The following is a 69250-nucleotide window of genomic DNA, read 5'->3' on the forward strand; positions in this document are numbered from 1 at the left end:
CCTAGCAGCCCTAGGCAGGATCAGGGTGCCGGCAACAGAGCCTTGCTCCATGCATGAGCTCTCATGGGCCACGTTCACATGCTCCCAGCACAGCACACACAGTCTTCAGATGTCAGTCTGGACTGAGGAACCTCAAGAAAGAGACTCCCATCTGCCCTCACGACTCCCCACTCCACAGATAGACCAAGGCCACGTAGGAGGCCAAGCTTACACAGCCCACCACAGGCCATGCCCGGGCAATGAATGCAAGAGTCCAGATGATTGGACCTGGCCCTCATCCCCTAACTAGGTCATCCTTTCCCCAAAAGTATCACTGCCCTTGCCCCTCAGTTTCAGGGCCACTTGAAAAAAATGTGTCAGCTCAAGACCCTAAAAAGGGAGGCAGTATACCTGGGTTCCTCTAATTCTAAAAAAGTTTCAGAGATTCAATTTCTCTTACTAGTGAAGTGACAGGGGCTGGGTAACAGTTCGGAGGAGCTAAAGTCCAAAGCTCTGGGGCCTCTATTTACATCTCCAGTGAATGGACACTAACAAACTCAGCATCTCTCCAGAGCCATAGCAACTCCCAGTAGTCCCAGCACAAGGGCCTGGGAGTGAGAAGAGAAGGGGAGGGAAAATCACCCAGACCATCTGTCTCTGTTGCTGCCTGTCCCCAGCAGCAGGGGTAGAAGGAGCAGGGTGGGGGTGGGAGTGAAGGGTATGTGTCATCCAGCCTTGAGGTCAAACATAGCCCCCACTTCCACTTCTAGCAGTCTAAAAGCCCTTAGGAACCAGGAGGAGAGAGGAAGACTCTCGAACTGGAAAGTTTTCTCAGGATAGAATCTGCATCCTAGGGCTGAGGGGGGAACCTCCGGCTGGGCATTTCCATGGTAACCAGCCTGACCAGAGGGCAGGCCCCCTCCCTTTGGGGTTTGACCAGAGGTCAGCAGGCCTGGGAGTCCTGGCCTCCCTGAGATGGGCACCTCTCCCCCAAGCCAGTATATCAGGCCTGGGCCAGACCCAGGACCTTCCACCCATCCCTTACAGGCTTGCAGGGTACGCAGACTTACCTGGGAGAACTGAGGGGGCCAGGAAAGGTGCGGGGAGCGGCTGCAAGCCCAGCGGGGCCCTGGCAAGGGTGAGGACTGATGGGGGGCCAACTTCAGCTGCTCATGTCCCGAGTGGGACAGGCAGGCCTGGCTGGGAGCTCCACTCAGCGGGCCGCACAAAGACTCGCACGCACAGCCTCGGCCCGCCCCGCGGCGGCCACAGCCCCGGGGGAAAGTTACAATGGCCACTGGGCCGGGGGTCGGGGGCCAGGGGGCCGGCCTGGGGGGCGGGGGACTGCGGGGAGTCCGGAGCCTCCTTTGTTTGCAAGGTTTCCCTCAACAATGGCTGCTCCGCTCTTTCCTCTCTCCTCCTCCTCCTCCTCCTCGGCTCGCCCCGCTGCCGCCTCTCACTGCCTCTGCCTCCAAGCAGCCCGCCCGCCCTCCCTAGGCCACCAGGCCCCTCAGCCGGGGAACCAGGCGAGGCAGGGCCCGGCACTCACACTCACTCACACTCGCACACGCACAGACACACGCAGCGCCCGCCGGCTCTCTGCCTTTTCTCCCTTTCTCTCCCTCCCTCCCCGCTCACTCAGAATGAGGCCCCAGGGCGGGCAGAGGGTGGAGCTGCCCCCACCGGCCCCGCCCCCTCCCTGAGAGGCAAGAGGAAGAGGGAAGGAGGGAGGGAGAGAGGGAGGCAGGCAGGGAGGACTGCTGAGAAAAACAAAAGAGAGACAGAGACTGGGAATGGAGAGATGGAGACAGAACAGACTAGGCCTGGAGAGACCTGGATGGAGAGGAGGCCTGTGGGGGCCAGGAACTGGAATGCACCCCTACCAGCCCCTGGCGGTGCTCAGGAGTAAGCAGGGTAGCCAAAGCCACAGGCAGGGATAGAAGAGGGTGCTCTCCTCTGGAGACTCCCAGTATTTTCAAACCGCCTCCCAAATCTCCCAAATCTCTCTTCTTCTCTCCTGTGGTCTCTCCGTTTCAGACTGGTCTGGGCTGCCAGCCTGGGCTTCTGCTCCTGGTGAAATTCCCAAAGCCCCTGGTGAAATCCCAAAGCCGCTGGGGGGAGGGTGGGGGTGAGGGGTATTTTTGACAGAGACACACTCTGACTTCAGCCTTTAAACACTGATTGGAGGGAGGAGAAACTCTAGGCTCCCTGCCCCCAACCCAACTAAGTTCCAAGCCCTGATAGAGATCTGCCTTAGCAGGAAGCCCCCCACCCCCACCACCAGACATGTGGGTGCAGGGGTAAAGAGGTGCTGTCAGTCAGGGAAGGCAAATTTGCCCAACCAAGCATCCCCAGAAGGGGACTGATCTGCTGTTGAATCTTCCCCCCAACCCCAGGTCATGGGGTAGGGTAGGGCCTGTTTTCCAATGCAAGGGGAGAGTCCCAAAAGACGGGGTGTTTCTAAAACTTGGGTAATGGTCCAGGCCCTACTACCTGGACAGATAGGAAAAAAGAAACACACACACACACACTGGTCAGGTCAGTGTATGACCTACATCATTGCAGGTTGTGTCTCTGCTCCCTATTCCTTGCCACCTCCCCACCATATTCACACATTGCTCCACAACAGGATTTCTCACGACATACACACCAGTTGATTGTGCAGTAATAATATTACACTTGGCTCTATGAACAACCTTTACACATAAATAACACATCTCTTTCACATAAATTAGTACCTGATACACACTTCAACCTGTGATACACCTGAAACCCTAAATAAACCCAAATCCAAGATACACACACAACATACAATCTATATCAGACCCTGACTTTCATACACACTGGGACCTGTGACATGCATGCCCCTTGATCCCAATATATACACCAAAACTGCATGATACCTCATGAACATGTGACAGACTATTACATACACACCCTGACCATTTATTACCCAAGGACTGATCCCATAAACTATCTTTCCTGAAATGTGGCCTGGCCATGATACATCCCAGCTTTCACAAACATCAAAATCTACGACATTCGGCCAGATCCTACAACATTCAGGCTATACCAGGACTTGAGACATTCCCACTGACTCCGAAATTTACAGCCCAGCTCTGGGATGACCACACTCCACCCCTACTGACAGGCCAACTCCTGTCATTTGTTTCTTGCCTTTAAACTTTCCAAAGTGCATTCATAGGCAGTACCTCAAGAGATCCTTATAGCACACAGAGCCAAATATTATCCTAACTTCAAAAAATTACAGTGAGACAGGAGAGCCTGAGGCTGGAATCCTGAATTTCTAACCCCACTCATACAAGCTCAGACCTGGGGCACTGCAGCCATTCCTACTCCCTTCCCCCTCTAAGGAATGGCCATTCTAGGCCCCAAATGACTGTCTACAAGGGGAAAGGAGAGAGGTGAGTGCTTTGGCTTCTGCCCCCAGTTCAGAGCTCAGAAACCTATCCAGTCATTCTTCTCAAATTTCGGGAAGAAGGGCTTCTAAATACCAAGACATACCAAGACTCTGGTATATCATTCAAAACGGGCCCCCTCCTAGTTCCCCTTCTGTAGCACGTCTGCTCCTCTCTCAGTTCTGACTTAATTCCCCTACTTGCACAGGGGCAGAAGAGGTCCAGCTAAAGAGAGCAGGTCTGAATTAGAAGTCTCTAAAATTGGGGTGGAGGGAGTAGGAAGCAGCAAAGAATGACAAAGGTGATGAGGGAGAGAAGAGGGAGAGCACCCCTCCTGGAAGTGGGGACTCTGAAGGCCAGCAGCCTGCCCCAGTCCACAGGATAAGGTACAGCACTGCCCCCCTGCCCGGGCCCCTGGGGCTCCCTGACCCAGGCCTCCAGTGTGCCTGCCCCCCTTCCTTTGTCTGTGCCCGGCCTCCCGTTGGCCTGGCGCTCTGCCATCCTCCTCTCCTGGCTCCCAGCCGCCAGCACTGCTGCCTCCTCCCCTCCCCCTACTCCTCCCTGTCTTAACCCTTCTGAGCCACATGCTGCCCCAGACAGGCCCTGGCCCCCTCAGCAACCTGCCCTGCCTGGGGTGATACCCCTTAGCAGAGGTTCTCCCTGTTCCTGACCAAAGCCCCAGAAGCTATTCCCTACCCCAGGAGCACTATGGGAGCTGGGTGTGTGTGTGTGTGTGTGTGTGTATCTTGTGGTGTTTCCTTCTGCGTGTGCATGTATGTGGGTCTACGTGTGCTCTGGCTTCCCTTAGTCACATGTGTGGGGCATGTGCTGTCTCTGCCGGGCTGGGGGAGGAGGAGGAGGAGCTGGGAGACAGCAGAGCACAAAGGAGAGACTCAGACAGGCAGGCAGGCAGCAGGCAAGCGGCTTGCCAGGGCGCCTGGGCCCTCACCCTAGGGCTGCTCAGGTTGGGGGTGGGGGGTGGGGGCAGTATCCTTTCTGTCTGGACTGTACATATTGCCGCGATGCCCTTGTGTTCAACCATGTGCTCCCACCCACCCATGCAAGCCTGGTCCCCTCTTTTACCCCAACTCCTACCATTCCCGACCCCCAGGCCACTCTCAAGCCCCTCCCCTATGTGGTTTTCCTTAAAGTCTAACCTCCACCTATCCTCTATGGCATCAAACCATGAGACTTCTTCACATTTGGAAAAAAGATTCCCCACTGTTAGCCATCTTTTGCCCCCTCTCCTCCAACCAGGCCACCAGACACACAAAAGGGCACTGACTGAAGTTGTCCACTCTCATGCACACTCCTGTGCATGGGTCTTCTTCCTGTCCCCATGCTACTCCCAGACTGAGGGGAAAACTTTCTCCCTTCTCCTACTAGACCCAGGCACCAATGCCCCAACTTCCAGGCCAACCTCTCGTGTACCTCCAATCTGACAATCCTTCCACACTCACTTCCTGCCCACTATTTGTAGGAACTAAGAATCGAAATGTAAGATTTGGCTCTCTAGCTTGTCCAGAGCCTTAGTTTCTGCAATGCTTATGTGTGGCAATGGAGAATCAAGACCATGGGGTAGACTCAAGAGCATGGATGGATTCCAACAGGGTAACCAGCATGGGGCAATTAAAAAGAAGAAAATACACACACAAATATGCACACCAAGCTGGTAGGAGGAGGAATGATGGGACCAGGCAGCATTCCAGCTTAGTAAGCTCTTTCTTCTCCTCTCCTCCACCCTCTGCAGCAGGAGCCAGAGGTTCCCACACCCAAATATTCCAGGATCCTCAAGCTCAACTTGTCCTTCCCCCAGGCCCAGGCCCCTTAAACGTTAGCCTCAGCAGGCACTTTAAGTGTGTGCCCAGCCCAGCCTGGCCTGGGTCACATGATTTTCAAGGAAGCTTCCTCACTGGTAGCTTCCCTTGGGGATTGGGGGGGGGCAGTTGTGGGGTATGGGCCTCCCAGAAAACAGGGCATCTAGAGGGGCAAAGGATCCAAATCAGGCTAGATTCAGGGACACCTGACTTCCAAAAGAAAGCTATTTACAGCCTGCGACAGGAAAAGGTCCTGCAGATAATTCAAGAACCTAGAGTTCTGGGGAGTCCTGGGGATGCAGATAGTGTTCTGAGGTCCTCCGAAGACTACATTTCCAGTCACACGCCTCTGTCTTTCCTTCTGGCAGTGAGAGAGAGAACATTCCCCTCTCCAGGAAAGAACTCAGACCCAGGCTGTGACTGGCAAGAGCAAAATGTGTTTTGGTGAGGTAGGGATCTGAGTCTAAGTCCTCTCTCAAATTCTCACTTTGGGGTCAAGCATTGCTCCCCTCACCTTAACTCTCACAAATGACTCTGGTTCCTAGCTTGCCTGGGGCTGCCACATTACCCTTCTCACCAGGGCAGAGATACCAGACCCCAGGGCCCAATTATCTGCGCCCTCCAGGAGTACCTCCTGTTCCTCAGGAGGGCCAACCTTCCCTGGCAACAGGCAGGAAAATTTAGAGGGGGTCAAGATGGGCCCCAAAGAATCTCTGCCCTCAAACACAGTCCTCAAAAACAGCTTGGAGGGGGGGGTGTCACAGAATATAAGAGGGAATAGGCAGCAGGGAAGGGGGGGTAACCCAAACTAGCCAATCACAACTCTATGATGACCTGAGGGGGGGGTCAAAAGTCCAGACTCACTTCTGATTGGCTAACACCGTGGAATTCTGGGAATTTCAGCCCCCCAAACCTCTCCCCAATTAGCACCCCCCCTCCAAAAAAACAAACACACCAGCTATCCCCAGCAACCCCTCCCTGCGCCTCTAGGTTGATGCGCATTTACACAGTTGTGGAAAACCCTCCCCCAGACTGAGGCCTCGCATACTCCTCACAGACCCCGACCTCCGCCATGCCATCGAAGCCCCCCACACAAGTTCTCGCCAAACAAGGGGTGACGGATCGGCAGGGAAGGGAAGGGAGGGAGGGGCCGGGCGGCCGCGGGCCCTACTCACCAGGACAGGCACAGCCCACTGACATCTTCACATCGCCCGCCGCTGGGGGCCCAGCCGAGTCACAGTGCCTGCCCCGCGCGGGGACAGGCCGGGCATGAGCTGCCGCCGCCGCCCGCGGCCTCCGCCACCCTCGCTGCCTGTCTGGTCCGGCCTCGGCCCAGCCTCCGACCGCTGCGGGCGGGCCCTGGCTGCAGCGAAGGGGCCTGTCAGGCGCGGAGCAGACAGGAAGGAAGCCAGGAAGGAAGGCGAGCTGCCGCTGCGTGTGTGCACGCGGGTGTGCGTCCCCCAAGTGTGTGTCCGTGTGTGCGCGTGTGCGTGTCTGTGCGCTCCCGCCGCCAACGCTGCCGCCGCTTGCCCCCCTCTCCCTCTCGCTCTCCTCCCTCCCGCTCCCGTAGGCGCCCGCTCTCCAGCGCTCCTCCGGCTGGGCCGAGCTTTATTAATATGCTAATTGCCTGCTAGTGGGAGGAGAGAACCGTGTCAAAGTGACCCGGGCGGGCGCGCAGCGAGAGACGACGTGCGTGCGCCGCACGGCTGGCGGGCGGCGAGGGGCTGGGAGCCTTCAAGGAACGGCATGCATGTGACGCAGCTTTTAAAAAAGACGGAGGCAGAGACCCCGGAGGGAGGGCGAAGGGGAGGGATAGGAGGCGAAGTCTCACACTCAGTGTCCGCTCTCCGGGCGCCACCGAGTTGGGAGCGTAGCTGAGCCGGAGCGGGAGCCAGGATTGGGGGAGGCGGAGCCAGGGTGGGCTGTGAGATGTTTTCTCCACCCCCCGGCAGCTATTAGGGAGGGAAGGGGGACTGCCCTCCCCCTACCCATGCTGTGCTGAGACCCCAGTCTTACTCTGGAGGCTTCTAGTTACACGCCTCCACCCCCAGCTTGAGTGGAGAAAAGAAGCACTAGCCTAATTCTTGTGGCAACCCCTCGATTCGCCTCCTCCCTAAACTGACTCCCCCTTGCCTGCTAAATCAATTGAGACTAGAGCTAAAAGGGTTAATTAGGTGGAGTCCCCTCCCTCCCCCGCCTAAGGGCCTGGGATCTGCGTTTTGCTGAGGGGAGGTGGGCAGTGGAATGACCGCCAGGTTGGACTGGGGAGGAGAGAATCGCAAGGCATCTTTCCCCCTTGCAGACTCTGACTCATCAGTCAAGACACTCTTTTCCCTTCCCCCTTTCTCCAACCAGTCTCGGCCTCTCCTTCCCGCCCGCCCCCCCCAACCCCAGCCCAATCTCGCTTGGAAGCTGCTCTCTCTTGAGGGCCTGGAGACTGGGGAGAACTGCAAGTGCACTTCTCCAGTGCCCGCCCCCCACCCATAGGGGCTGTGGTGGGAGGTGGGAGACTCTTTCCCCAGGGAGGAGCCTCCCAACCTTCAAGCTCTCCTCAAGATCTCCCCAACCCAGCCTCAGGAGGGGTGGGGGACTCCATCTCCATACCTTCCCAAAAGAAAGCCCAGCCTTAGCTGCCTCATAAACAGGATGTACCTATTAGCAAGGACGATGGAGGGGAGGGGAAGGGAACCTCCTGGAAGAGAGTTGGCCCTCTCCCTTCTGGGGGGACCCCAGCTGCTAGCTTCCTTAGGCTTCAGGGTGGGCTCTAGGAGTAGATTCTGCAAACCTGGGCTGGTGTGCGCTACTTAGGGCATCTGGCCTAGAGTGGGTAGTGAGTGGGTCCTCCTCCCCTTTGTTACTTAGTAGGATTGATTGTGATGGTTCCTCACTCCATCCCGAGGGTCTGCTCAGTTGGCTTGACTGGCTGGGGGAGGGTTACAGATTTGGAGGCTTAAGTGTTTATAAGATTCCCTTCTCTCTATCTTAGTTTTTGCCGAGGGATCGTCTGGGCCGGTGTGGAGTCGGGGGTTGAAAATAGAGCCTTCTTAGGACCTCCTCCCACGTGCTAAGGAGAGAGTGGGGGAGGGGGTTGTGAGCACAGCCACACTGTGGATTCCCCCACCCTCAACTTTTTATATCCTCACTCCTATGCGGGGAGAGAGGGTCAGGGACTGCAAACAGACCTGACTGAAGACATACACACTTACACAAGTATTTCCTTGACAGCATCCCCTGCCTGTTTACCGACTCCCCACATTGCCCTAGGCAGAGGTCAGTGCTAGAGGGAGTAAAAGGAATCAAAAGCTGCAGAACCCTGGCCTGAAATTTTAGATACCTAGATTTGAATTCCAGCTCTGCCCCTCACTAGCAAATGACCTGAGACAACTGACTTCCCCACTCTGAGCTTTACCCTCTAGCTTTACCCTCTGTAATTGGTACCTGCAACTTGGTAAGAATCCAATCAAACACTGTATGCCCACTTAGCCCAATGCCAGCCATGACTCAATATACATTAGCCCCTTTCTGCTTTCTTTGAGGTTATCTGTTATTTCAAGAGTGTCAGGAGTGGGTTGGATTGGCTGGAGGACTAGAGATAGTGTGGAGGAGAAGGACTATCTGCCTTGACCCCTTTTACTCTCTACTGCCCATGGATTTGCCTTCCCCCAATCCTGTGACCACTTATGCCTAAGGCCACTCATTCCAAACGACTAGCTTGGCCAGATTCCATGATGAGTACCAATTACCTGGTTGGACACAGGGGCTAACAACCCACCCTGTAGGGGACTTTGCCTCCTCTGAATCTGAGATTTCCTTCTCCTAGATTACACATGGGGAATATGGAAGGCAAAGAAGAAAAAACAGCATTTGTTGAGCATATACTATGTGCCAGGCATTGTGTTAGGTATTTCACACCTGAGATGTCATTTACTTTTCATGACAACCTTTGGAAGGTGCTGTTAACTTCCAACGAATAAACAAGAAAACTGAGGTTTAAAGAGGTTAATGAATTTAAACTTGTAAAACAATCTTCTTCCTCTTTGCCTAGTAACTAGTTAATGCCTCAGTTAAACCTCAGTTCCAGCTTCATCTCCTCTGGGAAGATATCCCTCCCAAACCCACCCCAGCTGATCTAGTGATCCAGTTTCCTTTAAGGAAATACCATTTCATACTATTGAATGGGTGATCAAACTAAGTTATTTAAGTTCTTAGAAGAACCAGGCCTAGGGAGGTTAAATAACTTACCTAAGGTCACACAACTAAATATTAAGCTCTTTTCCCTGCCTTACTGCTAACATGGACCAGACCTGATGAAGGAGAGAACATCTTTAGAACAGCTCTAGGAATTGTGGTGCTGACAAAGATGAGAATAGTCACAGATGCCTGGAAGGTAGACCTGGAGTGTGGTAGGGAGGCAGCAAGCCTAGGTCTTTAATGACAATGTCCTGGAGGATGGCAGCCTTAGCTGATTTGGATGGATGGATATTAGCACCTAGTACTTTTTTTTTTGAGGTGAAATCACATGACATAAATCAATCATTTTAAAGTGAACAACTCAGTGACATCCAGTATTTTTAAATAATAGTCATTAGTGCAAGATTGACTCTAGATACAAGGAATGAAGAAAAGTGGGAGGTATCGAGAAGAGGTGAGGTAAGAAAATGAGAAGGGAAGAGAAATCCCACAGAGGCAGACAGCAGAAGCAACTGGTTAGGCTGACTCCAGGGGAGGTGAGCTTTCTGCTGCTTTTAGCCCCAAGAACCTGTCCCATTCAACTCTCTCCTGACCTTGACCTTCGCCTTCTCTCTTTTTTCTCACATTTCTCTTACACTGAAACTTCCTCAAATTCTTATTGACATTGCTCTTTCAAGGATGAGTCTTCTTTTTCCACCAAGATATTAGAATAAGAGTGAGAGAGAGACAGAGAGAGAGGGAGACAGACAGACAGACAGAAAGAAACAAGTACCTAGGCTGAAAGTCTCAGTCTTTTAATAACCTAAACTTGGAAGTGATATATCATCACTTCTACCTTATATTATTGGTCACAGAGACCAACCCTGGTATATAATATGGGAGGGACCGACATAAGAGTGAGAATATCAGGACGTAGAGATTATTGGGAGCCACCTTAGGGGGTCCCAGCCACACCAGGCCTAGTCCTCAGTGTTGCAGGTTTGGAGATTCAATTTGATCAGTGAATCATCAGATTCAGGAGACTGACTCATGCAGATTAAAAACACATGAAACATTATCTAGATACTACTTTCCCTCTTTTCTAGAACTCTTTATTAAACTGGTCTTCCTTTTGAACACACAAATATGTTCCTACTACAGAGCCTAGGCACTGGCTGTTCTTACAACAGAATGTTATTTGAATGGTAGGTCTTCCTTGTGATTCAGGTCTTACTTCGAATATCTCCTCTCCAGAGTCCTTACCTGATCACATCATGTACATTTTTTCCCTCTTACTTTTTACACTTTCCACCCCATTTATTTTCTGATAGCACTTATGGCTCTCTGAAATTGTTTTACTCTTTATTTGAAGATTGTCTCCTCACTAGAACGTGAGCTTTGTTTGGGAGGATTTTTTGTTTGTTTGTTTTTTGGTCTGTTTTTTCCTTACTGCATCTCCAGTGCCTAAAACTGTGCCTGGCACATAGTAGGCACTCAATAAATAAACTGGAATATTGATTTGCTAATTCATATTGAGAAATACAGATCATGTGAACTGGGCATTTTGTCTCACTTGATCAACACTCTTTCTCTCCATAGAAAATAATATATGAAGTCAGTTATTATAATCAGAGAAGCCTTTGGTGAGCATGGAGTCAGGCAAGGACACGTGATTGGAAGTTCCAATGTTTGGTGGCCTATGCATCAAGGTTTTCCTTCATGGCCCTTAGGAATACACCTGCCAAGGAGACTAGTAGCCATGACACTACCTATGTCTCACTGGTACTGGACACCCAAAGAATTATTTTTATCTTTTTGAGTAGATTCCATGCAGACACCATACTTAGGTGAGTAGATTGCTTTGTCAGATGCTGAACAAAACAAAAATGGCATTATTTTCTTCCTTTAACATTAATCTTCTTCCCAAAGCCTAATCATCATAATTATGACCATAATTAGTGCCCAAATCATGAACATTACTAAGCATCTCTTAGAGTATGTTTCTTCCACAGAAGAATTGTGCCCGTCCTTCCACAGAGGAAGAATTGGTTCTTACTGATTTCTCATAGGCAAATTGTTTCCAGGTTTATTGGAAATAAACTTCATTGTTGCCCTCTGAGAACTATTTTATAAATTGTGAACAGACTCGGTTTCTGAATGTGTGACTTTCAAAGTTTATTTGAAAGACAAAACTAATATACCTGAAAGGTTATGAAACTAACTAAACGCAGTTGAAGTAGTCTACCCAGGATGCTATAACAGAATACCACAAACTAAGTGGCTCAAACAACAGAAATTTATTTTCTCACAGCTCTGTAGGCTGAAATTCCAAGATCAAGGTGCTGGCAGAACTGGTTTCTGGTGAGGTCGCTTTCCCTGTGTTGTAGGTGTCTCTTCCTCTTCTGACACTAGTCTTATTGAGTTAGGCTCTTGCCTTTATGATGTCATTTAATCTTACTACTTTATTGCTTTATCTCCAAATACTGTAATATTGGGGGTGGAGTCCTTTAACATATACATTTTGTCTGGTGTCGGGGTGGAGGTGGGCACAAGTCAGTCCATAACAGAGGTCCTCTCCTCATGAACGTTTTGTGGGAATGTAGATTGATGCAACCTTTCTCAAGGGCAATTTGGCATTACCACCAAAATTTCAAATATATAATCCTTTAACTCAGCAATCTCATTTCAAGGAAATGAGAGTACAAAAGTGTGAAGACACATGCACATACGTACAGGAATGTTCACTGTAACTTAATTTATAATAGCGAAAAACTAGAAATAAATATAATTTAAATAATGATATAGCCATATAATAGAACTGGTACTCGTGAAGATCTCAGTAAATATTTGGTTAATGAACTGAATAACATAGTTACATGAAAAACAGCAAGTTATAGAACCACACATATGGAGTGGTCTTATTTTTGAAGAACAAAAAAGACCAATGTGCAACTCCATACATTTTTATATTAATAGAAAAAGTGTGGATGGATACACACTGAAGGTGACAAGGGTTAAATCTGGAGAGAATTGGAATGTGCAGGCCAAGTACATTTTTTACTTTTCATTTTTTACATGACTTTTAAAATTTTGTAAAAAAGTTTTAAAAATAAGAAACCAATATGAATAGCTTCTAAATGGCAAGTGGGTGAATAGTAGAGATATCGATGGACTGTAGAAATAGAGATGGATCACGGTTGGCTGGGATGATCAAAAAGGCTTTCTTGGATAAAATAGGGCATGAAAGATATTTCGAGGTTGAAATATTCTGGACGGAAAAAACAAAGCAGAACATCTGTTGTTTGGGGAGGACAGCAAGGTGATCTACATCACCAGGAAATAATAAATTTGGTATAGACGCCACCCTGGATTCCGAGCTGCCCAGATAGACGCTGAGAATATAGTGTTTTGAGATTAAACTCACAGTAGTGCCGCAGTATGAGATTAGGTGAGGGTTCGAGTCTGGAGTGCCGGTGCCCACTAGGGGGTTCTGTTTAAAAATACAGGCCCACTTGGCTTAGGTGAAAGGAATGTACAGTGCAGTAGGTAATACGTTAAAGACGGCGTTCTGATAGCTGGACAAATTTGGAAAATAAAATATGTCAATGTTAGCTCTCCCCTTATTACTTCTCGCTCTCCAACTGGGTCCCTCCACACAGCAAAAAAATAAGCATCATAGTAAGCCTCTAGCACTGCGCTTAAAGCGACTACCACTCCCAGGTTCTCTCGCGAGGCCAGTGGCCCCTTTCCGGGCGCAAGTGGGTCTCGCCGTACGGCCTTCTGGGATTCGTAGTCTAGCATTGTCTTCTGGGAGTTGTAGTTCCCTTCTTACAATCGGCAGGGCGAGGCAGGCGACTCGGAGGCGGCGCCGGCTATCAGAGCTGCGCTGGATGTTCGGGGGCCAAGATGGCGGCGCGCCGGGGACGTAGAGACCGAGTCGCGCCGCCTCCGAGTGGGGGCCCTGGCCCAGACCCTGGCGGTGGAGTCCGCGGCAGCAGTAGGGGAAGTCGGAGCCAAGTGCCGTATGGGACTGTGGGCACTGTGAGCGGCGGGGAGCAGGTGAGAGACTGGCTGGCGGCCCGCGGCTGCCAGTAAAGCGGCGTGTGCCGGGCGGTGACACGTGGACGCCACAGGAAAGGGAGGAAGCGCTCCGGAGTCGATGCCTGGTGGCTGTGGGATACCAGTTAGGCCGAGTGGACCTGGGCCGTTTGCTGGTGGGACGCGGGGCAGAGGCAGGGTCCCTATGGCCATTACTCCAGAACGCTGGAGGGGCAGAGTCGGGTGTCGGAAACATGGCCCATGATGTCCGGGGGGTGGGGGGTGTCAAGGATTCGGACTTGGGAGTCAAAAGCTAAGACCCCCTCTAAGGATGCCCCGTGGGGATACCCCTACCCCCGCGCCGTAGTGCCTTTTCAGAGCCACATGAGGTGGGGGGAGTGATTTCCCCGGGACAACTTGTCTGCTTCCCCTCCCCCTCTAGGCGGCTCCGGCACCCACGTGGGTTGGTCTCGGGGTTAGGGGGGGCCGCGGGTCCACGTGGGGGCGGGGAGGGGATGTCCACGTGGCTCCCGCCCCAGGCTGTCCGGCATCTCGTATCTGCGCTAGAGCCGCACTGCCGGGAACTGGGTGTGTCTCTGTGGGTCCCGCCATCTCCAGCGAGGCTGGGGGCCTCTGGCTGGGAAGGAAGGTAGGGGCTGCTGGAGTCAACTTTGCACAGAGCCTTGGAGGATTTTTTTTTCCCTCCTGCTTTGGTCCACAGCGCCATTAGACAGCGGATGGTGAAGGACTTTCCAGATGTGCGGGGAGCCTGTTCCCTGCCGATGGCGTAGAGTGATGGTTAGGGTAGAGGGCTGAGATTGAAAGGCCGTGGAATGAGCTTCTGGTGGCTTCTGCCTGACCGGCTTGGGGTGGGTTGTGAGTCACGGGCACTGGCGTTTTGGTTGCCTGCAGTCCTGCCTCATTCTTGATTCGAGGAGAATAGAGAGTGTCAACATGTACATGGGACAAGCTTAAGGAAAGGAAAGGGAAGCCCTTTCTCCTCTCACTTTTGCTCCAGCATTTTTCGAGGAGACAGCTAAGGCCTACTCTTGTGAACTGACATACAAATTGAGGTGGTCTGTGTTTAAGGCTCTCTGGATCTCTGGAATTTTTGCTGGGGATAGGAAAAGTTGGAGGCGATTTGAGAACTATTCAACACTAGTTGAACATTTATTGGATGGGAGAATTCTTTCTGTCAGATTATTTTTTTCTTGGCCTTTAATTCTTAAAAAGTTATCTTTTTACTCCTCAGCAGAGGGCTTCTTAAAAGTTCCCACCCAGCGTGGAGGTGGGCAGGACTTAGTTTGAACTGTTATCTCTCTAAAGCAATTAAGCTGAGTTCTTGAAAGCCTTTTTTTGTTCTTTAGGTGGGAGTTTGTCAGGCCTGCCAGGTAAAGTCAGTTCTGGCAAACCAATCCAGGCCCTTGCCCAGGGGAGAATGGCTTCTGGGGCCCTCACTTGGGAGCCACCCACCCTTTCTTCTCTCATTTTCTCAGAAGTCACATCTAGTGGGACTGGTGCTGCCCACCCTTTGGGGGAGAGGCAGGAAGGATCCATGATCCAGCTATAATCCAAGGTGGGTGGTCATTTGGGGTTGGAAAGGGTCCCATGGAGAAATTGTCCTTTCCCTCTCCCCCACCCTCCCAAGAAAGGTCAGCCAGGCAGCTATTTACTGAGATAATATTATGTTCAGACTCGGGATGCTGCCGTAAACCACACACGGTACCTGTCCTATTCAATCTTAGGTTGTTATTAAGCTAAACATAATAAATAATGAGTGAGACAAAAGGAAAGTGTAACATATTTGGGATTGTATAATCAGCAGTAGTAATCTACTCTACAGGGTTTGGGAAAGGACATTTTAAGATCAGACTTGAAAGCTGTGTGCGTAGGTGGGGGACACTTGCATTAGAGGGAATAATTAGGTGGAAGAGAACATGGCTTATTGGAGAGCAGAGACCTGTATGACTGGTGTGTAGATAGACAGGCAGGGTGGTGAGAGGGGGCACACTAGAGTGGAAGGATCTGGTGAGGAAGACGAGGGCCCTGTAATCAATATTAAGGAGTTGAAATCTAAGGCCAAGAGCAGTAAGATGTCATTGGAGGGATTTAGGAAGGGTCTTGGGAAGTGATCAGATTGTAATTTTAAAAGTTTGTAGCTGATTTTGAATCGTGCAGAGATAAGACTGGATGTGGAAAGCCAATTGGGAGGTTGTTGAAGTTAAGAGATGGTAGTGGCTGGGTCAGTTGTAGCCTGGGCTAGATGATCTTGGTACTCTGAGAGCTGTGCTCTTTGGGGAGTGAGTGATGGGTGAGGTCATGTGAAGATGAGGGTGTCTGACTGGGGCTTCAGTACTTGATGGAAATGATGATGAGTGGTCCGTAGAGCTGGGTATTGTCTTGAGATTCTTGCCCAGCGGCTGGGCTGGGTAGGTGGCAGGGCAAGTTGAGCCTCCTTGCTCACCCGGGAGTGTTTGCTGAGCCAGGTGCTATTCAGCTGCTGGTTATAATTACAGGATTGTGAAGGCCTGGAAGGAATTAGTGCTTAAATTTTGCCACCTTTCACTTCATCTCTGGGCCTGGCCTCCTTAAGTGTCCCTATCTAGCCTTTCCTCTCCCTGGGTATCAGAACTCCTTAACTTGGTTAGGAAAGTAGGTGTGGAGGTGTAGTTACACCTGTTGCTTTTTTTTTTTTTCCCTCTCTTGGAAGAGGTACAGAGTTTCCTTTTGCTGCAGAAGGGGCGGGGGGACTGGCTTGTCAGTGTTGGTTCCTACTCTCTGGCTTTTGTATCATCTGTTTCCTATAGTGGAGATACTTGTGGCCCTGGCCTCTGGCCTTGCCAGTCCCATTCCAGCCACTTCTGGCCCTGCCCACACCCACATGCTTGACAGGCCTGGACGGGTGGCTCCCTGCCTAACAAGGCTGAAGACTTTTCTAGTTCTCAGGGAAGTGATGGGGTGGGGCTTTTCCATCTACAGAGTCAAGCTTTCTCATCTTTTGCTCTCACCTGGTAGGGATAGGGAAGAGACTTTTTTCTCTTGAGACTACCATTGAGAGGTTGAGTGGCATATTGTAGGGCCTTCAGAATAAAAGCATGAAGTAGGTGTGAACAACTGTGTCATGGATAACCAGGAACTATATGCACAGTTTAAACCCTTCTAAGAGCCCAGAAGAATATAAGCTAATAGAATATGAAGGGTTATTTGCCCCAAAGGAACTTGGAATCTAGTTTTAGTAATGATGTAAGTAATGTCATGGTGTGGGGTAGGGTAAGATGTGATTGACAGAAAAATGAGTGGTATAGCACATGTGAGAATTCTGCCTTCACACTGCCAGCAAACGACTCTTCTGAACAACCTTGATTTTTTTGATGTTTTTACTCAGTTTAATAATCTCTTATGACTCCAATTGTTTCTGCATGGAGTCAAAACTTTTTTTGCCCAGAAGGTCCTTGAACACTGCCATTCTTGCTGGGGCTTTGGCTCATGGGTTGTACTTTTCTCTGCCCAGCAGGTCCAGAGGTTTGGCTGTGGTGGATATTCTGCTAAGTCTGGGGCCATTAATGGAGGGCTAGACACCTGGTTTACAGAGCATATCAATCAGCTGTCCCAGAGGGCCCATGTCCTGTAGCCTTCACTATGCCTTTTTGACTTTCTCCCTTTCTACCCCAGGTGCTTCTGCATGAAGAGGTAGATGATTCTGGCTTTGTCAGTCTGTCTCGGCTGGGTCCCTGTCTGAAGGACAAGGACCTGGAGATGGAGGCACTGATGCTGCAAGATGAGACACTGCTGGGGACCATGCAGAGCTACATGGATGCCTCCCTCATTTCCCTCATCGAGGATTTTGGGAGCCTTGGAGAGGTGAGCTGGAGCCGGGCTTGGGGGTCTTTAGGCAGGAGCTTTGCATGGGAGGCTATGGTTCAGCAGCTCTGTTCTCCCAGAACCATGGCTCCTGGATACCTAACCTGAGTCCTCGAAGTGTGTTTTTTGTCTCTAGGTGAGAGTTGGGCTGCAGGCTGCCAGATTACGTCCCATGTAAGGATGACTCGGCAGGCTTGGACTATCATCCAAGGACTTTACCGCCCTGGGCCTCGGACTTACATGTCCACAGGATTCTTATCCCTGTTTGGAGTCCAGTTCCAGCCTAGCCAAGGGTTGTCTACTGAGCATCTTACTTGAGGGTAGAGGGAGCATGTGAAACATGTTTAAGACTTAATTCTGACAGGTCTCTGTTGACACTAGAGAGGTGGTGGGTTGTGGTAAATTAGATTGGAACCCATGCCTCCTGGTACTCAAATGTCTCCCTTGCAAATTGAGCTGAACTGAGCCTGGGAGACTGATTCTCTTGACATTCATTTCTTTTCAGTGGCTCAGTAGGTCATTAGGGATATTGGTGGGATATTCTTGTTTTCCTGGAGCAGAGCAGGTTATCTCTGGAGGACCAGAATGAAGTGTCACTGCTCACAGCTCTGACAGAGATCTTGGACAATGCAGATTCTGAGAACCTGTCTCCGTTTGACAGCATTCCTGACTCGGAGCTGCTTGTATCACCTCGGGAGAGCTCTTCTGTGAGTGTGGGACCAGGGGAAGGGCATGTATGGTTGGTGCAAAGTAGGCCCATGTCTATGGGCCTACTCACAAAGTTCTGAAACACAAACTCATCTCAGGTCCTTTTCTCCCTCTTAGCTGCACAAGCTGCTCACCCTCTCTCGGACACCCTCAGAACGTGACCTCATCACCCCAGTTGACCCACTGGGGCCCACCACAGGCAGTAGTAGAGTGAGTGGGGTAAGCCTGATCTAGGTAGTCTCAGGAGGGAGGAGTATGTGGGGACAGGTCTGGAAAAAATATATTCTTGAAGAAAACGTCGGTGGCTTCTTTTCTTTCCTGCAGGTTGAGATGTCTCTTGCAGATCCACCTTGGGACTTCTCCCCACCCTCCTTCTTGGAGACCTCCTCCCCTAAACTTCCTAGCTGGAGACCCACAAGATCAAGGCCCCGTAGGAGCCAATCCCCTTCTCCCCAGCAACGTAGTGATGGGGAAGAAGAAGAAGAGGTGGCCAGCTTCAGCAGCCACATACTTGCTGGGGAGCGTAACAACTCCATGAGCAGCATCCCAGACTTTCCCATGCATCTGGCCTGTCCTGAGGAGGAAGATAAAACAGCAGCAACAGCAGCAGCAGAGATGGCGGTGCAGGCAGCTGGTGACGAGAGCATCTCTTCCCTGAGTGAGCTGGTGCGGGCCATGCACCCATATTGCCTGCCCAACCTGACCCATCTGACATCACTTGAGAACGAGCTTCAGGAGCAGCCAGATGATTTGACACTGCCTGATGATTGTGTGGTGCTGGAGATTGTGGGCCAGGCAGCCACAGCTGGCAATGACCTGGAGATCCCAGTTGTAGTACGGCAGATTCCTCCTGGACCTCAGCCTGTGCTCCTGGATGACTCACTAGAGGCCAATCCGGCCTTGCAGCTGCTTTTGCCTACACTAGAGCCAGAGCCCAAGGAAGCCCTCTGCCTTGAGAAAGAGGAGTTGTCACTGGACCCAGAAGAAAAGCTGGAGTCAGCCTGCTTTTTGGAGCCCACGGAGGTCATGGAGCCAACAGTGCCCAAGGGGCCTCAGAACCTACCGGCCAGTGCAGCGCTGAGTTCCCAGAGAGCTCTAAAGGGCAGAAGGAAGAAAAGCAAGGAACAGCCAGTAGCCTGTACAGAAGGCTATGCCAGGAGGCTGAGGTCATCCTCTCGTGAGCAACCTGCTGTGGCTACAGAGGTAACTTCTCAGGCAAGCTTCTTGCCTCAGGAGGAACTTCAAAGAAAGGTTGGGCCTCCCCGTGGTAGAGGGAAGCCCCGGGCTTGGGCTCGGGCCTGGACAGTTGCCGTGGAAAAGCCTAGCTCTGGGAACGTGGAGAGTAGTGCCGGACAAGCTAGTCCTACTAAAGAGGGTCCTCTAGACCTCTACCCCAACCTGGGTGAAACCATGAAAACCAACCTAGTTCCAGCCCATCTCTCATTGGTCGACTCTGCTCGAGCCGACCCCATGCTACTTAACTCTGCTGAAGCTGATCCTACTGCAGTTGACCCTGTTGTAGCTGAGCATGTACCTGTCGACCCTGCATTGGTTGACCTTTCTTCAGCCAACTCAGAGCTGGTCGACCCTCTCTCAGCTGACCCAGTGCTGATTGAACCAGTCCTGGCTGACTCAGCAACAATTGACCGTACAGTGGTTGTTCCTATCTCAGGTGACTTGTCACCAGTTGATCCTGCCTTGGCCAACCCAGCACCAGTTGCCCCTGTTCCTGATGACCTGGCTCCAGTTAACCCCGTGCTGGTTAAGTCTAGACCAACTGATCCCAGACGTGGTGCAATGTCATCAGCCCAGGGGAGTCCAGCCCCCCAGCTCCTTCTGAAGTCAGAATCCTTGGATTCTCCAAAGGCCATCATCCCTAAAGTTAGAGAGGTCATGGGTCCTCTGAAGGTGGAAAGTGGTACCAGTGCCACAACCCAGGAAGCCAGACCTCGGCCTCTTAGCTTGTCGGAGTACTGGCGACGAAGGCAGCAGCGCCAAGGGGAGGCAGAAGAAAGGAGTTCCCAGCCTCCAGCCGGGAAGTGGCCCAGCCTCCCAGAGACTCCCACAGGGCTGGCAGATATCCCTTGTCTTGTAATCCCACCAGCCCCAGTTAAGAAGACAACTCTGCAGAGAAGCCCTGAGGCTCCTGAGGCTTGCTTTGTGCCTGTGGGTCCCAGCCCTGCTTCTCCTAGTTCTGATCCACCTGCAAGCAAACCTATCACCTCAACTCCCACTGAGCAGGTGCCATCCCAAGAGATGCCATTGCCGGCAAGACCTCCAGCTCCTACTGTGCAGTCTGTGCCCCCCATAATACCCACTGCTCTGCCTTTTCCACCAAGTGGGCTGGGCATGACTCCTATGCTGCCCCTTCCTGCAACTGGGCAAGGGGTTCCTAGTCTGCCCCCACCACCCTTACAGCCTCCTAGTCTTTCTATGTCTGTGGGGCCAGTACCACCTGATCCTTATACTCATTATGCCCCCATGCCACCCTGGCCTTGTTATCCCCCTGTGTCCCCTTCTGGCTATCCTTGCCCACCTCCACCACCAACAGTGCCCCTAGTGTCTGCTACTGCTGGCGCCTATGCTGTTCCCCCCACTTGTAATGTGCCTTGGGTACCCTCTCCCACCCCAGTCCCACCATACAGCTCTAATTGTACTTATGGGCCCCTAGGATGGGGCCCAGGGCTGCAACACCCTCCATTCTGGCCTGCTGTGCCCCCACCTCCTTTGCCTCCAGCCTCTGTTGGGAGAGCTGTTCCCCCACCCAAGGTGGAGCCCAGTGGCATTCCAGCTGGCCCTCCTGAAAGTGTACTTCCTGTGCCAATGGCTCCTCCCCTCAGTCTTGGGTCAGCTGGTGAGAGAGCTTCACAGATAGAGCCCACCAAGATAGAGATTAAGCCAGTGCCTGCATCTCCCCATTTGAAGCACAAGGTGTCCTCCCCAGTACAAAGCCCCCAGAATAAGTCTTCACCATGTCTGTATGCTGAGAGTGTGGCTCTTGAGGAGCCTGCATCAGAGAGGCTAAACCTTGAGACCCAGGAGTCCAGGTCCAAGGAGAAGCCCTCCTCTCTTGTTGCCAAGGCTGTTCCTACACCCATACCGAGGCAGAGCACTGTCACCAAGTTGCCTGCTGTCCACCCAGCCCGTCTAAGGAAACTGTCCTTCCTGCCTACCCCACCTACCCAGGGTCCTGAGGATGTGGTACAGGCTTTCATCAGTGAGATTGGTGAGTGCCACACAGTTCAGTTGGTGTGAAGAAGGGTATGGGAGTTGAGTGGGGAATGCCCTCCTCAGAACAGGATAAAGCACCTTGATAGGGCTGGCCTTTGTTGGATTTCTTTGGAGAGTTCTTGAGGTGGAGCTCAGGGTTTGTTTAATTTCTTCCTGCTTTGTGGTGTTGTCTTGGTTTACTTAACATAGTGGGCAGGGGGAGCATAAAGAGGAGTGAGGTGATTTGGGACTTGGGACCTGTGTACTGAGTTGATAGGGCCTGGTTTCCAGTCCTGTGTTTTGTGCTTCCACAGGAATCGAGGCATCGGATCTGTCCAGTCTGCTGGAGCAGTTTGAGAAATCAGAAGGTGAGGGAACGTGGGTAGCTTTGCTCCAGCCCCTTTTTGGGCCCAGCCTATAGTCACTTAAACTGGGGCAGGGGAGAAGAAGTCTAAGGCACTGGAACAGCCCTGTAATTGGAATGGAGAGACAAGATTCACCTGTATTGCCGTCTAAGCCAGGGAGAGGGTAGTGGTACAGCATATCAAGAACTATAAAGACCGATGAAGAAATCCAAATAGGTTGGTTGGTTGGGGTCATTTTTCTAGAGGGAAGTAGTTCTCAAACTAGTCCTTGAAAGACAGGATTTCCTAGAGTGTTTAGTGAATAAAGGCAGAAGTATAGGAATGATTGAGTATGGTGTATTTGGAAGGTGATGGATAGCTCAGCTTTTTCAGTGCAACGCATGGATGGTGCTGTGGAGGATACTATGTCCTGTCCTAAAGGAGCTTATGGTCTAACTGGGGAGAAAAATCTGCAGAAATAAATTGGTAATGGGTATTCATAGTTCAAGGTAAAATATAAAACATGATTAGTGTATAACGAGTAGGCTACAAGACTGGGAAGTTAGGTAGGTCACGTAGAACCTCGAATGTTAGGCTTAGAAGATTCAGTGAGAAGTGTGGACATTTCTGAGCAGAGAAGAGACGTGATTAAAAATAGTATCTGGGTACCTACCAGAAGAGAATGGACCTCTCTGGGGAGCGACTAGTGAAACACGTAGGCAAAGTAGATTTTCCTCCTTTGGGTCTCAAAGTCAGCCCTTTTATGGCTCTTCAATCTGGAACATCCGGTTGGGCTTTTAACTGGTATGGTTTCTTTGCAGCCAAAAAGGAGTGCCCTCCCCTGGCTCCTGCTGACAACTTGGCTGTAGGAAACTCAGGGTAAGTATGGAGACATGTGAAGCGAGTTACCCTACAGCTGTTGGTCAGCAGCCAGCCGGCACTCTAGGACCATCCACTAGATGCTGCTGTTGCAGGGCAGGGATGTTTAGTCAGCTGTAGAGTTTTTCCGTTTCCTCATCCCACAGCCCATCACTACTGGGCATTGTCTTGGTTGGCGAGATAGGAGATGCGTATCTGCCTCTAGCCGATTCTAGTTTGGGGTTCCAAATGTCCTGGAGGTGCCTTTTATCTTCTGGCAAGTCGTGCCTTTGGGGATTTCTTTTTCATTTGACAGACTTTAAACTTGTTCAACATTGGTGATTGTATAAGATAAGTTGGGGAAGTTGTTTATTGCTAGGGCTTCCCTGACTTTATTTAGAGAACACAGGCACCCACTCTTCCAGCACTAAGAGGCTATTTTATTTTTCTGGTTCATGTTACCCCATCCTATTCTGCCAAGCATTCCTCTCCACATTGATTTTGGGTTGGTTTGAGCCGGGTAGGTGAGGCTCCTGGCTTAAAAGAGGTGGGGGGTGGTATTCAATGTCATAGTCGGCCTGCCTCCTGGCATTGGGCAGAGATGAGCTGAGACCCAGTCTACAATTCAGTCACTAAGGTGCCTTTTGTGCTGGAAGAGAATGATAGCGACAGTTTGTGCATCCTATTCCTCTCTGCACGCACCCCTTCTCCATTGCTTTGTGAGGAAAGCAGATGTACAGGATGTTGAGGAAGCAATGAACCAGGCTTTCCCTTTTCCCCCCTGCCAGCAGCGTTGACCCTCCCCAGGAGAAGAGGCCCCTAGACCGGTTACAAGCCCCAGAACTGGCCAACGTGGCAGGTGGGTTCAGGGTGGGGAACTCTGCCTTTGATTAGTTTATGAAGCAAATGTTTGTAGAGCCCATTCTGTACTAAGTATGTGTAGGTGTTGGGGAGACAGATCTGATCCTTGTTCTTGAGGTGCTCGCGGTCCAGGGGGTAAGTGTGTAAAATGAGTTGTTGAGTACCTGAGGCTGTATGTTAAAGAAACCTTATGGTTTATAGTGGGGTCTGATGAGGGTCAGGGAAGGGTTATATGGAAGGTAATTCCTAAAGCAGAGGCTTGAGAAAATCACTGATACCAATTAGGTTTAGAGGATGGAGCATTTTAGGTTGATGGAGCAGCTTGAGTGAACTGAAAGAAAACCAGCCTGGTATATTTTGAGGAAATATGAATGGTTCAGTTTGGCTGGAGTGTAGTAGCTGATCAGGGTGGTGGGTAGAGAGCTAAAGCAAGAAATAAAGCTAGAGGGGTAAGTAGGAGGTCAGGTTTTGAGAACTTTGGATGCATTGGTAAGCTATTTAGACTTTATCCTGTGCATTGAAAAAGCTTTACTACATTGGTTTTTGGGTCCTTCCTCCAGCAGAAATGTAGAAGACAGGTGGACGGGTGTGAATCTCAAGGTAGGGGATCATGGGAAGATGATTACATGAGTCCAGGCAAGATGCAGCCAGAAGTCAGGTAGTGCTAGGGGGAGAGAGCGGGTCAAGGAATGGAGAGGTAGACCAGACAGGACCTGGTTACTAGCTAGATTTTGGCAGTGAATAGTTGAGGGGTTCAGGAATACCCTTGCTGCCTGGGTTTCCATTGCTGGTCCCCAAGATGGAGATCTTGGGGGAAGGAGTACTTGCAACAGTGGGAGAAATTGGGCTATTGACCATTGTTGGTGTACTTCGTGAGATGAGGTGGGGGTCTCTGGAGCCTGTATATGCAGTGTTTGGAAGTGTAGAATCGGATCTCATCTTGCTATCTCCATCCTCCCTCCCCTCACAGGGCTCACCCCTCCAGCAACCCCTCCCCACCAGTTATGGAAGCCCTTGGCTGCTGTTTCACTGCTGGCCAAAGCCAAATCTCCTAAGTCCATCGCCCAGGAGGGATCCCTGAAGCCTGAAGGAGTTACAGAGGCCAAACATCCAGCTGCAGCCCACCTCCAAGAAGGGGTCCATGGCCCTAGTCCAGTCCATGTGGGCTCTGGGGACCATGACTATTGTGTCCGGAGCAGGACTCCCCCCAAAAAGACGCCTGTCCTAGTTTTCCCAGAGGCGGGCTCGCGATGGAATGTCAAACGCCATCAAGATATCACAATCAAACCGGTCTTGTCCCTGGGCCCAGCTGACCCACTGCCTCCACGCATAGCTGCCTCTCAGGAGCCACTTGATCACAGGACTAGCAATGAGCAGGCAGATCCCCCAGCCCCTTGCCTTGCCCCATCTGCCTTGCTGTCCCCTGAGGCCTCACCCTGCCGGAATGACATGAACACTAGGACTCCCCCTGAGCCCTCAGCCAAGCAGCGGTCAATGCGCTGTTATCGAAAAGCCTGCAGGTCAGCCAGCCCCCAAAGCCGGGGCTGGCAGGGCCGCCGTGGCCGCAGCAGTTCTGTCAGTTCTGGGTCCAACCGGACCAGTGAAGCATCTTCCTCATCATCGTCGTCTTCATCCCGATCCCGGTCCAGGTCCCTCTCCCCGCCACACAAGAGGTGGCGAAGGTGAGCTCTGATGGCCTGTTAGGTCTTCTCCATTTAGGAAGTTCATGTTCTCTTCTCTGGTTTACTTTGAAAGCTTTTGCACACTGAGTTTGATACTTTAAGGCACTATGGCTTCTATTTCAGTCTTTGGCTTTTGTCTTCCTTTCCTGGATTGTCGAAGGTGGTAAGCTGTGAGAAGATAGCTTCTGTTTCCTGTTGGAGTTTGGGGTATCCCTGAGGTCTCCTACTTCAGTGAGGCCTGCCTTGGGGAGACCTTTCGGGTTTGATCTTGACCATGTTGATTGTTTTACATACTATATCAGTCCTTGTTTCTGGTATTTTCCTGTTGGTTTGTGGGAAGGTCGGATCATGGGTTGTTAATGGCAGACAGTCCTTCCTTTAATGTTCTGTTAGGAAAGAGTGGGCCGATCCTTTGAGTGTTACTGTGGCCTCATCTATTTCCTGGCAGTACTTTTTTCTTAGTAACAGACCCAAATTTTCCCACTTAGATAAAGAGGCCTTTATCTCTTTGAGTCTCTTTTTCTTCTTTCTGATTTGTTAAATATTTTCCAAGTTTTAATTGTATAACTGAAAAGAAATCTATGCCAAAAGTTCATGAGGGCTTCAGTTTGGTCATCTGTGAAGAGTTTTTCTAGATCTCTTCTGCTTTCTTTTGCCTTTGTTCTGGAGCTTCCTTACATGGAGGCAGGGCTGGGGCCAAGGTGAGGTAAGTGGAATATATCTTCATTCCCAGCATTCCTTTGTGCCCTTTTATTCACCAGGTCCAGTTGCAGTTCCTCTGGACATTCCCGAAGATGCTCTTCCTCTTCATCTTCCTCCTCATCCTCCTCTTCATCTTGTTCCCGAAGCCGGTCCCGCTCCCCATCCCCCCGCCGGAGAAGTGACAGGAGGCGGCGGTGAGCATATGTTCAGGGAGTCAGTATATCTGAAATGCAAGTTCCTGAGAGTTCTGAGACTTGAGTTGTCTAATGTCTGGGGGACTGATAGCACCTTCTTCTCTTGTCAGGTACAGCTCTTATCGTTCGCACGACCATTACCAAAGGCAAAGAGTGCTGCAGAAGGAGCGTGCAATAGTGAGTAGAGGAACAGGTCATGGGAGGAGGGGGCTTGCCCCTGAGCCATGAGCTTAGAGAGCCATGTGCAGCTCTGGCCCTGGCTCATGGTGTGTTAATTTTCTCCAATATAGGAAGAGAGAAGAGTAGTCTTCATTGGGAAGATACCTGGCCGCATGACTCGGTCAGAACTGAAGCAGAGGTTCTCTGTTTTTGGAGAGATTGAGGAGTGTACCATCCATTTCCGTGTCCAAGGGTAAGCTTGAACTCTAAGGTCAGGATGTCCTTTCTGTCTCATTCATGATGCTTCTTTCTTTCCCCCTTGCTCTGGTGTGCTGGTCTATGTAGGACAGCTTCATTTCTGCATTCTGGGTTGGCCATTTGGGGAATGAGAATAACCACTCTAGTCCCTCTCTGTACCCTGGGGTGCTGTTTCTTCTTCATGGCATGTGCCCAAATAGCCAGCCTCAGCCTCGTGCCTTGCCCTACCCACCAGTGATAACTACGGCTTCGTCACTTACCGTTATGCTGAGGAGGCATTTGCAGCCATCGAGAGTGGCCACAAGCTGAGGCAGGCAGATGAGCAGCCTTTTGATCTCTGCTTTGGTGGTCGCAGGCAGTTCTGCAAGAGAAGCTATTCTGATCTTGGTGAGTGGAAGGAGGCCCCCTGAGGCTTTGGTGTACTTATTTTCACCAGGAGGGTTCTCAATCTTTTGAGTGGGTTAGGCTGACTTGTTTTCATCTGATACACAAATAACCTAAGGGATGAAATGAGAAGAGAAACAGGGGCACTCATCTTTTTGACTTACAATCAGGGTTTTAGCTCTATCCATTATTGGGATGGGAGGTGGCTGGCCAGCCGAGGACCCTGTGGTTGGGAAGTGTGGTCAGAGACCTTGATGTTTGTCTCTCTCTACCTTTATAGACTCCAACCGGGAAGACTTTGACCCTGCTCCTGTAAAGAGCAAATTTGATTCTCTTGACTTTGACACATTGTTGAAACAGGCCCAGAAGAACCTCAGGAGGTAACCCTGGGCCCTTTTCCCCTCCCCCTTTTCTTTGGAGGTGTCCAAACATCTCCATCCCCCTCCCCAACTCTAGGGGAGAGAGCTGCTAGTGAGGAGATGACTTTTATAAAGAAATGGAAAAAAGTGAAATAAAAAATTGTGTTAAATCAGATTTTTTAAAGGGTATTTGTTTTTTATAACAGGCATCGAAACAAGTTAACTTGCATTCTATGTAAGGTGGATGAGGTTGAGGGGTTCCCCAGTGTTTGGAAGATATAAGTCACTATGCAGACTAATAAACATGAACTAGAGAACTCCCAAGTGCTGTTGTGCTTCTTTCATTCTATGGTGTTGGTGTCAGACATACTCACTTCTGCTCTTTGAACACAATCAGCATCATGTTTACCTCCATTGAGTTCCTAGGACCCCTCTTTGGTTAGGTGCAAAATCCTGTTGGACTTGAAACTTGGCTCCTCAAAGTGTTTTTTCAGTGAAATCAGTCATCTAAGGCAGTGCTTCTCAAACTTCAAAAGGGCATTTGAATCATCTCAGGATCTTTTTAGAATAGATGAGATCCTGCATTTCAAACAAGGGGATGCTGATGCTACACTGTTCTAGGAAGGGGTTTTAATACCAAGGACCTAGACGAAGCTCAACACTTGTTCCAAACAAAGGTTTTCTAAACTGAAACGTGTGCACACATGTACCATTTTAGCTTGAGTACAGTGCTTGGCATACAGCAGGTACTCAGATGTTTAAAGAATGCATGCATGTAGATCTCTGGAGAAGAGGGAGATGTAAGAGTTATATCTAGGCTAGGGGGAATATCTATTTTGAGAAAGGCAAAAGAGAGGTACCCACTGTGCATCCCAACCCTTCCTGAGGGGCATTAATGGGAAGTAGTCAAGGGATAGTGGGTAGGATTGCTGTTTGCCAGGGGTTCTCTCATGTGTAAGACATGACTGAGGAAAGGGCAGTTTGGGTGATCAACATCCCACCTCTACCACGGGTAATCTGAAGGATCCTCTGCAGTGGAGGTTGGAGTCCGAAGGCTGAGAAGGGGTTTCCCTGGGTATTGGAGGCAGTGAAGATGAATGGTGGGAATACACTGGCGGCGTGGAATGGGGACGGTTGGGAGATCTTGTGACCAACTCGAGAGGCCAAGGACAGCTCGAGCCCGTCAGTCCACCCATTACTCTGGAACATGAATCCCAGTTAGGGCGCGGGAAACGGCTGCTGGTTGAAAAGTTTCCTCCAGCGGAAAGGGCGCGGGAAGTCCGGAGTTTTCCCGCCACGGCCGAAAGCGTGACCCCTGACGTCAGGGCTCCGCCTTCACAAAGTGGCGGACGGCGGGCTCCGCCCTTACCAAGATGGCGGCACTCGTGGGACCGGAAAGAGCTTATAGATTTCGCCTTGACCCTGCCTCCGATGTGGAGGCGGGACTGCCCTGTGGAGTGTGCCCGCCCCTTCCTCCGTGCGCCCGTGCGGCGCGATGGCGTCACACGGGTCCGTCCCCACCTCTGTTGGTTCCTGAGTTCCTGAGTCGTTGCGTCTGCAGCGGTAGTGACGCGTATTGCTCGGAGGATGGCGGACGCCGGCTTGCGCCGCGTGGTTCCCAGCGACCTGTATCCCCTCGTGCTCGGCTTTTTGCGGGATAACCAGCTCTCGGAGGTGGCCAACAAGTTTGCCAAGGCAACAGGCGCTGTGAGTCCCGGGCCTGGGGCATGGGCCGGGGTGGGATGACCACAGCTCCGGGCCCTGACGTGCTTAGGTTTCCAGGTAGAGAGGTCCCCACCAGCCCAATGTCTGCAGAGCCTTTGTGCCGAGCTCTTGGCGGTGACCAGAGAAAGCCCAAAGTCCACGAAGTCTGACTAGATAGTGCTGAATCTTGTTTTTCTTTCTGGTGAGGGATGGCAGTGGCGGCAGCGTGGGACCCTCGTGGCCCAGATCACGTGGCTGGCGGAGTGCGGCGAGGAGGGAGCGCCCTGACCCACAGGGGGCAATGGAGACTCCTGGTTTCTTCTTTGGGCTTTACGGTGGCTGATGCAAAGCATGACTTGACCTTAACTCTTATTCCAGGACTCAAAGATAGATAAATTTGCTTTAGAAGGTTGGGATTTTCGTTAGCAAAGAAAATGAACGAGAGTAGAGTCATGATTTTGCTTTTAGTTATACTGAAGCAGGATTGAGTACCATAGCCCTAACCAAGCAGGCATAGTAGTCGGCTTGGATCTTTGACTTATAGAATCAAACAAATACAGGTTTGGGACCAGGCTCTGCCACTTTAAGATGTATGACCCGAGCAGCTTGCTTAAACTGTCTGTTTCTATTTCTGTGGGGATGTTATCATCCACTTTCTAGGATTTTTGTGAGTTTTAGTAACATGATATATAGAAAGTGACAATCCCAGTGCGTGATGCTCAGGAAGCATGGATGAATGAAAGCTGTGATAGTTTGGGTAACTTAGGATGTTCCAAACACACGTAAAAGGAAGATTATCAGGAATGTGAAAGGTTTAGAATCTACATCTCAAGAAAAGCAGATATGATTGCATGGGAAAAAACCTTGGGAGAGTAGATGGTCTTTGGCAGTCTTAGTCTTTGACTGTCTTAGTTTTTGACTAAGGAGACTTGTTTTTTGTGGCAGAATCAGGCTGCACAAGGGGAGAATCAGATCAGCCTCAGAAAGGACTTCTTTAAGCTGGGACAGCCTGCCCTGTGATGTGATATAACTGCTTTCATACTGGAACTATTTGAAATTTACTGTTAGGGAGGCTGCAAAGAATGTTTCCAGAGAATTTACTAGGTGGACTTGAGCCTTTGAGAATCAGGATTTTTTTTTTTTTTTTTTATGTGGCAAAAACTAATCTTTGTGGAGAGCTTATTAAGGGCCAAATGCTTTTTCCAGATATAAACCTTTTGTATGCCTTATCTCTTATCCTCTCAACAACGTAAGATGTATAGTGTTATCTCCATCTCGTAGAGAAGAAAACAGTCTCAGAAAGATTACGTAATTTGCTCAGGATCACACAGTAATTGGCAAAAGTGAGTTTCATATCTATACTCATCTAACTCTGATCCTGTACTCTTGTGTGTCCTGTAATGCCTTGCCATTTTTTTGTATCAATAATATATACCTGTGTAATTAGTAGCTGGATGCAATTCTGTGTTGAATATATGACATAGCTTTTTACTTCTCTTGGAGGCTGTTTTTCAATGATAAGGTATTACAAACCACGTTGCAGCAAATACCCTTTTATGTAAATGTGCCCTTGTTTCATGGGTAAGATAAATTCCTAGATTGCTCAATGATATGCACATTTTAAAAGGCTTTGATAAATAGGATTGACAGGTGGGGGATAGATGGTGCCAGAAACTATAGGAATAGCCAAAGGTTTTGATACCAAAAACTGGGAAATACTTCAGAATATTTTTCTCCCAATTTGTGCAAGTAGAAGTCTACAAAGTTGTAATATTTATATGAACTATAGCAGGTATAGAACAGGTAGCTTTTAATGAGAGAATAACACAAAATCTGATCTACCCTAGAATAACCAGGATAAAATTTTTTTACCCAGTTTTTTCTCTTTTCTCCCATAGACCCAGCAGGATTCCAATGCCTCTTCCCTCTTGGATATCTATAGCTTCTGGCTCAAGTAAGTCTTCTCTGTACTACTGTGGCTATTTTCTCGCCCTCAAGTGGGCTGGGCTGTGCTCTTTGGTTTGGGAAGGTTCTGATCACCCAGAAGTTAGTATAATCTACCTCAGCAGGTCCACCAAGGCTCCAAAGCGGAAGTTACAGGCAAATGGGCCAGTGGCGAAGAAAGCTAAGAAGACGACTTCATCCAGTGACAACAGTGAAGATAGCAGTGAAGAGGAAAAAGCCCAAGGATCTCTAGCTAAGAAAGCTGGTAAGGCCGGGCAGGGAGTTGGGCTTAGCAGTTCCAGGAAAAAGATTTGTAGTTCGCCTATACAGCATAGCTGATTCTTACTTGGATCTATGCTTTTGTTCAGCTGTACCTGCCAAGCGGGCTATTCTGCCTCAGCATCCTGGAAAAGCTGCAGCCAAAGCATCAGAGAGCAGCAGCAGTGAAGAATCCAGTGATGATGAGGAGGAGGACAAAAAGAAAAAACCTGTTCAGGTTTGAAACTTTGAGAAGGAGATGGGTTGCTTAAGGGATCTGAAAGAAGAAACCTAATATCTTGGTTTCTAGCTCGTAACCAAGGAACGATGGTAGGGCACGTGATTATGGGACAAGTGTTTTGTAGATAGGTGTTGAGAGCTCTAGTCAGGGACAGAGCCAATAGATCAAGTGGTTAAACATTTAATTCCCTATTAAGATTTTATTGTCCTTTTTATGTGCTGTCCTGCTTAGCTTTCGCTTGCTTCTACTGCTCTCTTAGCCTCTAAAAAATAAAGAGCCTAGGAAGCTTCCTACCTTACAATGCCCTTTGGGTACCCAGAAGCTCTTGCAGATTCTACTCATTGTGTGTTTTCCTCACAGAAGGGAGCTAAGCTCCAAGTCAGGGCAGTCAAAGCTCCTCCTAAGAAGGCTGAGAGCTCAGATTCTGATTCTGACTCCAGCTCAGAGGATGAGGCACCAAAGAACCAGAAGCCAAAGACAGCACCAGTGGCAGCTAAAGCTCAGGCTAAAGTTCCAGCCAAACCAGGTACTGTTTCTGTTTCTAAAAGGCCGGGCTGGGGACCACTTTGCTCTGGGACTGGTGTTTAAATTGCTCATTCAGCACAGGAGTGAAATGGTACTGGTTGTTGAACCAGAGGTATTGATTAGTGTGTTTTATTTTTTTTTTTTAAGCTTTTTATTAATGAGTAAAAGGTTTCATAATTAGAGGCTCGTAACGAGAAAGTTTGCTACAATTTATATTTTTTACAGTGGTATGTTTGTCATCTTTTAGTTGCATTTCATAGATATATTCCCACAAATTCCATTCTACTGTGACCACTTATACCTCTATTCTTTGTGTTTCTCACTACCATTTTTCCTTCTGCACCTTTATTCCATAGGACAAACGAGAATTTTTATTTTTTTCTGTAATTTCCCTGTGATGAAGGTTAGGTTATGATTTATAGCAGCTTCTCTAGAAGTTGGAGTGAAAGACTTCAGAGGGCATATTTAAATTATTTGCATCATGTAATCTTTTAAAGATAGTTTTATTCCTGAAATTGGGTAGGAAAGACATCCTTCGATACAATAAACTACAATAGTCTACTTTATGCCTACTCTAAAGGCAAGATTATTGATAGACTCCTAAGTTCTGAGCTAATGGGAAGAAAGTTTTTATGGTCCTTTAATTCCTTGATACTTCTTACACTATTTCTTTTTTCTTAGGCACACCAGCTCGAGTAGCACCTAAAGTAGCCAATGGCAAAGCAGCCAGCAGCAGCAGCAGTAGCAGCAGCAGCAGCAGCAGCAGCAGTAGTGATGACTCAGAGGAGGAGAAGGCAGCAGCCATCCCCAAGAAGGTCTGGGGCATAACTTCTACCAGGGAAGAAGAGACCGGGGTAAAGGGGAAGGTCTCTATTTCCTGGCAGGATCGGTCGTGTCAATGTTTACCTGTGGTAACTGATTTTCTCTGTATGATGCAGACTGTACCTAAAAAGCAAGTAGTGGCCAAGGCCCCAGTGAAAGCAGCTGCTGCCCCAACCCAAAAGAGTTCCAGTAGCGAGGACTCCTCCAGTGAGGAGGAGGATGAGCAGGAGCAGAAAAAACCTGTGAAGAAAAAACCAGGTGACTGGACATGGCGAGTCAAACTGCATGACTGTTGCCAGGGCCTAGTTGTAGGAGAACCTCTGTAGTCACCACGTGGACCCCTCCAAAAGAGCTTCTTGACATGACAGCTAGTTTCCCCCAGAGAAAGGAGAAAGCTACATTACCTTTTATAACCTAGACTTGAAAATGACATGTCAGCATCCCTGCCATATTCTGTTTGTTAAAAATGAGTCACTCATTCTAACCCTTACTCAAGGGAAGGGGTTAAGCTCTATTTCTAGAAGAGCAGTATCAAAGAATTTGTGTATGTATTTTGAAACCACCGTACTGTCCTTTTTAAACAGGTCCCTATAGTTCAGTCCCCCCACCTTCTGCTCCCCCACCCAAAAAGACCCTGGGAACCCAGGCTCCCAAGAAAGCTGCAGAAAAGAAACAATCTATGGAGAGCAGTGAGGACAGCAGTGATGAGTCTGGTGAGTCATCATAAGTGGTGAGTGGGTCTGGGGGGTGTATGAGGAATAGGAAGACAAATACTTTGTCTCTCTTTTCACTGAAGCAAGACAGGGATAAGGCTCTGTGTGGATATATACATCCTTCTCTTTATTGCTCCTGGTTGGGTTGGGACTCGACCCAGTTTAATGCCATAGATTCTCTCCAGATTCAAGCTCTGAGGAAGAAAAGAAAGTGCCAGCGAAGGCAGTCATCTCCAAGGCAGCCAGTAAACCAGCTCCAGCAAAGAAGGCAGCAGAGAGCTCTTCAGATAGCTCGGGTAAGGCATATGGAGGCCCTCAGGGCAGTGGGAGTTCCAGGGACTCTTCTCGGTCTGATCTAGGGAGCTATTCATTCTATTCTTATTTAGACTCTGACAGTTCTGAGGATGAAGCTCCTGCTAAGTCAGCCAGTACCACCAAGAATCTTTCAAGTAAGCCAGCTGCCACTCCCAAGCAGCCTGCAGCTAAATCAGCCACAACTCCCAAGCAGCCTGCAGGCAGTGGCCAGAAGCCTCTGACCAGAAAGGCTGATAGCAGCTCCAGCGAGGAGGAGAGCAGTTCTAGCGAGGAGGAGGAGAAGGTGAAGAAGACTGTGGCTACCCCTAAGTCTAAGGTGATGGCCAAAGCAGTTTCATCATTGCCTGTCAAACAGGCCTCTCAGGGTGATGGGGACAGCAGTTCTGATTCAGACAGCTCCAGCAGTGAGGAAGAGGAGGAGAAGACGTCTAAACCTCTAGTTAAAAAGAAGCTGCAGAAAACAGGAGCTGTAGCCCCTTCCAAGCCAGCCTCTGCAAAGAAAGTAAAGGCCGAGAGCAGCAGCAGTTCTTCTGATGACTCCAGTGAGGAGGAGGAAGAGAGGAAGCCCAAGGGCAAGGGCACTCCTAGACCACAAGCCCCCAGAACCAATGGCACCTCTGCACTGACTGCCCAGAATGGAAAAGCAGACAGGGACAGCAGCGAGGAGGAGGAAGAAGGGACAAAGGAAGCAGTGGTAGTTGCTAAGCCAGGTCTGTATCCAAAGAAGCTGCCTCGGTATCCTGCCCTCTCCCCTACCCCGCAATCAGGATGGGATATATACTCTTCGAGGATGGGGTAGAAAGAGGAGGCAAAATGACTAGGTTCCAATTGCAGGCCCTTAGTGTGGGAACCTGGACAGAAGAACAAGAAACTGGTCTCCTGAGTCTGGCTTTTGTTTTGTAGGTTCAGGAAAGAAGCGGAAGCAGATTGAGGCTGCCACAGAGGAAGAGACTCCTCAAGCCAAGAAGATAAAGCCTCAGACTCCCAATACATTTCCAAAAAGGAAGAAAGTAAGTTGTCTTCTTCTCAGAGCCAGCCTTTTAAAGAATAGAAAGAAGAATCTGGGATCATCTTGACAGCTCTCTGCCTGGCCTGGCACAGGAATCCTTTTCTGTTATCTGACCACTCCATTTTTAATTTCCCACTTCATTCTTCTCCAGGCAGAAAAAAGGGCATCATCCCCATTCCGAAGGATCAGGGAGGAGGAAATTGAGGTGGATGCTCGAGTGGCGGACAACTCCTTTGATGCCAAGGTGAGGAGAAAGGATGTTCATCATTCTTGAAGTGGATGAGTTAAGAGAGAGGACAGTTTCTGCTTTGGGTGGTTGGGAAGCTCTCTGGGTTCACCTTGCCTTGAGCAGAAAAAGACAGGGCCCTGGTATCCTTTGTGTTAACCACCTCTCTACTCACCAGCGAGGTGCAGCCGGAGACTGGGGAGAACGAGCCAATCAGGTCCTAAAGTTCACCAAAGGCAAATCCTTCCGGCATGAGAAGACCAAGAAGAAGCGGGGCAGCTACCGGGGAGGCTCCATCTCTGTCCAGGTCAATTCAATTAAGTTTGACAGTGAGTGACCTGAGGCTATTATAGTGAAGCAGGGTTGATGATCTGAGACTACTTATTTTCCTCAGTGGACCTATTAGGGAAGGTCTTGATGAGGACAGTGGTCTAGAATAGGTCCAAAGACTTTGCATCAGAACATCTCTGGTCCTTTTCTGTGTTTGTAGTTTTATACAGTTTTGTTTTTGAGTGTTCAGTAGCAAGGACAAGTAAGGGGAGTGTTCTTTTATAAGAAAAAATTGTTTTAGTTGTCATCTCCTTTTCCCTGGTCTGTGGAAATCCTCATACTGAGAAATTTGTATATTTTATATTAAATTGTTTCCTATTGATTTTCGTTGTGATTTTCAGAAGTGGGTTCCCACAGATAAAAAGCTATTACCCAAGACATAGTAAAGGTCATCACATGTGTGAATTTTTATAATTGGAGAATTCTGCCTATGTGAGTGCACATATCCACATTTCATCCTTCTACCCTTCAGCCCTGGTGAGGGGCAGTTAAGAATGGTTAATGTATATATGTTAAGCATGCACTGTGCAGTTCATTCTCTTTCATGGGGTCTAGGACGAAGTTTTCAGCGAGCATGGACTTAGCTACTTTTGGGGATAAAAGTCACTTTTGTTATAGATCAAATTCTGGTGTGGTGTGAATGCTGTGGGGTCAGTCTGAATATTTTGTTTTCTGTAATTATTATTACATAATGTTTGCAGTACATGTTTTTTAATTTGAAAGCATAAACTTTTCTGTTCAAAGACTTGTTTTGATGGCCATTTAGTTTCTACTAAATGAAGGACTGCATCTCCTGATTTTTTACATTTTAGAGAACAAAATAACATTAATTTGGAAACTATATATCACTTGGTATTTCTGTCTTGTTAGCAGTAGTGATACAAAATTCGTTTCATTAACTCCTACATGGTTGGAAATCACTGATGAAGCAATGAAAGAAGAAAAACTATAATTAACTTAAGTCCTCAGTAGGAATTAAGTTACATTGTCAGGTGAATTTATAGGTCACATGTATGTACTAATGGAGATGGGAAGAACCTTTACAAAACATATTATCTGGTAAAACTTGAGGAGAGCAGTTGGGAGAGCCTCCTAACAAGATTATTGTGGCTTATAGTTGGCACATGGGAGCATTTGATGTGCTTCCTTCAGTAACAGTGCAGGTAATGATAAAAACCAGTGAGCAGAGATATGACTCAGGCCAAGCTGCTGATTGTAAAGCTGTAGGACATGACCGTTGGCAGTGCTCAGCCAGAGCAAGATGGGGAGGGAAGAGTCATCATACTCTCTGGAGGTTGGGCTGTCCCTGTGGTGGGAAGGTGTGCCTCAGTTTCATGGACGGTGTAGGTCTTAAGTTTAGCCTCCCCTTGTTTGGATTCCATATTCGCCAAATAACCTGGTAATAACCTGGTTTTCCATGTAACTGCCTCTGGGTAGAAAATGCACTGTTTATGTGCTGACATTGGTATTTCATTCTGCATGGTAAAAGTTAACTACAAAATAATAAACTGTCCGGTTTATAATGTGTCTTGGGAGTTTTATTATTGTGAGTCCGAAGCCCTCTCACCTCCTACTTAAACCAGAACAGTTTGGCTTTCATTTAGAGGGCTGAGGTCCAGATCTGTGACTCACTTAAGAGCCTTCTTGGCCATACTTTGTCTCACGGTGTCTTTTCCAGTTAATAATTCAGCCGATGTGTAGTCTTAATTGGGGCTTGACAAAATGGCTTGTTTTTGTATAGCTTAGGAGCTAAGAGTGTATTTCACATTTTTAAAAGGCTTAAAAAAAAAAATGTCAGACTTCATGTGGCCCATAAAGCCTACAGTATTTACTATCTGGCCCTTTACAGAAAAAGTTTGCTAACCCCTGCTATAGATTGGTTATTTCATAACACTTGCTGAAAATTAGAATCATCTGGGGGCACTTCTAAAATCACTGATACCCAGGGGCCCATCCCCATTGAGTCAGACCTTGGTGTTCTGTGATAGGGCCTGAGTGTTAGCTCTCAGGTGATTCTAATGAGCAATCAGTATTGAAACCCACTGATCTAAGTATTTGCTAAGTATTTGAAAAGAAATGAATTGGTATTTCTTTCCTTAGGCTTCCATTTTCAAGTGTACTCGTTAAATCTTATAAAGTGAAAAGTAAATTTTCATCTCCTCTTAGCCCTGTTTCCTGGGACTTGATTTTTGTGTCTCCTCTGAGAGACAGAGTTTCTCTGTCCTATGTGTATCTGCTGACCTTTTTCCTTATGCAGTTACTTGCTATATGTGGTATTTCATAACTTTGCAGCTCATTTCATAATACAGCAGCTTATTTTTAATGACTATGTTGTATTCATTGTATGGAAATAGTATAAGTTATCTAAACTAGTACCTTATTGGTAGATATTTAGGTTGTAGTATTTTGCTCATACTGTAGATTGCAAATATTTTTTCAGGTATTTTTATCCTAAAATGGAATATAACATATATCCATTAATTTTTCTCCTTAAAATAGAATAATTTGTTAAGTTTACTGTATTGTTTTAAAGCTACGCTTATTTTTTCTTTTGCATAAACATAACTCATTTTTTTCTTTTATAAACATAACTCTTTCCAGTTTTGTTTGCTTTTTTAGCAGACCTTCTTTCCCCTTAGGTCTTGTAAAGCTGAAACCGCTGTATATATGCAGCTAACGTGTTACACAAATGAAGCAGTTTAGCAAGTTGTCTAACAGCATTTACCAGGAAATTACTTAATGTCTGAATCTACTTTCTTATATTTAAAATAGAGAGTATTCTCCCATGTTGTTCGTAAAATCTGACTACTCAGAGGGCTGTTGTAAGGACTGAGAATTTATCTAAAGCACTTAGCACAGCTGCTGGCATGTTGTAAGTAAGCACTCTATGACTGCCATTTGCACAAAAAAAGAGTATTTGGGAAATGACCTTCCTTGGTGTCCTTGTGATATGCAACATGTCATTTCAACAAAGGCTCAAATTGGATCTTGGAGTTAATAGTTATCCTGGCAGTGGTTTTTTTGTTTGTTTAGCATCTTAATTTATGATGCCAAACACTGTTGATCCTATTTCTTAGAAACTTTGGTTTCATGAGAGATCTGGTACTATTGCTGAAATCCACAAATTCAGTGAATCATACACGTGATGGCTCAGGCCCCTCTTCAGTGTACCTCAAAATGACACGACAGGAGACTTTCCAACATTCTTTTGTAGGTTTATGCTTTGTAGGTTTCTACCCTATTAGGCTGGGTTTCTCAACCTCAGCAACATTGCCATTTTGAGCCAGATAATTGTTGAGGAGTGTCCTGTGTGTTGTAGCATGTGTAGCAGCATCCCTGGCCTCTACTAAATGCCAGTAGCATCCCCCAGTTTGGACAACCAAAAATGCTCCAGATATTTTCACATATCTCCTAGGAGGCAAAATTGCTCCTGGTTGAGAACCATTGGGAAAACAGCCGATTATCAAATGATTTGCTTAGGGCTGATAAAACTGCAACTTAGTGGCACGTTGAGACAAGAACATAGGTGTCTTTCTATGTCTGAAAATTGATCTACGTGTATTCAACATTGAGTGCCTGCCTACTATGAACTAGTCATAGAACTCCCTGAGAGTTCAATGTCTCATGGGGGAAGTTGGACATGGGAACAGTTCTGTACACTACTGAGTCCTGTCACTAAGGGCCAGAGTTAACACCCCAAAGGGGACAAGCAAGAAAAGATTTGACTGACATTGGCCCAGGATTCTGAAGAGAGTAGCAGCTGGCCAGGTGTGAGGAAAGCATGTGCCATGCAAGGAAGAGGACATTTTTCCTGTGGGAGAAGAGGGCCTTTAGGGTGGATCAAATGGTGGGAGTGTGGGGAACTAGGGGCAAGATAATGCTAAGTCTGACAGCTTTCAGCAGCAATGGCATTTGGTCCCAAGTCAGGACTTGGTACTTTATTTTGTCCACCTGAGTGTGTTAGGGGATTGATAGTCCAATGCAATGCTCCTGGCGCCAGTACAGCTAGCTGCCAGGAAAGCAAAGTTTCTACTGACCAAGTGAGTTCTCAGCCACTGCTCCCTGCGAAGCCCGCTTAAGCTGTCTGCAGTTACTTAAGAGTCCAGTAGGTGGGGCTCTTGCCCACTGCAAGGATCTGGACTATAGTTGAAGCTTGACATTGTCATTGTTCCAGTTCCATTCAACAAATCAGGCAACCTACTGTGAGCTTTTGGATACAAAGATAAATAAGACAGGCCCTCATTTGAGAACCCTTGTTCTGGAGAGTGGAGAAGGGAGGCCCTTCTGGTCTCTAGTCCTGGTTATTTATGAGAGGTCACCTGTTAACCTGACAGCCCGTGGCAGGCAATGTGGCTTGTAGAGGAACCTTTATGTTCACCATGGAACCCCCAACCTTTCCCTCAGGTTCTACAGAGCACTGGAGTCCACAGGTCCCCACTGCTTATGGAAACTGCAGACCTGTATCCTTTCTAGGCCTGGATGCTCAGAGGCCCTGGCACTCTCCCCTGTCTTCCCTCCTTTCCTAGCATAATCTCCTTATGGAGTTCAGAATTGAGAACAAACACCAGGCTTCCACCTTGGAAATGGGTTGGAGAGTGGGAAAAGTACAGAGTATTTCAATAAATTAGCCTGCTAGACAGAAATTTATCCATTCAGCAAATATGAGTGCTTACTATATGCTATTCACATAGTATGTGGTTTTGTGTGAGATGTTCATGACACAATCATGAATGAATGAAGAAAAACAAACAGTCCCAGCGGACCAAGTTTATCCAGGCTAATGAGGGGCAAAGATATTAATCCTCACAAATAACTAAATATAAACCAGTGCAATGAAGGCAAAGTACGAAGAGCTATGAGAACATGTAACAATGCAGCTGACCCATGTGGTGGTAGGACTTCCTCATGGATAGAGTGACCATGTAATTTACCCTGGGATGCTTTTGAGAGTGAAAGGGAGAGCAGTTAATAATTAGGCTGAGATGAACAGGGGAAAACTGACTACCCTAGGCAAGCCAGGACATGGTCATCGTAATAGTAAAAATCTTTACCAAGGAAATGGTGTTTCAGCTGAAATTTGAAGGTACGAGTTCCTTAGTTGAAGGTGGTGAGAAAGAGCAAAGCTATGTGTTTTTCCCATGTAGAGGGACTAGCATGTGAAAAGGTCTTTTGAAGACTTCAAACTGAAAGAAGGCCAGTGAGCCTAAAAGGCAGAGTGAGGAGGTGAGCAAAGTAAGACGAGGCTAGAGAAGTAGGGAGGGGCCAGAGCATACAGAGCCTTTGTAAGGCATGTTTAAGATGTTGTTTTTTATTCTCAAGGCAATGGGAAGCTATTGAAGACTGTCTAGAAAACTCCCTTTAACATTTCTTGTAGAGCATGAATATTCTCATTCATCAAAATTACAGTGATAAATTTCCTTATCTTTTGTTTATCTAAAAAATAGTTCATTTGCCTTTGTTATTGTGGTAAAGTAGACATAGCATAAAATTTTGCCATTTTAACAATTTTAAATGTAAAATTTAATGGCAATTACATCTACAATGTTGTACAGCCATCACCACTATTTCCAAAACTTGTTCATCCCTCCCAACAGAAACTCTACCCATTAATCAATAACTCTTCATTACTTCCTCCTGCTGGGCTCTAGTAACCTCTAATCTTACTGTCTATGTGAATTTGTCTTTTAGAAATTTCATGTAATGGAATCATACAATATTTATCATTCTGTGTCTTCTTTCATGTAGCATAATGTTTACAAGTTTCATCCATGTTGTAGCCTGTATCGAAACTTCATTTCTTTGGATGGCTGACTAATATTTCATTATATGTATATACTACATTTGTTTGTCCGTTCATCTGCTGACAGAGACACTGGTGGTTTCTACCTTTTGGCTATTATGAATACTACTGCAATGAACATTTGCAAAGTATCTGTTTGAGTATGTATTTTCAGTTCTTTGGGATTTGTACGTACCTAGGAGTGGAATTTCTGGGTTACACGGTAATTTATGTTTAACTTTTTGAGGAACTGTACCTTAATTTTTGAGTGATAATTTTGCTGGGTAAAGAATGTTAGGTTGGCAGGTTTTTGTCTTTCAGTACTATAAAGACATTTTTATTTTGTCTTCTTGTTTACATAGTTTCTGATAAGTCTATTGTCATTCTTATATTTATTCTTCTGTAAGTAATGTGTATTTTTTCTCTAACTGTTCTTTAGATTTTCTCTTTATCACTGTTGTCATTAGTTTTATTATGAAATTATTTGGCGTGGTTTCCTTTAAATTTATTCTGCTTAGAATTTATTAAACTTGGATCTGTGGGTTTATGGCTTTCAGCAAATTTGGAAATTTTCTGGCCATTTTATCTTTTATTTTTTGAATTTTTAAAAAATATTTTTATATCTTTAAATATTCTTTCTAAATCTCTTCTCACCACCTTCTTTCCTTATGGGATCCGTAGGGGAATATTATACACATGCCAGTCTGCTTAATATTATTCTACACATAAATGGCGCTCTGTTCATTTTTAAAATTCTTTATTGTCTTTGTGTTTCATCTTGGTTGGTTTCTATTGCTGTTTCTTCGGATCATTGATCTTGTTTTTCAGCATCTGCTTTTATTTCATCTAGTCTGTTTTCCATTTCAGGTATTGTATTTATATCTGCAAGTTTCATTTGAATCTTTTATGTTTTGCTTCTCTAATTATGGTCATGTTTTCCTCTACCTTTGGAACATATAGAGCATATTTATAATAGCTGCTTTTATGTCCTTGTTTGTTAGTTCTGTCACCATGATAATTTCTGGACTTTCTTTTATCAATTGATTTTTTTTCTATTTTTTTTTAAATAAAATTGTTCGGGTTTTATTCACCAATAGCTTCTCTCTCTTATCCTTGCCTACTGCTGTGCCACCTTCCACATTCTCATGGATTAAGGAGAGAACTTCTCTGGCCTCCTTAGCTGTAACCTCCTGGTAGTAGAGGTCAGTGAAGAAAGCTAGAAGATAGTAGTGTGGCTCCCCCGGGGTCTACAAGTCCAGTCAGATCAGCCCTTCCTTCAGCAGGTGTTCTAGCACTTACCTTACTCACCCTGTTTCCCATTTAAGACTGTTTTTGATCTCATTGGTGGTCATGTAGCCATTTCCCTCTGCTAGCTGCAGCACCACAGTATGATCCATATTGAGCTCAGCTGGAACAGAATGAATGTGGTATGCGGCACCCACAGGGATGATGCCAAAGCTAGGGCCAGATGCCTTTACTTGATAGCCCTGATCAGGTCATCTTGGCTGACATCCTGGGCAGTTTTTTCCCTTCCTTTTAATACCCCAAAGTTCTCAGACCTCCATTCGGGTGCTTCAGGGCTAAGCACACTTTGATAATCTGTATGCCCAGCTTCTTAGACTAAAAAGCCTTTTCTAGAAGTCAGGGGATCCACATGATGGCACACATGTCTTGGAATTGCACATGGAACTTGCAATTCTTCTGGATCTCCTACTTGTGCTTATGGGCACATTGCCTCAGATTGTCCAACTGCTTTGTCATCTGGGCCACCTGATACTCAGCCAAGATAATCCCTTGCTTCTTGTAAGTGTCCTTGGCAAGTTTCTTCTGGGTCATAATACTGGCTCTCATCTTGCCTTGGTATATCCCTGCCCTGAGCCAGTGGGCCACCCTGCTTCTGGGACCCCGTGTCTCTGCATCCCCAGATCTGCCCCTGGCCTCTATTGATTGATCTGTTTATGGGTATAATTTTCTTGCTTTTTTGGATGTTTAGTATCTTTTTTAAAGAGTCAGAAAGCACTGGCAGGTCTTGAACCCCATGGTAGGGATTAGTAGTCTGCCATGATGAAGTAACCGCTTGATCTAAAGCCGACCTGGATGTTTAGTATTTTTTGAGTGGATTTTACATTATTGGTTGCTATATTATGTTGAATTCTTTTGTCTAATGTTGGATTTTTTCTGGTGTGTAGGTATTTGGAATCAGATGGATCCTTTTGAGGCTTCTATTTAAACATTTTTTAGGGTAGATCCACGCAACCTTTTATCTAGGGCTAGTTGATCCCTATGACGAAGACAATATACCATTTTTGGAATTCTACCCAATGCACTGAGCATTACAAGATTTTTTTTTTATCTTGGCTGGCAGGAACACAAACTATTCCCACACCTCTAAGAGGTCCCCAAATTGTCTTGGTTATTCTTTTCCATAAATCTTTTCTCAGCCTTGGGTAGTTTCTTCACAGTGTACATGCACAGATCAGGACTCAGACCTGGAGGGACCGCTCTGCAGATTCCCAAAATTCTTCCTCTGTGCATCTCCTTCCCCTCCATACACTGCCCTGCAGTCTCTCCACTTTGGCCAACCTGAACTCCTGTCTTTTTCCTCACTGCAGAGACTTCTGGCTTACATTTGGTTTTTCCTTCCTTGCATAGCAGCTTGGAGGCTTCCTTCAGGCAGTAAGATAGCATGATCATAGAGATCACATTGTTCGTTTCCCTCTTCTCAAGGATCACAGTCCTATGCTACCTGCTGTCCGATATCTAAAAACCATTGTTTCATATATTTTGTTGTTTGTTTTCTAGTTGTTTAAGGTAGAAGGTAAATCCAGTCCCTGTTACTCTATGTTGGCCAGAAATGGAAATTCCAACTACCTTTTTCTCCTCACAGTTCTGAGTTCCCTCCTTCAGTAAGCTGCCTCAAGTTCTTCACCGGTGAGCTGTATTTCAGACATTTAATCTGGAGAATAAAACCTCCTCATTGGATCTGAGAGAGTCTACAGGTGAGGCAGCTCATACTGGTTATTTGTGTGCTCTGGTAGGCTGCCTGGAGGTGGGAGTATGACAACAATAGTGGGAAAGACACCGGTCAGCCATTTCTGAACTCTGGGCTGTACAGTGGTAAGAAAGCAGCTGCTTCTTTTATTTCTACAACATCCTTTAGAATGTTGTACACATTTCTGCCCCTAATACCATGGATTAAAAAGATTTATATACATCTAGCTTGAGTAATATGCTTGTGGTGACTCTGCCAAGACAAATTAGTTGCAAAATTTACACGTGTCATACAGATGATGTATTATAGAATTGTACACTTGAAACCTATATAATTTTATTAACCAGTGTCACCCCAATAAATTTTAAAAATTTACACGTGTTATTAGATGAGATAAACTGTCATATGGGGCTATTAGTTTTAAATCTGTTAAAAGTTTGGGATTGATAAATTTTGTATAAAGATGCAGTCCCAGTATTTAAAGAACTTATAATTTAAGAAAAGGGGGGAAAAAAAACAAGTATTTATATAACTTTTTAAGTTGAATCAAGAGAAAAACAAAGGGATTCATTTTCTATACATTCTTATCAACATTTGTTTTTATCTGTCTTTTTTATTAAAGCCATCCTTGAGCAAGCGAAATGGTATCTCATTGTGGTTTTGATTTATATTTCCTTGATGGCTAACAACGTTGAGCATTTATTTCTTCATGCATTTATCGCTCATTTGTAGATCTCCTTTGGGGAATAGTCGGTTTAAATCTTTAGCCCATGTTTCACTAGGTTGCCTTTTGTACTGTTGAGTGGTGAGAATTCTTTATATATTCTTAATATAAATCCCTTATCAAATATTCGATTTACAAATATTTTCTCTTACTCCGAGGATTATCTTTTGACTTCCTTGACACCGTCCTTCAAAGCGCAGAAGTTTTTAATTTGATGAAGTCTAATTTATCCATTTTTTTCTTCGGTTGCTTGTGCTTTTGGTGTCATATCTAAGAAGCTTTTACCTAATCCACCATCACATGTACTCCTACATTTTTTTCTAAGAGCTTTATGCTTTTAGCTCTTACGTTTAGGCCTATGGTCCATTCTGAGTTAATTTTTTTGTTTGTATAAGTGTAAGTAAGGGGTCCAGTTTTATTCTTGTGTGTGTGGTTATGAAGATGTCTCAGCACTATTTGTTGAAAAGACTATTCTTTTTCCACTGAATTGTCTTAGGACTTTTGTCTGAAATAAATTGCTTATTAATGTATAGGTTTATGTCTGGCTCTCAATTCTATTCCATTGATCTATTTCTATTCTTATGCCAGTACTACACTGTTTTGATTACTGTAACTTTATAGTAAATTTTGAAATTGGGAAGCATTACAGCATTTTAAGAAAGAGAATAACATCAGCAATTTATATATATGTGTATATATATATATTTTAATAGCAATTTATGTTTTTATTTTTATTATTGTATTTTTAAATTTATTTTTAACACCTACAGCACCTGGTATTCCTAGATAGTCTCCCATCCCCAAAAGAATTGAAAACAGGGACTCAAACAAATACTTGTATGCTAATGTTCATTGCAGCATTATTCAAAATAGCCAAAAGTAGAAACAACCAAAGTGTGGCTGACTAAAATTCCATTGTATGCATATACTACATTTGTTTATACATTAATGTATACAATGGAATTTTAGTCAGCCATATAAAGAAAGGAAGTTCTGATATATGTTACAACATTCTGCTGTGTGAAAGAAACCAAATAAATATAAATATTGCATGATTTCACTTATGTGCAATATCTAAGGTATTGACAAATTTACAGAGATGGGAAGTAAATTATGTTATCAGAGGCTTGGGGGAGTGAGAAATAAATTATTGCTTCAGAGTTTCTGTTTGGGGTTACGAAAGAGGCTTGGAAATAGTGATGGTTGCAGAACATTGTTAATGTAATGTCACTTGATTGTACACTTAAAATGGTTAAAATGGCAAATTTTATGTTATATATATTTTATCACAATAAAAAAAAAAGACTGCTTGGTAGCTATGAAGAAATCAGACTATAGATTAAGGTGACTGCAGTTAAAGATGATGTTCTGTTTAACCTTTTTAGGTTTACTCTGTTTTTCTCTGCCCTGCTCAGTGTTCCAGAAAGCTGATTTGTGTTGACTGAACCCTCTGGCTTCTGGTTGAACTTGAGCAATGTGGAGCTCTGGCAGGAGATCGGAGGGTGCCAAGAGAGTGAGATCAGGGTATTCCCTTGGCTCCCAATCTGCAAGGTGTCTGTGGGCTCCTATATCTCTTGATAAAAGATTACAGCTCCTGGCAGGTAGCCCTTTCCACAAATCTCTCTTGGTCTTTCTATTCTAGTAATGCCCTCTCCTCTCATTCCTTCTAGGCACATAGTGGCTACCACTAGTGCCATTGTATTTCCCTATACTGGTTTATTTAATAGTTTTTTTTATTAAACTTTCTGAGAAATAACCAATTTGAGTGTGCTGTCAGTTTCCTGCCTTAGAGGAGGGTGGGTGCAGTAGAGAGAGCAATATATTTGGAGATAGAATATTGAGGTTTTAATAGATTGGATGGTATGACGTCTATGGCCCCTGGCTCTAAGAAAAGTTCTCGTAAATTGGGTGAGACAGGACACATAGTGTAGAAAAAAACAACAACATAAGATTCAGACTCATACCAACTAATTATAGTCTAGCTATAGTATCAAGTTCTAAAGTTGTTGGAATAAGCTACTCAATGTACTATTCATCTATCTCCCTGCCTGGGGATAGATTGACTCTTCAAACTCTCAGATATGCAGGAGAGAAATTGAAGGGGTTTAGTTAGTTTTCACAGAAGAATCAGAAAAGTGGGGTATCCCAAGGAAGCAATGAAAATAGAGGTTCTTGGAAGTGATAGATACTAGGAAAAGGGTCTAATGAATTAGATGAAATGAAATGTCAAGATCCAGACACTGGCTTGCAATGGCTAGGTCTCCTAAGCAGTCCATCTGGAGATAACTGGGAGTAGCAGTTCTTGGAGATATTCAGGTCTCAAGGTTAATGAAGGAACACCCTGTTACATCTAGCAGTTGTTCTCCTGTGCTAGTTCCATCCCTGAAACTATACCCAGGACAGAAAGTGAGGAGATTTCTCCATCACAGGCCCTACACCACTTATACTCTCTTAATTATTTCACCTCTTTTCTTCTTTTCCCTGAATACCTCTCTCCCACTCTGGCTCTTCCAGCTGCTGAAAGGGCATACATCAAATTTATGTCCCTGCTAGGCATCTGAGATCAAGGTGTTACCCACACGCTTCAGGTTGTCCTGGATCACGCTGAACACGCTTAATGTTCTGCCTGGCTTATTTCCTTTTGATTCAATACAAAGAACCCTGATTGAGGTATAACTCCCACAACATAATCCTTAAGTCTTGGGACCTTGGACCAGTCCTCTGTGGCCTGTTAGTTGTGTCAGCCTAGCCTTTCAGACCAAGGCCTCCTGAGTGGGTGTGCCAGTATAATAAACGTTTTTTCTTGTCATACTTTACTTCCACAAGAAGCACTCACTCACTTAATGTTACTCTCTTCCATGCTGTAAAGATCCAGACAGCCTTTAGACACTCATAACTTCTAGCCAGCTGTACGATCTCAGACCCATTACTTACATTGGTTCAAGTTACTAAATTCTTAGCAGTGCTTGGCACATGATAAAACTTGGTGAATGTTAGTTGTTACTGTTGTTATATTTAAAAAATACCAATATGTTCATGTAACTGGTATGACCCACTTCACCAAATTTGAGTCTAAAAATGGTCATATTTCTCTCTTTTTAAAATTCTGAGTCTAAATTCATTTTATTTTTATTCCTGTTTTATTTTATTTTCGTTATTTATTTCTTAACATGGTAGAACATGCTCCTGGGAAAATACTTTTAAAAAAATGAAAAAGCCCACCACTTCTCCCAACCACCCAGTTCACCTCCCCACAGGCAGCCCTCTTTTCAGTTCCTTTCTTATACTTCAAGAGCTGTTCTATGCAATTACAGATACAGACTCAGGTTATTTTTTCCTATATAGATACTGGCCCTAACAAAATATCTTGGAGAACTTTTCAAATCAGTTCTTACTGTGTTGCCTAATTCTGTCTTTTTTTAAGATTCCCCCAAGTTTATTTATAAATTTGGTGTAATTTTCATAAAATAAGATTCATTCATTATCATCCATTTTAATTGTATAGTTCAATAAGTTTTGGCAAATGTATACAGTCATGAATCATCACCACAATTAAGATAAAATGTTTTCATCTCTCTCAAAAGTTTCCTCTTTCCCCATTGCAATAATTTCCCTCATCTAACGCTAGCTCTATGCACCCTCTGACCTGCTTTCTGCCATTGTAGTTTTGTTTTTTCCAGAATTTCATATAAATGGCATCATACAATATGTAGTCTTTTGTGTTTGACTTCTTCACTTAATGTTTTTGAAATTCATCCATGTTGTACATACTAATATCTCATTTCTTTTTAGTGCACAATAGTATTACATAATAAATTTTGAAATCAATTACCAGTTGATAGCTATTTGGTTTGTTCCAATTTGTTCTTATTATGAAAAATGCTTTTTGTATTTCATTCTTGGTGTGGGCATATAGTCACATTTGCTCTTGACTAAATACCTCAAAAGCGGGATTATTGTATCATAAGGTAAGTGTATGTTTTACTTTATAAGACACTGTCAAACCGTTTCCCAAGTGTCCATAACATGTTGCAGTCTCAACAATGTATTGGAGTTCTCATTTGCCTTTTTTCTTTTTTAATGAATGGAGTGTAATTGCTGGACAAAAAGAGCAATAAAGCAAATGTGGCAAATGTTAACAATTGGTAAATCTGGAAAAGAGTATATAGGTGTTCATTTTACTATTCTTTCCATTTATCTTTAAATTTTTTTCAAAATAAAAAGCTGGGAGAAAAACTAAATTGCATATTATATGGAACTGGACTGATTCTAAAGTTTCTCTGGCAAGGTAAATTTGGAGAGCCAATAAAATTTTGTAAAAGGACAATGAAGGGTAATGGGTCCTACTTGGTATCAAAACTACCTCTAAAACTATAGTAATTTAAACCTATTTTATTGTCACACACAAAAACCTTCCAGATAAATCATACAAAGAATCTAGAAAAAGGTTTATGTGGCTATGAATATTTAGTTTACAATAAAGATGGCATTTTAAAATCAGAATGAGTTAATATATGATGATGGGACTTGACTATAAAAAATTATTTTTAAAATAAATATTCTATCCCATTTACAAATATGAATTCAGGAAATACTAGAAGTATAACTATATTAGAAGAATTAGAATATATTTTATATGTTATATAATCATATATTAGAAGTATTAGAATATATTAGAATACTAGAAGTATAAATATATTAGAGGAACTATGCATGATTTTTTATACATTTGGGATAGGCATTCCTAAGCAAGAAGTAAAATCCAAAAGCAATAAAGTACTGATATATTTTTCTACATAATTTAAAAGTTATAGAGTTAAAAATTATATGATTATATAAAAATGATAAATCTGTGCATATGTGTATATATATGTTCTCAGTCATTTGTCTTGCTGAGTTTCCCACAGTGTAGATTTTGCTGATTGCATTCCCATGGTATTACTTAATATGTTTCTCTTTTCCTTGTATTTGCTTTAAACTGATAGTTACATCTTAAGGATTGGTCAGATTCAGATTTGATTTTTTTAAAGCAAGACTACTTTATAAATGATGTTGCACGCTTCTATCAGAAAGACCGTAATTTCCTTGTCTCTTTTTTTGGCATTGTTATCAGCTATTGATGGTTTTTCCTAGATCCGTTAATTCATTAGGTGTTGTCAACTGGTGATGTTTGAATTTCCACTGTTTTACTTTCTATCATTTCTATTTTGGATTAGTTGGAATGCTTCTCTCTGGAGAAACTTTCTCTTATCACTTAATTGTCCTAAGATATCCACTTTATATAGGAAAAGCATAACAAATGTTGATTCCTTTTTCTCTTATCAGTTTTCAGAATAATGAGTTGATTCCCTACCATTTTTTTAAAGTGACAAGTAAAATGGGTTTTATAGTATCATTATGAATAAACGAATTTAGTCTGATTTGGTTTCAACCCATTGCAGCCACTACTTTTATTGCTGCTCAAATGGTACAATTTTTGGCCAGTGTGTTTAGTGTGTATTTGTTTAGGTAGGCTCCTGAGTCCTTTTGAGACATCAGTTGTCTTTGTTAACTTCTTTGCTTCCTGATTTAATAAGGTATTTTAAGCTCATCTTCTATAGTTTCTGGCCCAGACCTGGAATCAGCCATTTCCAAGGAGTTCAGGTTACTTTTAATAGGAATTGATATTTAAAAATAACAATCTGGATGCCAGGGATATCATTGGTACTGGATTGGTCATGGATCCGAGGTCTTTTTCAGCTAACAGGGTTAAAAAACATAATTAAAAAAAAAAAGAAAAGAAAATATATCACGAGCTCACACTGACACTTCCAATTCAAAATCATGCTACAGATTTTTTACTTAATGTCATGAATCTTATATCAATCAATATCTCCTATCGGCAATATAAAAATCTCAGTTCTCAATAACAGCAACATAATTACTTGATTTCTTCCACAGTACAAAGTCTTAGAGCAACAATGACCAATAACCACAAACAATGTGATTACTAAAAACAATTTGAGTTTTTTTAGTTTTTTTTTCCACTTAAATACATAGTTAGATTCATTTAATAACGTTTCTTTTCCCCCAGTTTTATTGAGAACATTTAATTCCATTTTAGTTTCTATTTTGGGGGATTGCTTTTATATTTTCATGTTTGCCAGGCTTATTGAGGTATTTATATGTAATAAAGTTCACCTGTTTTAAGTATATTATGTGATGAGTTTGGACAAACATGCAGATGTGTAGCGATCATAATCATGATATAGAACACTTTCACCACCCCCAAAATTTTCCTTATGACTTTGTAGTCAATCCCCTCCTCATATTCCTTGGCCCCTGGGTACAATTAAATGAATTTTGGCCAGTGTCATTAGTTACTTATCAATATTATGCAACCATCATCATTATCTCCAAAATTTTTCATCATCTCCAACAGAAATTCTCTACCCATTAAGCAATAACTTTCTGTTATCCCTACTCTCCAACTGCTTGTAATCTCTAGTTTGCTTATTCTAGATATTTCATATAAGTGAAATCATATGACATTTGTCCTTTTGTGTCTGGCATTTTTTCACTAAACAATATTTTCAAGGTTCATCCATGTTCTAGCATATATTAGAACTTTATTCCTTTAATGGCTGAATATTATTTCATTTATCATATACCACATTTTACTTATCCATTTATCTATTGATGAACACGGGTTGTTTCTGCCTTTTGGCTATTGTGAACAATGCTGCTATGAACGTGGGTTTACAAATATCTCTTTGAGACCTTGCTTTAAATTCTTTTGGGTATGTACCTATGAGTGAAATTGCTGGGTTATAGAGTAATTCAATGTTTAGCTCTTTGAGGAATGGCCAAAGTGTTTTCCATAGCAGTTGCACCATTTACATTCCCACCAGCAATGTATAAATGTTCCAATTTCTCCACATCCTTGCTATACCTAGTAGGTATGAAATGGCATCTCACTGAGGTTTTAATTTGCATTTACTTAATGACTAATGATGTTGATCATCTTATCATGCACTTATTGGCCATTTATATATCTTCTTTGGAGAAATATGTCTACACAAGTCATTTACCCATTTTTAAAATTGGATTGTTTGTCCATCCCTATACTTTTAATCTGCCTGTATTATATATTTAAAGTAGGATTCTTATAGACAACATACAGTTGAGTCTTGTTTGTTTTATTCACTCTGTCATTTAATGGATGTTTTCATACTATTCACATTTAAAATGTTTATTGATAAAGATGGATTAATAGCTACCATATTTGTAACTTTATTTGTTGCAGTTCTTTGTTTCTTTTTTCATCTTTTTTCTGTCTTATTTTAAGTGAATATTTTATATTATTCCATTTTCTCTCCTGTCTGATTATATTAATTCTACTTTATGTTTATAGCTAATCTAAGTCCATTTTCAAATATACTGTACCATTTCAGGAGTAGCGCAAGTATCTCGTAAGTACTACAAATTCTTGCTTCCTGTCCCATATGACATTGTGGTCATTCATTTCACTTATCCATAAGCCAGAATCTCCCAATATATTGTTACTATTATTGAAGTTATTATTAAGTCAATAAAATGAAAGTTCTTATTTTGTCTTCATTTATTCCTTCTCTGATGCTTTTCCTCTATTTAGATCCAAGTTTCTGACTTTTATCATATTCCTTTTCTCTGAAGAACATCTTTTAATGTTTCTTGTGAGACAAGTCTTCTGGCAACAAATTCTCTCATTTTTTGTCTGGAACAGCCTTTATTTCTCCTTTACTTTTAAAGGATAATTTTTCTGGATACAGAATTTTAGGTTGGTGAGTTTTTTTCTTTCAAAACTTAAAATATTTCACTCTACTCTCTTCTTGCTTACATAGTTTCTAAAGAGAAGTTCAATGTAATTTTTATCTTTATTCTTCTGAATGTAAGGTGGGTTATTTTTACCCTGCGGCTCCTTTCAAGAATTTTTTTTTTCGTCTTTGTTTTTCTGTGTTTTGAATATGATATGCCTAGGTATAGAATTTTTGGTATTTTTTTGTGTGGTGTTCTCTGATTTTTCCTGGATCTATGGTTTGATTCTGTCATTAATTTTAGAAAATTCCCAGCCATTATTACTTCAAATATTCTCTCTCTTTTTTTTTCTGGTATTATGTGAATGTTACACCTTTTTGTATTTCCCTACATATTCTGTTTCTTTTGTTTCTCATTCTTTTTTCTCATTGAATTTCATTTTGCAAAGTTTCTGTTGATGTATCTTCAGGCTCACTGATTCTTTCTTTGGCTATGTCCCATCTACTTATGAGCATATTAAAGGCATTCCTTATTCCTGTTATAATGCTTTTGATTTCTAGCATTTCCTTCAGATTATTTCTTAATATTTCCATCTCCTTACACTACCAACTTTTCTTCTTCTTTTCATTCCATTAGTGCCCTTAGCGTATTAACCAAAGTAATTTTAAATTCCTAGTCTAATAATTCCAAAATCTGCCACATCTGAGTCTGGTTCTGATGTTCACTTTCTCTCTTCAAATGGTGTTTTTCTTGCCTTCTAGCATGCCTTGTAATTAATTTTTTGTTGAAAACCAGACATGATGATTCAGATAATAAGGACTGAGATTAGTAGGCCTTCACTGTGAGGTTATTTTCTGTTTCTCTGGCTAGGAGCTAGACTTTTTAATGCTTATTGTAGCTACAGTTGTCAGAAGCCTCCATTTCTCTTACTGTCCTTTTTGTCTTCCCTGTAATCTGGGTTTCCTAGAAATTCCTTCTAAAGGGAGTATGCATCTTGCAGTCTCTGAGTTATCATTCACTGTTATTATACTGGAGCCCTGTTATTCTACTGGTATTGGTGGGGGGGGAGGAAGTGTTCCATACTTTTATTATTAAATCTCTATTTACAGTTGACCTGAATTCCTGGGCTTCAGAAGAGTTTCATATTTTCCCCCCTCCCCTAATGTGAAGCAGCAGGAAGGCTAGAAGCGGGTGCAGTTGTCCAATTCTCCTTTCTTTAGGTCAGATGAGGCTCTGGTAAAGTAATTTCCTGTGAAGACAGACCTTTTTTATGGAAGACAGAAGGCTCGACATATTTCAAAATGATTACTTTTTTTCTGAATTTGTTTCAGAATGGTCACTTTTTCCTTTCCCCTGGCAGAAGCATGGATATTTTTCTCTGACCTTCACGATGAGAACCTGGTAGGCTCCTGGACGTAAAACTCATGAAAGTGTATGGGCCTCTTAAGACTGGTGTTAGTCCACACTCAGCCTCCAAGAATTTAATTATTGTTTATTCCTACCAGTTCCTAGATCCAGTGACTTCTGCTTCTTATAAGCTGTGATCTTCAGTATTTGCCTGTCTCTCCAGTTTTGGGGGCAGTGGTTTGTCCTTAAAAGATTTATTTTAAAATAATTACATAGAAATATAAAAAGGATTATTTGAAAATATAATGGTTACTATATTTGAGGTGATTTTTGCTGTTTTATATTTTCTTTTATTATTTATTATTATCATTTATGCCTACAGCACCTGGTCTTCCTAGGTGATCTCCCAGCCAAGTACTAACCAGGCCCGACCCTGCTTAGCTTCTGAGATCAGACATCGGGCTCGTTCAGGGTGCATGGCCGTAGACCATGGACCATGGCTCCACTGGGGCGTGAACCTAGGACCTTCTGTCTGTAAAGCAGATGTGCTAACCGCTACACTGTGGAACCACGCCCGTTTTGTATTTTCAAAAATTTCTACCTTTAGAGTCAGAAGAAAAAAATGAGCTTTTTTTGTTTTTTTTGTTGTTGTTGTTGAATAATAAGTACATGGTACATTATGTAATGAAATAGTATACAGCTGTCCAAAAAGATAAAGAAGCCCTAGATGTACTAATATAGTATACTCCCCAAGGCATATTTAAAAAAGAACTATAAAATAATATGAAAATGTACTACCTTTTATGAAGATATATACAAACATACCTTTTTATGCATCAATTATATTTGAAAAGATACACAAGAAACTGGTAATTGTGTTTGCCTCTGGGAAGGAGAACGGAGGAGTGATTGGAGTGGGAGGCAGAATTATGTTTTTGTTTGTTTACCTTTTATTCTTTTTTTACCACACACTTCAATTGTGTGTGTGTGTGTGTGTGTGTGTGTGTGTGTGTGTTTGTAATGGAAAAAAATACCAATGTGTCTTCTGATTAATTTCAGAAGACTTTGGATATGGAAAAGAGAATTGTAAAGCTTGGTGTCATCTGTGGGAATAGTGACCTATGTTCCTGGTGTGACTTGCTGGTGACAGAAGGGACAATATGGACCTTATTCTCAAAGGATTATTGTATGTTTCTACCTGTCTGGTCTGGTTTCTACCTGTCTGTTGGCTAAGGGGAATGCCTTTGTTTCTGAACTTCCTCAGAGCTGAAGTGGCTTCCCAGGTAATGTTTGTTGAAAACATTTAAAGGGAAATATACTAGGCACAGTTGCCCGGGAAAGGGATAACAGACAGGGCAAAGGCTTTGAAAAGCTTCTGTGTATATCAGGGAATGTAGAAATCCCTGCACATGCTCAGGACTGGACACATGCTAGAAAAGACCAAAGAATACCCTCAGTTTTCACCACTAGCTGACCTTTAGGCTCTGCACTAGGAGGAAGTGAAGGCTAAGGTACAATAATTGTAAACTGCCTGGCTAAGTGTTGGCACCAACACAAAGCCAATATGCAGAGATTGGGAGAGTATTTTTCTTTTTTCTCTTTCCTTTTTTTTTTTCTCCAGACAATAAGGTTAATAGCTAGTTTCTCATAAGAAACCATGGAGGCCAGAAGTCAGTGGGATAACATATTTAAAGTGTCAAAAGAAAAAATTAAACAAGAATTCTACATCTGGCAAGACTGTTCTTCAAAAATGAAGGTGAAATAAATGTTGAGGTTTAAAGAAAAAAAATGAAGGTGAATTTCATTTAAAAGAATTGAAAGCAGAGTCTTGAAGAGATATTTGTTACATCCATGTTTATAGTAGCGTTATTCACAGTAGCTAAAACATGGAAACAACCAAGTATGCATTATCAGATGAATGGATAAGCAAAAGTACAAACACACACAATAAAATTCAGCTTTAAAGAAAGAAGGACATTCTGACACATGCTACAACATGAATGAACCTTGAGGACATTATGTTAAATAAATCAGTCACAAAAGGACAAATACTTTATATTCCATTTATATGAGGTACCTAGAGTAGTCAAAATTGTAGAGACAGAAAGTAGAATAATGGTTGCCAGGAGCTGGAGGTATGAAAGGGAATGAGGAGTTACTATTTAATGTATATTGAATTTCAGTTTTGCAAAGAGTTCTGGAGATGGTTAGTGGTGATGGTTGCATAACAGTATGAATGTGCTTAATACCATGGAACTATATACTCAAAAATGGTTAAGATGGTAAATTTTAGGATGTGTTTACCTCAATAAAAAATTGGAAAAATATATAGAGTAATACATAGAACAGTTATTAACATTTTAAAGGACAAATGCATAGAATTTTTATAACAAAATGAAAATTATTAATGAAAACAATGAAGGAGAAATTAAAGTATCCCCAGATAAACAAAAGCTGAAGGAGTTCACTGCAAACACACCTGCCCTACAAGAAATTCCTTTTAAAGGAAGTCCTTCAGACTGAAATGAAAAGACTCTAGACAGTAACTAGAAGCTATACAAAGAAAGAACACAAGTAATTGTACCTATATAGGTAAATATACAATCCAATATTGTATTTTTGGTTTGTAACTTCTTTTTTTCCTATGTGATTTAAAAGACTATAAGACAATAATTATAAATCTATGTTAATGGACACAATGTATACAGATGTAATTTATGACAATAACAATATAAGTGGGGGGAGGACAGAGCTGCATAGGTACAGTTTTTATACTATTGAAGCTGAGTTGGTTCAATTCAAACTAGGTGATTGTCATCTTAATGTGTTATTTGTAACATCCATGGTAACTACTAAGAAAAGTAACTAAAAAAGAAATGAGAAGAGAAGCAGAACAGTATACTAGAAAAAATTAAACACAAAAGAAGGCAGTAATGGAAGAATTAAGGAATAAAAAAAGGCGAGATATATAGAAAACAAATGGCAAAATAGCAGATAAGTTCTTATCAGTAATTACTTTAAATGTAAATGTATTAAATTCCAATTAAAAGGCAAATAAATATTGGCAGAATGGATTTTAATAATTCAACTATATGCCATCTACAAGAGACTCACTTTAGATCCAAAGACACAAATAGGTTGAAATCGAAAGGATGGAAATAGATATTCCATGCAAATAGTAACCAAAAGAGAGCTGGGGCAGCTACACTAATATCAGACAGAATAGATTTTAAATCCAAAAGTGTTATTAGTGACAAAGAAGGACATTATATAGAGATAAGGAGATATAACAATTATAAACACACTCACCTCACAAAATATATGAAGCAAAAATGGACAGAATTGAAGAGAGACTTCAGTACCTCATTTGCAAAAATGGATAAAACAATAAACAAGATCAATAAGGAAAAAAAGGCCTTGAAGAATAAACTAGACCTAGCAGACATATACAAAACACTCTACCCAACAACAGCAGAACACATATTCTCAATTGCGTTTGGGAGGATAGAGCATATGTTAGGTCACAAAGCAAGTCTTGATAAATATAAAAAGATTGGAATTATACAAGCATCTTCTCTGAACACAATGGAATGAAACTAGAAATCAATAACGGAAAACTGGAAAATTCACAAATATGTGGAAATTAACACTCTTAAAAACCAATGGATCAAATAAGAAATCACAAGGGAAATTAGGAAATACTTTGAAGTGAATGGAAATGAAAACATGACATACCAAATGCAGAGTAAGCTCTGAGGTGAGAGGGAATGGGAAGCAGAGGATGATGCTGGAAAAACAAGACACAGCAGAGTCACTTTGGAATATTTGAGGCAAGCTTGGGAAGAGGAGACAGGGACATGGGAAGTCTCGTGGTTTCTGTATAGTCTTGTTACTGCCTTCCAACCAAGACCATAAAAATCTAGAGAAAGGAAATGAATGTAGGATCTAAGGGTCAAGAGGGTAGAAGCAGAGAAGCCAATTAGTGACAGAACACATGGAAAAATAAGACAACTCCAAGATATTTCAATACATTTATTATTAGTTTTGAACATTTACTGATTATGAAAATAATTTTTAAATCTCCCATTATTCCACCATCCAGACAAACTCTATTAGCATTTTGGTGCATTTCCCTCCAATATTTGCTCTCAACATAGTTTTCTTCCATATTTTTTCTCTACAAAAATTTACAAATATTTTCATCCACATTTCTTCCACTTTTTTATTTTATGAATTGGAGAGCATACTATACATACAGTCTCATAACCCACTTATTAATTTTTACTTTATATCCTGAGCATTTCCTATGTCATCAAAAGCTTTATTCCCTAGATGAATAGCATTCCAGAATGTTATTACATCAGTTTAAAAATATCATGAAAGAAAACTTAAAATACTTTCAATTATTTCCTATAATTTCACCTACCCTAGCAAATGATTTCACAATTTCATGTTACTTTTCAATTTTAACCTTTAGAGACATCATCACTTAGATAACTGAGATAATGGGATAGGTACAGCTTTAAATATTGTTTTTCTTTCACATTATTTTACAAACATGTTTGCATGTTTCGTCATGTACTGTTAGCTGCAAGCTGTTCTGTAATATTAGTATTTAATATTTAATCATTTATTAGTAGGTTGTTTTCAGTTCTCTTATTATTTAAGTCACACCAACTTAAGTATTTTAGTACATACAGAGTTTCTCTTTTGGCCTATTTCACTGGGTTTTAAATCTCTAAGGTGAAGGACTAGGTCAAGGATTACCAGTTGGTTCTGCTGTTACTTAAATGTACTTCTTGAAGGATCACGTCAATTTACTTGGCCACTATCCAGGTGTGAATGTATCTGTTTCCCATAGGTTTCACCAGCGTTGGGTATTTAATTTTTACAAGGTTTAATGGCTGTTAATTAGGACTATACTATACATACAGTCTTTAATTTGCATTTCCCTAATTACTAAGGAAATTGAGTCATACACACACACACACACACACACACACACATATATTATATGTTTATTGTTTGTATTTCCTCTTTGGTGCCTATTCAGTTCAAAGCAACAGACATATTTTGAATGCCCATTGTGTGCCAAGTACTGTGCTTCTCTCAGGGATGAGTGACCTAACAAAAATGACCTTTTGAAATAGGGTGGCGGAGCCAGGATAGTGTAGAAAATATGTGACTGACTGTACTCAGTTGGTAGAAGCACAGTAGTGGCAGGCAGTTTGGCAATGTCCTGTGGGTAGAAGACAAAGTAGGAAAGGGTTGACCCTGTCTAAAACAGATTAGGCCTTTTCAGGGCAAATGACTTTAGAGCTGGGCCAAACAATGGGTAGTTTGTACAGGTGAGAAAAAGATGTCTGGGGAGAAGAGGGAATAATATGGAGAGAAGTAAAGGGGGTTGAAAAACATAAAAATATAGTACTTGAGTTATGAAGTTGTGACCCAGTATAGCTAAAATGTGGCATACTGGGGCTGAGGGATGATGGGACATTGTCTGGAAAGGAAAAGTCAGGGCTAAGTTCAGGAATCTGACCTTAGTCCTAAAGATTTTTGTGTTCTTAAAGAAGAAAGACATGAGCTAATGTGTGTTTTAGAGCTTTCTGGCAGCTAATAAAACGTAGATTTGGGAAGACTAGAGTCTGTAAGACGAGCCTATCTGTATCTTTAGCCACTTACCAAGGGTCAGGATAGAACCAAGTAGGACTAAGGATAAGATTTTTATGTAGTATGCATATTAACCCTTTATATGTCCTACTTGGAACTATATTCCCATTTCCTTTTTAAAGGAAATGGGCTTTCCTTTTTAAAAATGTTCAAATTGTGGTCAAATATAAATAATGAAAATTAACCATCTTAACCATTTTTAAGTGTACCATTCAATAGTGGTGGTGTGCAGCCAGTCACCAGATCATGGCTTTCTTTTTCAGTTAATTTAGTTGAGTTTTATTGAAAAGAAGTTGAAATTTCTACAAATTCACTTTTTGGGCGTAATACTTACTGATGTTTGCTTAACACTTTATACTGTATCATGTTCTTTAATATATATGATCTCCTTTGGTCCTCATAAACATGCTTCTAAGGTGGATATTATCCCCATTTTATAGATGAGAAAGCTGAGGCCAAGAGATTAAAAAAAAAACCTCACAAGCTTGGCGTGTTTGTCCTGGAGAAACAAAGAGTGTCACTCATATTTAGGCTAAGGATTTCATTCTTCAGTCATTCATGTGACAAATATTACCTGAGTACCTACTATGTGCCTAGTATTAAGAGAATGATGTTGAACAAAATAGACATATTCCTTGCATTTATGGAGCTCAAGGACCAGTGGGGGAAACAGGCATTAATTAAGAAATCATAAAAATAATGAAGTAATTATAAACTCTCATTGAAGGAAAGAAATACCATGTTATGAGAATAATTTACATATAGTAGGGGTACCAGACCAAGTCAAGGGTTGGGGAAGTTTTCTCCTAGGAAGTAACTTCTGGAGATTTCTCTTCTCTTCCATGCACCCTGCCCCAAGCCTCACCATTAAACTTCACAAGGAAAAACTGTGTCAAATATCTTCATTTCAGAGAAACCAGGACTGATTATACATATTCTATATGCATTTGTAAACCTTCCAAAATGATTCACCCTGACATTCCTATTATGTCTAGTCCACAATATTCTTTCATTGACATTATCTGACTTGTATACTGACCTCAACTTTGTGAAGTAGACAGGCAAGAGTTCATCTACTCTTCCCTAAGTTCATTGAGCATCTTTATAACGAGTGTTATAAACTCTGCATCTAGTAGATTGCTTGTCTCCATTTTGTTTAGTTCTTTTTCTTTTAGCTTTGTTCTGTTCTTTCGCTTGAGACATGTTTCTTTGTCTTCCCATTTTGGCTGCCTACATGCATTTGTTTCTGTGTATTCAGTAGGGCTGCTACGTCTCCTGGTCTTAGTAGAGTGACAGATAAAGAGCTTTTCAGACAAGAAAAAGCTAAGAGTTCATCATCACCAAGCCAGTATTACAGGAAATGTTAGAGGAACTTTTTTGAGGAGGAGGAGGAGGGGTAGGGGAAGGAGGAGGAGGAAGGAAAAAGCTCAAAAATATGAAAAATAAAATGGCAATAAGTACATATCTGGCAACAAGAACTTTAAATGTAAATGGATTAAATGCTCCAATTAAAGGATAGGGTGGCCGAATAAGAAAACGACACATGCTGCCTACAAGAGACTCACTTCAGATCGAAAGACACAGACTGAAAGTAAAGGGATTTAAAAAGGTATTTCATGAAAATGGAAACCAAAAAAGCTGGGGTAGCAATACTCATACCAGACAATATAGACTTTAAAGCAAAGGCTGTATCAAGAGACAAAGAAGGACCCAGGTATCCCACTTCTGGGTATTTATCTGAAGAAACCCAAAACACTACTTTAAAGGGACATGTGGATCTATACGTTCATTGCAGCATTATTTACAGTAGCCAAGATATGGAGGCAACCTGGGTGTCCATCAGTGGATAAATAGATAAAGAAGAGGTGATATGTTTATATGCTTGTACACACACACACACACACGGATGGACCTAGGAGGTATTGTGCTGAGTGGAGTAAGATGGAGAAAGACAGATGTCACATATGGATTCTAGAGAACAGGGTAAACTACACAAAAGGTCATAGATACAGACAACATTTTGATGGTTATCAGATTGGATTGGGATGGTGAAAGGGGAAGAGATTAACAGGTACAAATTGGTAGTTACAAAATAGTCATGGGGATATAGAGTATAACATGGGGAATAAAGTCAGTAGTATTGTAATAACTATGTATGGTATCAAATAGGTACTGGATTTATTGAGGTGATCACTTCATAAGTTATATAAATGTCTAATCACTGTTGTACACCTGAAACTAATATTATATTTTATGTCACCTATAATTGAAAAAAATAAAAATAAAAAAATAGAACCATTGAAATGAAGTAGCATGATCCAGTTTAGGTTTTAGAACTCTCTTCTGGATGAGAGGACAGAAAGTGGTGGTTTTCAAGGAATGGTCTGGGACCAACTACTGGGTCAAAATCTCTGGGTATGGGCTCAGGAATCTTAAGATCAGTCAGGTTTGGGAATCTTTTTTCTGGTTGCATTGCAATAGAGAGAAGGAGGTGATACAATCAGTTAACATGACTAAGATAGTGGATATAGTAACCAGGTGAGAGGTGATGAGATACAGAGACAAAGAATGCACTTGAGAGTCATTTAGATAGCATGGACAGGACTTCTCACTCGACCCTTCCCTGGACAGTGGCTGATGTTCAAGGAAGTGGAACTGGGATTCCTACCTGGGTACTCTGACTCCAGAGCCTGTGGGCTTTATTGCAAAAAGCCACTTATAGTCACATCTTGATTTTCAGTATTTTATTTCTCTTAGCCCTTGTTTTGCAAATCTCCAGCTGATGACGGGCCTTGTATTTCTCCCTCACTTTCATACAACTTAGGAGACAAATAAGAGACCGACAAATAAGGCCTTAAAAGTTTTGAAATATTTCTTTGGGGCTGAATACACAGGCAAGGAAAAAGTAGATATGATCAAACAAGCACAGCCTGAGGGAGAGAACAGGACACTGGGGAGATGTAAACCCTACTGTCCTGAAAACAATAATCCCAGAAGCTCAGAGGGTGACCCCATTTCCTCCCCAGAGTTACTACTGGGTGTCAGGCTGGAGCAGTTCAGGAATACATGAAATCGTAAATACAACAGCCTCAACAACCATCTCCCCAAACACCAACATCAATAACCTCAACAATAAAATTCATTAAAAGTCATCTCCCTCCCACGCACAACCACAGACCTGAAGGAGACAGATGGGACTATGTGAGAGGCTCTTTGCTGCTGCTTCCCCAGCCTGATTCATCCTCAACCTTGGCCTGGCTTTCCCAGGGTCTCAGGGAAGGGGGAAACTGACACCCGCATCTCTGGGTCCGGGTTCCAGAGGCTAAGGGCACCTCCACTCTCTCCTCACTGTTAAGTAGGTCAAGAATCGCGCAAACTTAAGCAAAAGCTGAGATTGTCCGTGCCAGGCAAAGACTGGCACGTCCGGGTGCCTGGCAAGGCTACAGAGGCTAAGCCAAGCAAATAGGAGTGGAGGTGTTGGGGGAGAAAAAGATGGAAAGGGTGTGGCGAAGGCTTAGGACGGGCATTTGGGGAGAGTTCGAATGACCAATCAGAGGTCGTGCTTCGGGACAGGGGCGTGTCTTGGTTGAGATTAGATAATGGCCGCGCGCCATCTGGACCTGTCGCTTTGAGATTCTGCGTTATCTACAGCAGTGGCCGCGGCGGTGGAATGGTGCAGGACTGTAGCGCATGTGCCTGAGTCTGACGCTCCTTGACTTTCCGCGGAGTTCTTCGGTTCCTGCCCGTTCCGTCCTACCCCAGGGTTCGCTCCATCTTCCTTCCCCAAGTCTCTCGCTCAGCTCCCCAAGCTCCCAACCAACCTTGACATCTGCAGAACGAAATGGGCACAGTCATGAACGGCTCAGACAGAACAGAGTACCTGCTTCAGCCCTACAACTTCGAGCTATTTTCGAACTTAAGCCTCTTTTTGGAGGAGTACTGGTGAGACCTGTCGCCGGGGAAGGGTCGTGCCAGGGGCCGGGTCCTAATGACCACAATTTGAGGAGTGGGAGGAGATACTGACTGCAATGATTTTCTTAAAAAATAAAGGTATTAGGCTCTTTGTACTGACTCCACACCCGCATTGTCGAAGGTACAGGTAATGTGATACCTTAAAGAGATTAGGTCTGGAAGGAAGGAAGAAGGAAAGAAAGATGGAGAAAGAGAAAGAGGAAAAGAAAGAAAAAGGGAAGGGAGAGAGAAAGGCAGAAATGAAAGGATGGGGTGAGGAGTATGGGAGAAGACAGAAACCAAGGGGAAAAGAGTAGTGAGAACTGGTCTCTGAGGAATGATGTATATTTGAACTCCTACTGTAATGTTCCTCAGAGGTGTTTGTGGGCTGACTTTATGCTCCAGCCAATTTGCCATCACCCAATTAGGTGAAAGCTATTGCCACACTCTTCTTACATCCTGCGTTGGTTTTAGGCATGGACCAGCACCTGTCACCCACTTCTGGCCCCAGTGAGAGAGCGATAATAACAGAAACCTTGGCCATAGCCCCTGCCATGTGCTAGGTACTTTACACGTTAACACTGTCAGGAGAAGAGTGTTATTCCCCCTTTTCAAATAAGGAAACTGAGGCTCAGAGAACTAAGTAGGTTTTCCAATGTCCCACAGCTAGTAGATGGCAGAGCTGGGACTTCAACCCAGAGCACTAACCTGGCGCGATGAATAAGCATTCCTCTAACCAGCACCCACCCATGAGCCCATCCCCTCTGCCTTCTGCCTGCCAGGTCAACCTCAATTCCGATAGCTCTGATCTACTTGCTGCTCATCTTTGTGGGGCAGAACTACATGAAGGCACAGAAGGGCTTCAACCTGCAGGGGCCTCTCATCCTTTGGTCCTTCTGCCTTGCAATCTTCAGGTAAGACTCCTCACCTATCCTGTAGACCTTAGACCCTCACTCTATCTTTGAAAGCTTTCCAGAAACCTCAATCACGTCAACTCCCAAAGTTTCCCACAACTCTCTCCTTATCCCATTCTCTCAGCTCTAGCTCTCCTCCCCCATCCCCAGCATGTACCCTCCTCCTCCCCCAGGCTTCAAACTGGCAGTTTCTGCTCTCTCTCATGAGTCTTCTTGTGCTCATGGAGTCTGTGTGCTTCTAATAAATTTCTCCAGACTCTAACGCCCTCTCCCAAGACCCTCCAATAACTTCCCCAGCCCCTGCTTCCCATATTTCCTCCCCAAAACTTCGATCTCCCCCATCCTGCCGATCATCTCCTCATAGGCTCCTATTCATCCCAAGAACTCTATTTCCTAACTCAACTTTCGATCCCATCTTCCAGCATTTCTTGATCCTTCTCCAGCCCTCATCTCCTCTAGATTACTGCTTGGATCTACCAGACTGGCCCAAGGATCTCAGAAGCTGTGACCTCTGGAAGGATGGGGAAGTGGCAGAGCTTAGGACAGTGACCTGACCAGGCCGAGGGCGAAGGGTGGATTGGTGTCTGGGAATGACCTTACACCCTTTTTCTCTGTCCCATTTCAGTATCGTGGGGGCAGTGAGGACATGGGGCTATATGGGGATGCTGGTACATAGGAGAAGCCTAAAGGAAACTGTGTGCTTCTCCAGTTTCGCCACCGATCCTGTAGTCCAATTCTGGTCCTCTGTCTTTGTTCTCAGCAAGATCATTGAATTTGGTGAGTGGCCAGGCTTTGTCTCTCTAGTACCCCAGTCAACTGCACCCCTCCTCAGGGCTCCCCTCACCCATCATCTGGAGAGTCCCTTCCCCACCCCAGGGTCCTAACACCTCTCACCCAAGCCCCTCTTCAGATTCCCTGCCACAAAGACCCCTCTCCCCACCCGGAGAATTCCCTGTGTTCCCACATTCAATGCAGAAGGTAGTCCTAATAATGGGTAGTATGCCAGCTATAACTCTCCATCTCCCAGGAGACACGGCCTTCATCATCCTGCGTAAGCGGCCACTCGTCTTTGTGCACTGGTACCACCACAGCACAGTACTAGTGTTCTCGAGCCTTCTATTCAAGTACAAGATGAATGCAGGTGGCTGGTTCATGACCCTCAACTTTGGTGTGCATTCCATCATGTACACCTACTACGCTCTGAAGGCTGCCAAAGTGAAGTTATCCTGGTGGTTTCCCAGGCTCATCACCACCCTGCAGATCCTACAGATGTTTATAGGAGTCACTGTCATCAGCCTTTCTTACATCTGGAGACAGGAACAGGAATGCCACACCACAATGGACCTCTTCTTCTGGTCCTTCCTCATTTATATAAGTTATTTAATCCTCTTTGCCAATTTCTTCTACCAAGCCTACATAATGCCCAAGGTCAAAGCCAAGACCAAGAGGGAGTAAAGTGTTGGAGAAAAAGAAGGAGCCCCAGGCTCTCTACTCCCCAGGGTACTGAGGGGATGGGCTTAGTTTTGGGAGAATGATTACAATGCCTTTCCTGCATGGTTTCCCCACAGGATGTGTGCCTCAAGGTGGCAGGAAGTTATGACAGACAAGAAACACCACCCTGGGAGGGGAATGTGATCTAGTACTTTTATATTTCTATTTTTAATGTGAAGGCCAAGCAGTCACTAGGATGGAAGTGGGACTGAGAAGGATTCCCAGAGCTAGGTTATTTATATTTCTATACAGAAACCTTTCTTCTTCTTGCTCTGTCTTTAAATTAAATATTTCAACAATATTTTCGAGTTTTGGGGATTTGTGGGAAGAAGGGGTCTGTTGCAGTGGGAGAAGGCTGCTGGCAGTGAGATGATCAGTAGGTGAGAAGCCTAAGAGGGTGCACACACAGACACTCAATAAGAATCCTAGGCCTGGTAGGCACTTAATAAATGTCTGTTACAGACCACAATTTTATTGCTGTTAGAGGCCCAAGCCCCTCATTGGAACAGTGAGAAATAGGTGCATAAAGGCAGAGTAACTTTTCTAAGGTCTTAGGCTTCCTAAGTTGCAGAAATGACAAGTAGGCGTTGCCAACCAGACCTTCCAGTTATCCTCCCTGGGACCACAGTGTGGCGCTGTAACACCAGCTTTGGCCAAGTAGCTAATCGTCCGCAAGCGGTCCATACAAACAGACGCACGCGAGCGTCCCTCTGCTCCAGGAATCTCCCGGCTTCCCCATTCTGGTGTTAGCGGCTGAGGGGAACTGAGGCCCAGAAACCCTCACGTTTTTCCTGTACACTCAGCTCTCTTTGGACATGGGGGAGTACGAGGGGAGAGGGTTCAACTGCAACTCTGAATCATCAAGCCTTTGACAGTCCGCGCATGTTTATTTCATTTATCTTGAAATGATAAATGGGGGAGAGGGAATCTGGAGAAGGCGGAGTGGGCCAAGGGTGAGTTGGCCCCCGGGGAACTGGTCCCTGTTCTTGGCCTTAGGCCCAGGGCTGCGGACTGTGTGTAGGGTCTAGTCCACCCCTCAGGGCTGGGAGGCGGAAGGCTCTCTCCTGAGCCGGCCGCCCCTCCACTAGCTGCCCCAGCATCCATCTCAGACCCCGGGGTAGGGGTAAGCCAGTCAAGACGACCCCAGTCCGGGAAGGCTGTGAACTATCACCCCCGCCCTCGGGGGTGATCGACGGGCCGGGCCACTCATACAGGCCGTTCCACAGCGTACTGGCATGGACTGAGATTGGCGGCCGGGGTTGGCCCTGGCACAGTAGGATAGCTGAATGAGGCGTGCTGTTTGGCCTTCAGCCTCAAGCTGGCCAGACTCGAGTTACATGGGTCCCGATATACGTAGGGGGAGGAGGCGGCTGCAGCAGCTGCTGCGGCGGCCGAGGCGTAAGGGCAGGACACTGCCCCGGAGGACACTGCAGCCGGAGCAAGCCCGGGGGGCCCCCCTCCCAGGCCCTGTAGAGCCCCGGGCCCCGGCACGGTGCCCGGGGAGGCCGCGGCGGAGGGCACCATGGAGGCAGCGATGGAGCTGGGTGGCGAGAAGACCGGCTGGGAAGCCAGAGGCCCCACGTTGACCGAGTTGAAGGCGAATGGGAAGGTTTTGGCAGTGAGCGGCGGGCCGAGCGCCTTGGGTGGCCAGTTGCCGTACGAGTAGCCTGGGTACACCTCCTCGTAGGGAGGCACCAGCCCCCCGAGCGGCGCCGCGAAGCCGCCTTTGCACAGCTCCGCCTGCTGGCTGCGCTCGCGCTTTCGCCACTTAGCGCGCCGGTTCTTGAACCACACCTGCGGGCGCAGGAGAAAAGGCTGTCAGGGACCAGAGCCGAGCCGGAGTCCGGGACCGAGTCAGCGCGGCTGGTGGGTGGGTCACCTAGACAGGGGTTCAAGCCAGGGCCCCGGCCGTGCGAGGGATAAACAGGATAAGGTGACTAGAAATGGGAATGCAGGTCGCGGTGGTGCGCACGGAGTCAGGAAGCTGAGAACAGAAAGAGTGGGCGGCAGAAACAAGAGCTACAGGGTGTGCGGGGGGCGAGGATCAAGGAGGGGTGACGAGAAGAACTGACAGTGTCAGGAGAAAAGAAACACACGGCCTAAAGTGATAGTGTGGAGTAAGCCCTGTGTGGGGCTGCAGACCGGGGCCGGGGAAGCTGTGTCGGGTCCAAGGATGGGGCAGGCAGGGCAGAACCTCAGGCTGCAGGTTCCGAAGCTAGTCGCTAAGTGGCCCGCGAGAGTGGGCCTGGGTGGGGTGAGAGTTACAGGTCTAGGTGCGCTGTACCCGCACGCGGGCCTCGGTGAGGTTGGTCCACACGGCGATCTCTTCGCGCGTACTCATGTCAGGGTAGCGGTTCCTCTGGAAGGTCGCCTCCAGCTCCTGCAGCTGCTGGCTGGTGAAGTGCGTACGCTGCCGCCGCTGCTTCTTCTTCAGCGAGCCGTCTTCAGGGGAGCCTCCGGGCAGCGAAGCCGAGGCCTTCTCCGAGTCTGGGGGCCGGGTGGGGGCAGGTCAGGGAGATTCCCCGGCTGGGGTTGCTCCTCCACCTGCCCCTCACTCACACTCGGACCCCACCCCTATCAGAGATTGAGCTGTTATCTCCCCCACGCCCAGAAGGGGGTGCGCTCACCGCTGTGTTCTTGGCCCTTGCAGCCGTGTTCTGGGAGTGGGGGGTGGGGAGTGCCTGCATCTGACAGAGACAGGGCCGGGCTCCGGGCCTCCGCCTCGCTGAGCAGGCCAAACTCCATGGAGGGAAGACTGGAGAGAAGAGGAGACACAGACCAGGTTAATGGGGTTAAAATCTCCAGGTCATCAGGTTCCCAGGTTCACTGTCCCCTTTCTCAGCCACCAACATAAAGCTACTCCTGTGCTGGGGTGCCCTGGGACAGACAGAATGGGGAAACAGCAGCCTAACGAGAAAAAGGTTTTATAAGCATATCTACACATTATGTTTTGTTCACTGATAGAACTCTGCCTGCCTGGAGCACAGTTGTCGTTCAACAGATATTTATTGAATTTATGAAAACCACACTTGCATGCCACATGCCATATACCACAACCTCAAAAACTTGTTCCCTCTAACATGAATGCCCAAAATTCCCATAAATTTATCCATGCCCCTCAGTCAATCACATCTGAGACACAGCCAGAACCTCTGTTATTCACTCTTCAGAGTACAGATTTTATTTTGAAACAGGCCTGATATTTTTCCCTTAAGGATAATCACTGCTATCATTTATGAGTACTTACTCTGTGTCTTCACCTCATTAATTCTCCCTTCATAAGAATTCATCAATATTAAGTATTATCACCTTTTTCGTGTGAGGAAACAGACTTGAAATAACGATTAAGGTCACAGAGCTTGTAAGAGGCACTGGGATCTGAACCACGTGTGGGAGACTCCTAAGCTAATGCTTTTTCTTCATTGGCTTTTTCCAGTTGTGTTCGTTGGGGCCCTACACAGAAGTCCCCTCAGGGACTGGAACTCAGGGCTAGCCTCAGGGATGGAACCCTAGTCT

At 44.8% G+C, this 69250-nt stretch overlaps 5 protein-coding genes and 1 pseudogene across 12 annotated transcripts in view; 3 read left to right on the forward strand and 3 right to left on the reverse strand.

The window, feature by feature from the left end:
- The window catches only part of LDB1 (LIM domain binding 1), a 12587-nt gene extending 5814 nt beyond the window's left edge, over positions 1–6773 (reverse strand). The window contains exon 1 of one of the 3 annotated variants that reach the window (XM_011378898.2): positions 6391–6773. In XM_011378898.2, coding sequence (XP_011377200.1) covers positions 6391–6415 — 25 coding nt within the window. In that variant the 5' untranslated portion in view covers positions 6416–6773. Of the gene's footprint in view, positions 1–1049; positions 1606–6390 lie in introns of those variants that run through there. The other 2 variants (XM_011378899.2, XM_011378897.2) reach the window with 2 other exon arrangements.
- Positions 6774–13228: 6455 nt separating this feature from the next.
- On the forward strand, positions 13229–27327 carry PPRC1 (peroxisome proliferator-activated receptor gamma, coactivator-related 1). 3 transcript variants are annotated; one of them, XM_011378900.2, is made up of 14 exons: positions 13229–13444; positions 17096–17284; positions 17845–17991; positions 18110–18211; positions 18317–21218; positions 21517–21570; positions 22368–22425; positions 23193–23263; positions 24236–24947; positions 25709–25843; positions 25954–26020; positions 26134–26255; positions 26496–26647; positions 26925–27327. In XM_011378900.2, exons 1-14 carry the CDS (start codon positions 13292–13294, stop codon positions 27026–27028), a joined length of 4968 nt encoding a protein of 1655 aa, XP_011377202.1. In that variant the 5' UTR covers positions 13229–13291; the 3' UTR covers positions 27029–27327. The 3 variants fall into 3 exon arrangements, with proteins under 3 accessions (XP_011377202.1, XP_011377203.1, XP_011377204.1); XM_011378901.2 differs by having other exon boundaries at positions 23196–23263; XM_011378902.2 differs by having other exon boundaries at positions 18110–18202.
- Positions 27328–28509: 1182 nt separating this feature from the next.
- NOLC1 (nucleolar and coiled-body phosphoprotein 1) lies at positions 28510–36617 on the forward strand. 4 transcript variants are annotated; one of them, XM_011378905.2, is made up of 13 exons: positions 28510–28710; positions 30606–30661; positions 30774–30916; positions 31020–31147; positions 31511–31676; positions 32357–32529; positions 32614–32755; positions 33082–33210; positions 33396–33506; positions 33597–34235; positions 34429–34535; positions 34686–34778; positions 34939–36617. In XM_011378905.2, exons 1-13 carry the CDS (start codon positions 28591–28593, stop codon positions 35095–35097), a joined length of 2166 nt encoding a protein of 721 aa, XP_011377207.1. In that variant the 5' UTR covers positions 28510–28590; the 3' UTR covers positions 35098–36617. The 4 variants fall into 4 exon arrangements, with proteins under 4 accessions (XP_011377207.1, XP_011377211.1, XP_011377208.1 ...); XM_011378909.2 differs by having other exon boundaries at positions 32357–32490; XM_011378906.2 differs by having other exon boundaries at positions 30777–30916.
- A 5304-nt stretch (positions 36618–41921) lies between these two features.
- Positions 41922–43211, reverse strand: LOC105304657 (annotated as a pseudogene).
- Positions 43212–62985: 19774 nt separating this feature from the next.
- On the forward strand, positions 62986–65997 carry ELOVL3 (ELOVL fatty acid elongase 3). The gene is made up of 4 exons (XM_011378910.2): positions 62986–63320; positions 64112–64243; positions 64869–65020; positions 65271–65997. Exons 1-4 carry the CDS (start codon positions 63220–63222, stop codon positions 65696–65698), a joined length of 813 nt encoding a protein of 270 aa, XP_011377212.1. The 5' UTR covers positions 62986–63219; the 3' UTR covers positions 65699–65997.
- Positions 65998–66655: 658 nt separating this feature from the next.
- The window catches only part of PITX3 (paired like homeodomain 3), a 10474-nt gene continuing 7879 nt past the window's right edge, over positions 66656–69250 (reverse strand). Inside the window, exons 2-4 of the mRNA XM_011378911.2 lie at positions 68362–68489; positions 68019–68221; positions 66656–67528 (exon numbers count right to left, since the gene is read on the reverse strand). Of these exons, the coding sequence (XP_011377213.1) occupies positions 66941–67528; positions 68019–68221; positions 68362–68479 (909 nt within the window). The 5' untranslated portion in view covers positions 68480–68489 and the 3' untranslated portion in view covers positions 66656–66940. The remainder of the gene's footprint in view (positions 67529–68018; positions 68222–68361; positions 68490–69250) is intronic.

Source organism: Pteropus vampyrus, unplaced genomic scaffold, assembly GCF_000151845.1.
Source record: "Pteropus vampyrus isolate Shadow unplaced genomic scaffold, Pvam_2.0 Scaffold348, whole genome shotgun sequence".
Lineage (NCBI taxonomy): Eukaryota > Metazoa > Chordata > Mammalia > Chiroptera > Pteropodidae > Pteropus > Pteropus vampyrus.

What these genes read in the sequence shown, in the direction of transcription:
- PPRC1 (XM_011378900.2), top strand. Translation starts at nt 13,292, where the DNA reads ATGGCGGCGCGCCGGGGACGTAGAGACCGAGTCGCGCCGCCTCCGAGT. An exon ending in GGCTTTCATCAGTGAGATTG is followed by an intron (nt 21,219 to 21,516) that starts GTGAGTGCCACA and finishes GTGCTTCCACAG; the next exon opens with GAATCGAGGCATCGGATCTG. An exon ending in AGAAGTGACAGGAGGCGGCG is followed by an intron (nt 25,844 to 25,953) that starts GTGAGCATATGT and finishes TTCTCTTGTCAG; the next exon opens with GTACAGCTCTTATCGTTCGC.
- NOLC1 (XM_011378905.2), top strand. Translation starts at nt 28,591, where the DNA reads ATGGCGGACGCCGGCTTGCGCCGCGTGGTTCCCAGCGACCTGTATCCC. An exon ending in ATCTATAGCTTCTGGCTCAA is followed by an intron (nt 30,662 to 30,773) that starts GTAAGTCTTCTC and finishes AATCTACCTCAG; the next exon opens with CAGGTCCACCAAGGCTCCAA. An exon ending in ACAACTCCTTTGATGCCAAG is followed by an intron (nt 34,779 to 34,938) that starts GTGAGGAGAAAG and finishes TCTACTCACCAG; the next exon opens with CGAGGTGCAGCCGGAGACTG.
- ELOVL3 (XM_011378910.2), top strand. Translation starts at nt 63,220, where the DNA reads ATGGGCACAGTCATGAACGGCTCAGACAGAACAGAGTACCTGCTTCAG. An exon ending in CTCTTTTTGGAGGAGTACTG is followed by an intron (nt 63,321 to 64,111) that starts GTGAGACCTGTC and finishes TCTGCCTGCCAG; the next exon opens with GTCAACCTCAATTCCGATAG. An exon ending in TTCTGCCTTGCAATCTTCAG is followed by an intron (nt 64,244 to 64,868) that starts GTAAGACTCCTC and finishes GTCCCATTTCAG; the next exon opens with TATCGTGGGGGCAGTGAGGA.